Below are 72,089 nucleotides of genomic sequence, written 5' to 3' on the forward strand. Positions count from 1 at the left end.
AATAATAAATAATTTCATCCAAGAGAATGACAATAATGAAACAACATACCAAAATTTGTGGGATGCAGCCAAAGTGGTTTTATTACCACTTTATTACCCTTTATTGGGCAATTTTATATGTCTAGATGCTTACTTGCATAAAATAAAGAGGTCAATGAATTGGGCTTGCAACTAAAAAAGCTAGAAAAAGAACAAATTTAAAACCTCCAATATTAAATTTGAAATTCTTAAAGTAAAAGAGATTCATAAAATTGAAATTAAGAAACCATTGAATTAATAAACAAAACTAAGAGTTGACTTTATGGAAACAAAACAAAACATAAATATTTGTTTTGATTAGAAAAAGGAAAGAAGAAAATCAAATTGCAAAATGAAAAGGGTGAACTTTTCACCAATGAAGAGAAATTAAGCAATAATTAGGAGTTATGCTGCTCAGTTGTATGCCAATAAATCTGATAATCTATGTGAAATGGATTAATACTTACAAAAATATAGATTGCCCAGATTAACAGAGAAGGAAATAAATTATTTAAATGGTTCCATTTTAGAAAAATAAATTGAACAAGCTATTAATGAACTCCCTAAGAAAAATTCTCCATTTAAACATTTCAAGAACAATTCATTCTAATACTGTGCAAACTATTTGGAGAAATAGAGAAAGAAGGAATCTTACCAAATTTCTTTTTTGACATAAATATGGTGCTGATGCCTAAACCAGGTAGGGTCAAAATAGAGAAAGAAAATTATAGATCAATTTCCCTAATGAATATTGATGCAAAAATTTTAAATAAAATATTAGTAAAGTGATTTCAGCAAGTTACCCCAGGAACATACACCATGACCAAGTAGGATTTGCATCAGGAATGCAGGGCTGGTTCAATATTAGGAAAACTATTAGCATAATTGACTATATGACTATCCACACTAACAGTAAACATATGATTATTTCAAAATATGCAGAAAAAGCATTTGACAACATTCTACACCCTATTAAAAAACTCTAGAGAGCATAGGAATAAATGGAGTTTTCCTTAAAATGATCAGTAGCATTTATCTAAAACCATCAACAAGCATCATATGTAATAGGGATATTCTAGAAGCATTTCCAATAAGATCAGGGGTGAAACAAGGTTACCCACTATCACTGTTACTATTCAATATTGTATTAGAAATGTTAGCTTTTCCAATAAGAGAAGAAAAATAAATTAAAGGAATTAGAGTTGGTAATGGGAAAACCAAATTATCATTCTTTGCAGATAATATGATGGTATACTTAGAGAACCCCAGAAAATCTACTAAAAAGCTATTAGAAATAATCTACAACTTTAACAAACTTGCAGAATACAAAATAAATCCACATAAATCATCAGCATTTTTATATATTACCAACAAAGTCCAAGAGCAAGAAATACAAAGAGAAATTCCATTTAAAATAACTGTAGATGGGGCAGCTAGGTGACGGAGTGGATAGAGCACCAGCCCTGAAGTCAGGAGGACCTGAGTTCAAATCTGATCTCAGACACCTAACACTTCCTAGTTGTGTGACCCTGGGCAAATCACTTAACCCCAATGCCTTAGCAAAATAAATAAATAAAATAAAATAACTGTAGATAATATAAATTATTTGGGAGTCTAACTGCCAAGGCAAAATCAGAAACTATATGAACACAATTACAAAACATTTTGTACACAAATAAAATCAGATCTAAATGATTGGAAAAATATCAAGTGCTGATGGGTAAGCTGAGCTAACATTAAAAAAAATGACAATTCTTCCAAAATTCATCTATTTATTCATTGCCATGCCAATCAAACTGCCAGAAAACTACTTTATAGAGCTAATAAATAAATAAATAAATAACAAAGTTCATCTGGAAGAACAAAAGGTCAAGAATTTTGATGAAATTAATGGGAAAAATGCAAATGAAGGTGGCGTAGCTATAGTAGACCTAAAACTATATTATAAAGCATGGTCATCAAAACTATTTGGTACTGGCTAAGTAGTCAATCAGTGGAATAGATTAGGTTTACAGGACAAATAGTCAATTACTATGGTAATCTAGTGTTTGGTAAACTCAAAAACCCTAGCTTCTGGGATAAGAGCTCACTATTTGACAAAAACTGCTGAAAAAATTGGAAACTAGTATGGCAAGAAATTAGGCAATGACCCACACCTAACACCATACACCAAAATAAGGTCGAAATGGTTCATGATTTAGGCATAAAGAGTGATATTATAAGCAAATTAGAGGAACAAAGGATAGTCTATCTCTCAGATTTATGGAGAAGGAAAAAATTTGTTGCCAAAGAAGAAGAGCACAGTATGAAATGCAAAATGGATAATTTTGATTATATTAAACTAAAAAGGTTTTGAACAAACAAAACCAATGCAGCCAACATTAGAAGGGAAGCAGAAAACTTGGAAAAAAAATCTTTACATCCAAGGGTTTTGATAAAGGCCTCAAATTTATAAAAATACAATTCATTCTCCAGTTGATGAATGGTCAAAGGATATGAACAGATACTTTTTAAGATGAAGAAATTAAAACCATTTCTAGCCATATGAAAAAATACTCTAAATCTATGTTGATCAGAAAAAAGCAAATTAAAACAACTCTGAGGTACTGCTACACTCCTCTCAAATTGGCTAAGATGACAGACAAGAAAAGGTAATGATAAATGTTGAAGGAGATGTGGAAAAACTGGGACACTAATACATAGTAGTGGAGTTATGAACTGGTCCAATAATTCTGGAGAGCAATTTGAAACTGTGCCCAAAGGGCTGTCAAACTGTACATACCTTTTGATCCAGCAGTGTCTCTACTGGAAAAGGGAAAAGGAACCACACGTGCAAAAATGTTTATAGCAGCCTTTTTTTGTAGTGGCAAGAAACTGGAAACTGAGTGGATATGCATCAATTGGAGAATGGCTGAATAAATTGTGCTATATGAATATTATGGAATATTATTGTTCTGTAAGAAATGATCAGCAGGATGATTTCAGAGAGACCTGGAGAAACTTACATGAACTGATGCTAAGTGAAGTAAGTAGAATTAATAGAACACTGTATTCAGCAACAAGATTATGTGATGATTAATTCTTATAGAAGTGGCTCTTTTCAACAATTAATTGATTCAGGTCGATTCCATTAGAGTTGTGATGCAGAGAGCCATCTAAATCCAGAAAGAGATCAGGACTGATTGAGGATTACAACATTGTTTGTTTTTACTTTTTTGTTGTTGTTGTTGTTTGCTTGCTTTGTTTTTTTTTTTTCTCACATCCCCCCCTTTTTGATCTGATTTTTTTGTGTGCAACATGATAAATGTGGAAATATATATAGAATTGTACATGTTTAACATATATTGGATTACTTGCTGGGGAGGGAGTAGGGGAAGAGAGGGACAAGGTTTTGCAAGGGTGAATGTTGAAAACTATCATTGCATGTATTTTGAAAATAAAAAGCTATTATTTTAAACATAAATAAATAAAACACTTTTCACACAAAGTCAGATATAAACAATTGGAAAAATAATAATTGCTCATGGTTAGGCTGAACCAATATCTTTTTGTACAAAATAACAAATATAGAAATGTTTTCATAATTCACATATATGACTTATATCTGATTGTTTATAATTTCAGGGAGGGGGAAAGGAAAAAGGGAGGGACAGAATTTGGAACTCAAAACTTTAAATAAAAATGACCCAAAAAAATTTTAAAGAAAAAAAGAAAGGCTTCATGTAGGAAGTGGGGCTTGAGCTAAATGCTGGTGGCAACTAGAATCTGAGAAACTGAAGCTAGGCAGGAGAGCATTACAAGTACACAGTCATGGAAGTGGGAGATGAAGCATTGTATACAAAGACCAGCAAGAAAACAGGCTTGATTGGACAGTAGAGTTTATAATGTACTATAATGTGTTATAAGGCTGGAAAGGTAAGCTGATCCAGGTTACAAATGGCTTTAGATACCAGAGGAGATTATATTTAATCTTATAGGTAATAGGGAGCTACTGAATATAGACATGATGAACTCAATCAATAGGTTAGGCAACTGTAGAGTACTGAATATGGAGTTAGAAAGAGCTGAGTTCAAATCCAGCCCCAAATACTATAGAACCCCGATCAAGTCACTAAATTGCAGTCAGCCTCAGTTACCTCATACGTAAAATGAGACAGTTGGACTCTAAAGTTTCCTTCAGTTAGTAATCATTGATCCTGTGATTGGTCATCCCTCCACTTGTAAGTGGACATTTTATCTTTTTGGTCATACATATCTCTAGTCTAGCAATTCTCATCATTTCATTTGCATTACTTTCCTTTTGGTCATATTTCTTGTTTTTTCCCACTCCGTTCCATGGTTTTCCGTCACTCTTTGGCTGATCCTCCAACTGCAGTTCCTCAGAAATAGAGGTGGTCCATTACTCACAGCTGTGCCATGTTTTGAGAAGACTTCTGGAAAATGATAATAATGTTAAATCTTCCCTTCTAGGATGCTTGTGAGGGTAAAAGGAGATATTGGTCAAACATTTCCAAAATCTCACATCTCTATATTCTGTGCTTAAAACTATCGTGTTAGCAATCATGTAGAAGCTGGATTGTTATAGAAAGTGAGGAGGGATGGAAGACTTGAGGTAGGGGGTTAATAGGGAGACTATAACAACAGGTTAGAAAGGAAATGATTTAGCAGGGGCAGCTAGATGGTGCAGTGGTAGAACACCAGCCCTGAAGTCAGGAGGACCTGAGTTCAAATCTAGTTTCAAACACTTAACATTTCCTAGCTGTGTGACCCTGGGCAAGTCACTTACCCCCAATTGCCTCAGGGAAAAAGAAGAAGAAATGATCTAACAAAGTAACATGCACCTAACTCATGCAGTCCATTGGAAAGTGAGGAGCAGATAAGACAATTTCTACATGAATTTACAATATAGAGCAGGGAACATCATGGGGGAAAGGCACAGATACATATCATGGAGTTTGACGTGGACCAGTAGAAAGACTTCTTCTAGGCTAAAAGTTATCTCTCCCTCTCCCCAACTTTCTTAGCCCTTTGGACTCCACCTATGTTTTTTCCCTATTCTTTGCTTTAAATAAAGGAACATGTAAATGAATGGATGAATTCATTACCATTTTTAAATGACAGACAGAAGCACCTTCACTCCACCATGCAGAAAGTGGCTTTCCTGGATCAAAGGGCATGACTGCCAGGATCCAAGGTCTCAGGGCTGGGAACCTGAGTTCACTCCTATCTCCAAATCTTGGCCACTGAGATTTGTTCAGAAGAGATGTAGATCTCCACCTGACAAGAACAAAAAGAACAAAATCCGGTAGCCCTCTTCATTGGTGGGATCAGCTCCATATTGCCAAAATTGTGGGCCAAAGGCTCCACAAAGATTTGATCTGCTCTATTTCAGTCATGGAAGGACAAGTGGTCTAGCCTGGTGCCAGCTAGGCTCAGAGACCCCCTGCAGTTCGGGATTTCTGGGCTAATTTGGTGACAGTAAGATGGAATGGATGGTAAACCCTCCTGCTTTTTACCAGCTGTCCCTAGTGAGGCTCATTTTTCTGGCTTTGGAAAGACAGGTGGAAACGGTGCTTAGAGATGGTTATCCTGTCACCCCCTCCCTAGAACCCTGAGAAGAGGCTGCCGATAATACACATCCCAGCCCACAGATAAGCCAGCCCCTCTAAAGGATGGAGCCACATCTTTCTCACTTCTCAATCCCAACTGGAATTGCTTCAGAATAAAAGCCTTTGAGGGTGGGGGATGATGCTTTCTTGTCTCTCTAGTGCCTCATTTGCTTGGTAGAGGGGGATTTTAAGCGCTTAATAGAGGTCTGGCTAGCTATGATCCTCTCAGCACTTCTAACAACCAGGTGATAAATTTCATCGATGCAGAATTTCACTTGCGTTCAAGAAATGGACGGCACAAGTCCTTCAAAGCTTCCATGGCTTTCCATGGGGGAACATACAGACCCAGGTGGCTTTGGACTCAGAACCCGGTGGGACTATAAATGGTAGGATTTGAGCTAATCTGTGAACCTAATTCTCCATCCCTCCCCAAAGATTCAGGGCAGGGAGGGAGGGAATTGCACTCCTTGGATATTGGGGGAGGATGTTTACATGTTTGTTCTTGCTCTACCCATGAAGTAAACTTGTCTTTGTGAAAGCTAATCTATTTAGTGGTTAAATGGGACTGGGGTACAGGGACCCTCTTAAAACTGAGGGAAAACAATCATTGGGGCTTGAATCAATGGCAGAGACTAGAGGATTCTGGGGAAAGGGTGGAAAATAATATACCTGGTTCTTGGGGCCATTTACATCTGTCATATCATAATCTCCTACTTCACACACACACACACACACACACACACACACACACTCCAGAACATTTATTCCTTTTTTTTTTTGCTGAGTCAATTGGGGTTAAGTGACTTGCCCAAGGTCACACGGCCAGGAAGTGTTAAGTGTCTGAAGCCAAATTTGAACTCAGGTCCTTCTGACTTCAGGGCTGGTACTCTATCCACTACATTACCTAGCTGTCCTATATTCTTTATCTCAAAATCTTTACCTAGAATCCCAGCTACCTCTTGGCCAAGGTTAGGATCACAAAGGTAAGGGTGATACATGACCAAATTCAACTCACACTAAGTAGAAAAATAGGAAAAAGAGAAGATTTTTTTTAACTATACAATAATGATCTTCTTGACTCTGACTCTTGGCAAAATTCTAGCACCTAAAGGGATAAAGAAGATGCTTGGAGAAAATCGAAAGGACGCAGTGACCTCTACAAACCAACATGGTTTCATACATTAGGTCAAACCAGACAAAACTTATTTTCTTTTTCGATGGCCTAGTAGTCTGGTAGGTGCCATAAACAAACCTGACAAAGCATCCTTAAAGATAGAAAAATGGGGTCTATATATTAGTGCAGTAGGTAGAAATATAAGTGGCTAAAGAAGCAGGCTTGAAGAGTGATGATTAATGAAGAGAGAGCATCTTAGATGGAGGTCTCTAGTGGATGCCCCAGGGATCCAGTCTTTCCCTGGGGTGCTCAGTGTTGTTATCAATTGCTTAGAGGAAGGTGTACACAAATACAATTTTTGGGTGATACAGAACCAAGAGGGATAGGTAATAGAGGTAGGATCCCAAAAGATAAATGCTAGGCTGATTCTAATCATTGAAATCTATTAAGGAGAAATCTAAAATCCTACATGGATTAAAAAAAAAATAATCTGTAGGGGGCAGCTTGGTGTTGCAGGGGATATAGCAAGCACTGGCTCTGGAATCAGAAGGACCTCAGTTCAAATCCAGCCTCAGACACTTGCCACTTCCTAGCTATGTGACTCTTGGCAAGTAATTTAACCCGGATTGCCTCAACAACATCCAAAAACCAATCTATGGCATAATGTATGGAGGAAATGTAGTTGGACAAAAGTTTATGAGAGAAAAGATTTAGAAGTTCTTGGTGAACTACCACCCCATCATAAGCTCCAAAATGTGGAATGGCAGCTCAAAAGACTAAAGAAATAGGTGTCCCATGTATACAAATATTGTATTTAACTTGTGCTTTGACACGTTTGGCATGTATTGGTCAGCCTGCCGTCTGGGGAGGGGATGGGGGAAGGAGGGGAAGAACTGGAACAAAAGGTTTTGCAATTGTCGATGGTGAAAAATTACCCATGCATATGTCTTGTAAATGAACAGCTATAGAAAGAAAGAAAGAAAGAAAGAAAGAAAGAGAGAGAGAGAGAAAGAAAGAGAAAGAAAGAAAAAGAAAGAAAGAAAGAGAAAGAAAGAAAGAGAAAGAAAGAGAGAGAGAGAAAGAAAGAAAGAAAGAAAGAAAGAGAGAGAGAGAAAGAGAGAAAGAAAGAGAAAGAAAGAAAAAGAAAGAAAGAAGAGAAAGAAAGAAAGAAAGAAAGAAAGAAAGAAAGAAAGAAAGAAAGAAAGAAAGAAAGAAAGAAAGAAAGAAAGAAAGAAAGAAAGAAAGAAAGAAAGAAAGAAAGAAAGAAAGAAAGAAATGGGTGTCCAGAGGAGGGAGAGAGCAGTCCTGATGTATCCCAGGTAGCCCATATCAAGACTGTCACATGAAGTGATGGGCAGCCCATTCTAGAAAGAAGTTGACAAAATTGAGTGAGTCTGGAGAAAGGGGACGAGCAGAATGAAAAGCCTGGGACCATGATACAAAGTGAGCATCAGTTGAATTTTTAGCCTGAACCCAGCAACTTTGTCCAAAAGGATAGAATGACTATAAGACTTTATTATTAAACTAACTAACTAACTAACTAACTAATTAACTAACTAACTAACATGCCAGGCATTGCATTAACTCAAAACAACTCTGCATTGCATCCTCAAAACAACTCTGGAAGGCAAGTGCTATTTTTATCCCTAAACAAATGAGGCAACTGAGGCAAACAGAAGCTAAGTGACTTGATCGGGGGAAGTATTATTGTCTGAAGCTGAATTTGAATTCAGCTTTTCCTGACTTCAGATCCATTGCTCAACCCATTGTACAACCTAGCTGTTTGGTCTCGGAAGGCAGAACTATGAGTGATAGATGGAAATCCATTCATAGAGCTATTCCAAAGTGAAATGAGCTGGCTCAGGAGATTGTGATTTCCCCAGGTCTGGAGAGCCACAGGCAGAGTATGGACGGCCATGAACAGGAGATAGACATTAAGAAAATAAAACATCTTTTGAAGTTCTTTTCACTTTGGAGATTTTATGATTCAGTGAAAGGGTTTACTTGGATGATAAACTGGAAGAGACCTTTGAGGTTTTCTACTCTCACCCCTCAAATTATAAATGAGGACCAGAAAACAGTCATGATGGCTGCCATCTTACATGTGGCATGTTATCTGAGTCCAAACCAGAGCTCTCTCCATTGTACCACACTTCCCCCCCCCCCAAATCTGGTTTAAACCAATTTCATGGATTACATTTGATCTGTTGAATGAACTCTTGTCAGCATCCAATGGCACATAATGAAAGGGCTGATTCCATACTTAGCTCGGGGGGCCACATTTTAAGAAAAACATTGATGAGCTGGCTCAGAGAGTCTAGAGGAAGTCGGTCAGAATGGGGGGAGAGTCTTGATTCCGGTCATGTAAAAGCTGTTTGAAGAAAGTGGGGCAAGTTATAGCCCGGAGACGATAAGATTCATCTGTCTTCAAATATTTGAGGGGCTGTCATATGGAGGAAGGATTACAATTGTTTTGTTTGGACCCCAGTAGAAAAAAAAAACCTAGAAAAAAGTAGTCAATTCAAAGAGACACATTTAAAACTTGATGTAAAGAAAAAACATCCTAGTATTCAGAGGTATCCAGGAGCAGAACAGGTTGACAAGACAGGGGGTGGGTCCCCACTCCTTGGCACAGGCTCAATGCCCATTTGTTAGTGGGGATTCTTTATGTAGGGACTGGACTAGGATGCAAACTGTTCCAACTGTCAAATTCTGTTTGTGAGTATAAAGTAGGTCTATAATACCATCCTAGCCAGGTTCTATTTGGCAATACATTGTTAATACAATGTATATTCAAATGTATACCAAATGTAGCAACCGGAGGGAGCCTCCAACTTGTAGGGCAGGTTCCCTAGCAGATAACTACCCTAGTTTTAGAATATATTTAAACAATGTATATAATTTCAGATATATTGTGTTTATTTACATCCTCTAAGACACTAGAGTTCAAAAGCCCCCCACCGGTGGGTTACTCTTAATAGTTAACCAGAAGACAACAATTATTAGATTCAAAGCAAATGCTTATAATGAATTGACACAGGAGAAAAAGTAGGAATAAAATATATCCCCCATAAACCTAGGAACTCTCCCACAAATACATATGGCACGAGTGGGGAAAGTAGCCACCCAGAGAGAACACGATATGGAGAACACCGATAGGCTACACATATGGCCAGGGTCCATGGAGGTATGGAGGAGTGCATATTTAAGGAAGTCAGGTGGAAGGATATGCACACCTCAAAGCTGAGGGGCCTCTGGGATCTTTTCGTGATGTCATAAACTGCCTCCTGTGACATTCAAATGGTTTTATGTTGCTCTCTGCTGGTGCATCCCTGCTCTAGTCTCTACTGCCTCCAGAATCGGGCTCAGAGGAAATCCTTGGGTAGAGTGCTGCCATACTCTTTTTGCTTATAACTAGATAGAAGTTTTTCCTAGAAATTTCAGGAAAGAGTCTTTGTCCAGGACCAGAAGAAAAGCCTTCCCTTTCTGGTTCCTTTTGATATTTGGTTGGCAAAGCCTTTTATCTCTCCAGTTAGAGGATTCATCATCCGAGGGGCTGAGTTCTTCAGGTCAGGGTACAAGGTTATTTCAAGCAGTTAAAACCTTCAGGCTTAATCTATTTTTTTTTTCTGAACTCCTCTTCTACTTGAGGCCCTCAATCAGTCTACTGATCCCATGTTTATTAGTCAATATTCTTCTAAATATTTATCTCTGATGGTGGCTAGGCTAAAAACCAAGTAAAAGGGATTTGCCTAAAAACTATCCAACAGCTCTGAGAATTCAGCATTCCTTTTTGCAAACCCTAAATCTCTTCTGTTAGTCCATGTAGGTGAGAAGGTAAAGAGAAGGTACAGGGTCAAGCTGAGAGATTAGAAGGCAGGTGGAGACTGAACTAATGTTTTAGCCATATTCCTGGCCCTTTTGTGGACAGATAAGGCTGCCACAGACTCCAAAGGCCCTACACCTTTACAGATAAAACCGTTTTCTTTTTATGAAATTCTTTAAGATTTCAGCTGTTCACAGATTCTGACCTGGGGGTCCCCTCAATTTGAATGAATCTGTAAGACTTCACTGGATTCCTTTTTGTTTTTTTCTCATCCTTCCCTTTCTCTGATCACATGGTCGCCACCCTAGCTCATGCCCTCATCATCTAAGCCTCCATGTTTCCAATCTCTCCTCTCTCCGATATCTTCCTCCACATGGCTGCCAAAATAAGATTCCTAATCACATCTCTACTCCTGTCACTCCACAGCTCAAAAATCTTCTTTGCCTCTCTTTTGCCTCTAGGATCAAATGATAAACTCAAGCTGACATTAAAAACCCTCCACCTACCTTTCCAGGCTCATTCATATTAGCCCCCTTCACTCAGCCTGCTGGTGGTTTCCACCATTCCTGCTTGCTGTAGTCCACAGATATCTTCCACCCCACATGTCCAAATGAACTCGTTACCTTTCTCCCTAAGTCTTCCCTTTTCTATCATCACCCAGGGGACCACTGCCTCCTAGTTCTTCTAATTCACAGCCTACGGATTATCCTGGATCTTCACTTCCCCACCTCCCTACCCCGGCCATATTCAGTCTGTTACCAAGAGCGGTCAACTTGACTTTGGTAATATCCTACAAATATATGACCGGATCCTCTCCTCTGCTACTGCTACCACCTTGGTACAGGCCCTCATCATCTCACACATGGACCATTGCAATCGCCTGCTGGTTAGTCTACCTGTCACAAGTTGGACTCCAGTCCAACCACACTCAACTGCCAAAGAGATTTTCCTAATGCACAGTTGACTATGGCACCAGACCACCAAGTCAATAAAATCAAGTGTCTCCCTCCAACAATAGCAAGTGTAAAATGCTCCATTCAAAATCCTTTACAATCTGGTTACATTTTCAGTTTTCTTGCCCCCAGTCCCCGCCATGTACTCTGTAATTGGATCTCCTGGCAGTTTCTTACACAAGACCCTCCTCCTGCCTCCATACTTTCCCACCAGGTGGTCCCCAGACCTGAATGCTCTCCCTTTTCCACTCTGCCTCCTGGCTTCCCAGCTTCCTTCAAACCCCACCTTCTACAGGAAACCTTTCCCAACCCCCTTAATGGTAATTTCTTCCTTCCCTAATTATCTCCAATTTATCCAATCTACAATTTGTCTCAACAAATTGTCTCCCTTTTAGACAGTGAACTCGTTAAGACAGTCTTTTTGCCTTTCTTTTTATCCCCTGGAGGAAAGACTGGGGCTGATGGTTTTGCACAGCCGGCCTCATTTAAGTCCAATTCACTTGCAAGTCAAGACATCCTCCCCCCCCCCCACCCCCCTCGCTCCCTTTGGTCCCTTTGGAGAACTAAGGATGAACAGCAACCACAACTTTTTTTAAATTATTAAATCTTTTTGTTTACAAAACATACTCATGGGTAATATTTCAACACTGACCCTTGCAAAGCCTTTGTGTTTCTAATTTCCTCCCCTTCCCCTAGACGGCAGGTAATCTAATACATGTTAAATATGTTAAACTATATGTAAAAAATATATAATCACAACTGTTTGGCACAATGGTTGGCACATCTCTTTTCAATCATGTCCATCATGTCCATTTGATATTTTCTTGGCAGAGATACTGGAGTGCTTTGCCATTTCCTTCTCCAGCTCATTTTACAGATGAGGAAACTGAGGCAATCAGGACTGAGTGACTTGCCCAGGGTCACACAACTAGTAAGTTTCTGAGGCAGGATGTGAACTCAGGAAAATGAGTCTTCCTGAAGCCCATCATTCGATCACTTCACTATTTAGACATAGTAGGTGCTTGAGAATTTGCTTATTTGGTGAGTGGTAAGATATCCCAAGCCATTAGGCTTTCCCACAGTAACCCTCTGATGTAAAAGTCATGATGCTAGGTGCTTCTCCACTGGGTTCCCCCAAGAGGGTTCCAGGTGACCCCCTCCCCAAAAACCCAGGCCATTTCTGACAATCCTGGGAACACCAGAGGTCTATAAGAGGAAGGAAACGGGACTTGTGGAGATGGAGCTGTGGCAAGAGCAGGGAAGATGAGAGGCAGCTATGAACCTCTGGAATCCACACTAACTCTTAGTCATCTCTACCCCCCAGGATGGGGAAGGCTGGGGAGTAACACTAAACCGATTTCCTAATGTGGAAAACAAGTGACAAGCCGCAATTAGTGCTGCTTAAAAGGCAGGAGATTCCCTCTGGGCAAGCAGCCTGTGACCTTCAATTCCTCAGAGAAGTGAAAGCTGGCAGAAGGAAGGAAGCCAGTTATTCCTGCTGTCTGCACCCTACAAACAGCAGCAGGCTGCACCACAACTTGCCGGTGCTCGGAGCGCCAGCGACTCGCCCAGCTGCACCTCGGGCCCCAACATGGCAGGAAGACTGGGGGTCCCCCTGAAGCTGCTGCTGCTGCTGCTGCTCCCCCTGGACGGCTTCCAGGCCCTGAGGATCTGCTCCTTCAATGTCAGGTCCTTTGGGGAAGCCAAGAAAAGCAACTCCAGGGCTATGGAAGTTATTGTGAAGGTAAGATCCACACCTGGGACTCCCCTGGTAGTCTGGCTGCTCTCCCAGGGAGCTCTCTGCCTCTAGGCTCAAGCTCAGGCTGAATTAAATGCCCCAACCAAGCCTCCCCTTTCACAAAGTTGGGTCTAGGAGGGCTAGTGTGGAGTAGAGAGAAGCATACTGGAACGGGAGCCAGGAGCTGTGTGGAGTTTGAATCCTGATACCCTCATTTATGTGCTGTGTGTCCCTGGGCAAATTGTTCAACTCTTCTCTACCTCAGTTTCCTTATTTGCAAAATGCTGGGATTGGGATAGTTGGTCACTTTAAGTCCCTTCCAACTCCAGAGCAATGATCCTACGTCCTTGGGTTCTGATTGTGCTTTTGACATTTGGTCACCTTGGACAAACTGATAAACCTCTCGGAATCTCAGTTTCCTCATCTGAAAAATGGACTTAGAAAGAATGCTTAGAGAGGGCAGCCCCAGAGAGAGCTGGCTTCAGAGTGTGGATGATTTGAGTCCAGTTCTGCCCCGATCCATACTGACTATGTGAACCTGGGTCACTTAGTCTCTTGATACCCCTCTTTAAAAAGAGTATATCGGTACAAAGAGTATCATTACCAAGGAAATCAGAGACTGAGTCCTCAGTGGATACCTTGTTCTCATTGGCCCCAAAAGGCAAAATAAGGAGCAAAGATCAGGGGAAATATATATATATTGAGGCTCAATGGCCCCAAAAGGCAGAATAAGGAACAAAGATCAGGGGAAATATATATTGAGGCTCAATGGCCCCAAAAGGTAAAATACAGAGGAAAGATCAGTGGAAATATTATTGAGGCTCAATAACAGTGAAAACTTCTGCCATGTTGGCTGCCCCAAAGTGGGGTGCGCTGCCTTAGGAACAGTTGATTCTCCTGCACTAGATATCTTTGAGCAAAGGTCCATTGGGACTTAAAGGTTGGACTAGAGGGCCAATGATGTCCCTTCCAAATCTGAGAATCCGTGCTTAAAAACTCAATCCCAAACACTCTTACAAGTTAACTGAACTGATTAGTAACTATTAAAGTTTAAATAATTCCCTCCCATCCATAGAACTTCCTAATCATTTCCCAGAGTCTCCCTCCAGCCTTGGATGGATGATTGTTTGCTTGTGATGTGATACAGCAATGATATGGGGTCCCCTGATTTTAGGGAGATTTCTGTTCTAACAATGTCAGTAATCTTAAATCTCCTGGCTTTGGAGTCTGCCTCAGGACTTCCCACACTCCGATCTAAGAAGGACAATGTTGAGAATAGACCTCTCCTCAGTTCATTGCTGACTCATAATCTGGTCAGTGAGCACCAAATTCTGGAGACCTCCACCCCTCTGCCCTACCTGTGGGCCATAGAATTAGCGTGTCAATGACAGAAAGCTGGATAAAGGGCTCTCCTGGCTTTTGCTAATTTCATTTGGAACTTAGCCCACTTGAACAATTACAATAAAACTTTGCCCCTTGACTAGGAAATGGGTTCAAGCCTGAAAATTCTTTCGAGACACTCGTGATACCGGTCTGTGACCCCAAACTTTTGGGGTCCCCTTCCCAACTTCAACACTGGGATGAAGATCTTCGCTTCTCCATCATTTTTTAGTCACTTTTCCTCCTGTCTGGGTGTAATTAGCTTAGATGCTCTTCTTCCAATTCTGCTCTTTTTTGGGGATAAGCCAGCAAAGTCAACTGAGCATTAACAGCAATTAAGATCATCTTCTTTCTCCCAGAGTTAAGACCTATTTAATCTTGGGCTTTGGGGCTGGGTCTGAGCCTGTTATCTAGCCAATTGATATTTTTTATGGCATAAGAGGCACAATCATGCTAGGAGTAAATAGGGAGGGATTCTATACAAGGAAAATATTTTCTTATTTCAAAATGTAAAGACCCCCATGTTAACTCGGTAATGGCTAAGGGAGGTATTGTGGGATAGGAGGCGGATTTGTAGCCAGAAGGGACCTTAGAGTTCATGAGTCCAACCTCATTTCAGAGGAAATGAGAAGTATTGAGTAATTTGCCTAAAGTAACTCAGGTGATGAGTAGCATTGTCCCACTTGCTTATTCATCACTCTAAAGATGCTAGCTGGGTTTGGAAGTTTTATTTTTTGTTTTGTTTTTTACATTTTTAAGTTTTACTGCTATTTTTTTAAATATCACTTTAATTTCTGAATATAGTTCCTCTCCCTTACCACTCAGTGAGTTATCCCTTACAACAAAAAGAGGAAAAAAATGGGCTGATGAAAAGTTCAGCAAAACTAACCAACATGTGAGTTGGGAATGATGTTCCATGTAACTATTTTTTCCCTGAGGCTACTTAATGACTACACAAGACAAAGAAAAACCTGAAACTGAAAATTGTGTAATTTCAATGTCCTGAAAGGGTGGAGAAAATGCTCTTCCCTTCTTTGCAGTGGAGGGGGAACCATGGAAAATTGCACAGAAGGGCAGCTAGGTGGTTCAGTGGATAGAGCACCAACCTGAAGTCAGGAGGAGAGGAGTTCAATCCTAGCCTCAGCTGTGTGACCCTGGGCAAGTCACTTAACCCCAATTGCCTCAGGGAAAAAATGATAGAGGTTTGTGTGTTCCAAGGATTCTCATGGAAGGAGGAGCCTTGGGACTCCCTGCCCAGGAAGCAAGACCTGTCACACAGCACTCCTTTGAGATTGATGATTCATGAGTTGCCCCTTGCCTACAAATCAAACTACGCCCAGTGTGTTTACTGGTGATTCATGGCCTTTTCCACCTTGAATGAGTTTGCTTTTGTAATGTGTCTGAAACAGCACGGGATGATGGAAAGAGAGAGAGCTGGGGAGTTTGGAGCCTGTTCCTAATGCCCGCTATCTATGGGGCCTTGGGATGGCTGAAAGACCATAGGATTTAGGGGTCAAGGTGTGTACGGTCAAACCTATGTGACATTGACCAAGTGACTTAACATCGTAACACCTCAGGGTCCTCACTGGTAGAATGCAAGGGTTTGACTGGATGATTTCTCAAGGAGCCCCTCACCTCCATCATTCAGTGACTTTATGGTTTAAATTAAGTTCCTGAGAGCAGGGATCTCTGGGATGCCTTGTTCAGTACTACCTACTCTCCAGAAGAAAATTTTGACAAGTGACTCTCATGTGCTGGGCACTGTACTGGGTGCTGGGGACAAAGACTAAATAAAAGAGTCTGCTCTCAAGGAGCTTACTTTCTACTTGGGGATGTTGGGAGAGGGGATGTGAAGAGTCAAGAGCACAGGGAAAATTGAGGAGGGAGAAAATGCCAATAGCGAGGGCTAAGAGTGGGGATCAGAGAAGGTTCCCTGGCAGGAAAAAAGACACTGGGTGGAGGAGGGGGAAAGAGGAAAGAGGGTACTCATGGCCTTGGAGGGGACACAGCTTGTGTGTATCAACCATGAACAGTCTGGTTCAGCTGGGATGTAAAGCACATGCAAGAGAACAAAAGTGGGAGCCAGATCACAGAAGCCATTAATGCTAAGGGGAAAGACTTTGTCTGTTAGTCTATAGGCAATAGAGAGCTATGGAAGGTTTTATAGCTGCCTGGAGATATCAAGCTATGAGAAAAATGGCAAGGTACCTGTTCCTTAGAATAAGTAGAACTTGACTAGGACAGAAGTATGTCCCTGAACTTTCCTGTTGGAGTTCTGCTCTAAAGGCAGTCAGGGTCCAGGGATGGGACTGAATCTGACCGCCTTTTCTCCCATGATCTTTCAAGCAGTCCTCCCTCACCCTCTGCTCTTGGAACTATGATTCGTGATGACGGTAACTAGTATTTGTACAGCATTTTAGGATTTGCAAGGTGTTTTACATACATCATCTCAATGGTCTTCACAACAATCCTGGGAGATGGATGGTTTTGCAGATGAGGAAACTGAGGCAGAGTTGAAGTTAAGTGTTTGAGGCAGTTTTTGACGTAAGATCTCCCTGAGTGCTAGTGCAGTACCAAGGCTCAGATCCAATCCTGCTTCCTGCAGGAAGCCTAATTCTCTCCAGTGGTTAGTGCCCTGCCCCATCTTCCGAAGCCAGGAAAGAGATTAAGGATCTAACAGGAAAAAGCAGACGCATCAGGGGGGTGATGGGCAGATGAGGTAAGGTCATGGGTTACATCCACAGGAAGAATGTGAGCCATGGACAGTTCCCTGGCAGATAAGACCCAGAACAGGGGTCAGAGCCAGCACATCCCAGCTCACTGAAGCCAGTAGTGGCTTCCATCCATGGGAGGGAGCAGATTTTTGCTGTTGCTGGCTTTAAAAATGAGACTCTCTTCCAGAGGCAAATAGGAGACAGCCCCAGTGAAGAGCTACTCAAGTGGAAAATGGCATTTGGTGATCAGGAGTGCATTTTACAATCACTAAAGTAATCCTTTCACAAGCAGGGACACAATGGCATATGGAGAGCAGAATGTGGGCTAGGGCTTCACAAGCTGAGGGCAGAATGCATCCTCTCACACTGCCAGCTGGGGGATCATGGACAAGGAAACGAATATCTCTGAGTCTCCCTTTGTTCACCTCGAAAATGGGGGTAATAAAACTTTAGTGCCTACCTCCCCCCAAGTTGTCATAAGACTCAAATGGCTTACGACACATTAAAGCTTGTTGTCATTTCGATCATGTCCACTTATTCATGATCCCTTTGGGAGTTTTCTGGGTGGGAATGGTTTGTCATGTCCTTCTCCAGCTCATTTTACAGAGAAGGAAACTGAGGCAAACTGGATAATTTGTCCAGGGTCATAGAGCTAGTAAGTGTCTGAAGTCAGATTTGAACTCAGGAAGACTGCCATGTCTTCCTGCCTCCAGGCCCCACACTACCCATTGTGTCACTGAGATGCACATAAAATAATTATTAAATTATTAAAATTAAAATATTCAAAAATTTCACCAATCCTTTTAGGATACTGTGCATGTGATATAGACATACCTACACACATTTATATTCACACTTCTGAGACAAAGTATATGTCAATATGCATATATAATATGTACACCTATGTATTTGTGTTGTGTGCTTACACGTGTGTTTATATACATGTAGATATAGTGCATTGTGTATTTACACATGTGCATGTGTGGATTGAAGTTTTTTGCAAATTTTAAATTACCGTGTAAACGTCTATTATTATTATTCCTACCAGAAAACCTGGAATAAGTGACATGAAATATTAATATAAACATACATAATATGTCCACCTATAGAATTGTGTCAGTGTACTTACACATGTGTTTACATATATGTAGATCTAGTACACTGTGTGTTTATGCATCTGCATTGTGTATTGAAGTGATCTGAGAATTTTAAACTGCCATGTAAACATCTGTCATTATTATTCCTATCAAAAAACCTGAACAGGTGGTATGAAATGTTAATATAGCCATATATAATATGTACACCTATATATTGTGTCGGTGTACTTACACGTGTGTTTACATATGTGTAGACCTAATACACTGTGTATTTATACATGTGCATTGTGTATTGAAGTGATTTGAGACTTTTAAACCGCCATGTAAACATCTGTCATTATTCCTATCAGAAAATCCAGAACAGATGACATGACATGTTAATATATGAATATATAATATATACCCATGTAATTGTCTGTGTTTATGTATATGTAGATCTAGTACTCTGTGTATTTATACATGTGCATTGTGTATTGAAGTGATCTAAGAATTTTAAATTGCCATGTAAACATCTGTCATTATTCCTATCAGAAAATCTGGAACAGGTGACATGAAATATCAACAAAGGGAACGTATGGTTGAACACATTCATCAGTATTTGTCTCACACTGATCAGGAAACAGGGACAGAAATATGTGACACCTAGGACGTGTGTCCTGTTGCTGAGCCCTCCACACCTGGGATTTCTTTGGGTTAGGATGATGAGGACAATAAATGAGGCTCAAAAGGAAAGATGGTTCAATGCTTTCTTCTCCTCCAAAGTAACCAAAGGGCGGGTCCCGTTAGCCAATTCATTCGCTACTCTATGCTGTGTTAAAACAAAGTCTTTATTGATAGTAAAGGGATAGACTGGCATTTGGCCTCTAGGTTGAGAAAGGCCAAACTTGCCTGAAAGGGCAGGGGACTCCAGAACAAAGTTGGCGGGCACAAGGAAAAACCAAGTGCAAGAAATAGAATTTTGGAAATTCATTTTATACATAATCAGGGCCATAAAACAAAGTTTGTTCTTCGGATATAGAGATGTTATCCAAGAAGTTCCAAAGAGATTTGTAAATAAGACAGGAATCTCTCCTAAGGATGTAAAATTCTATTAATCATTTGTGTCTCAGGTTATCTCCTTCAACCTGTCCCAAGACAGGAAATTCCTGTTAATCATTTGTATCTTGGGCTATCTCTTTTAACCTCACCAAGGAGAGCTCTCTCTAAAAACTCCAGCCCATAGCACAAAAAGAAGATGTGATGGCAATGTTAAGTGACTATTGGAAGCAGAAGGATTGACAGACATTTACAGCCTGATTTTTTGGCCTTCAGAAAATCCTAGAGTCAGTCTACCAGCAGACAAAAACGAAGTTTTGTTTCTTTGATGTAATCTCTTCCTTTATGCAGATAAGCATCAATGGAGGAAGCAATGGGGTCCAACCCCCTCATTTTATAGGTGAAAAGGCTTACCAGGTCAGAAGATGAGCATTAGTTAGAACCAGATACTTACATATTGCTGCTAGATTAATTTTTTCAAAAACATTGTTAGATACTTGTCAATTTTTTGATCAGGAACATCCAATGACTCCCTGTTACCCTAAGGCAATGTGACATAATACATAGAGAGCTGAGTTCATTCAGAAAAGCCTGAGTCTAGCTTCTGACAGATTTTTGGCCTTTAAACTCATAGTGATCTGAGCCAATAGTGTCCAACTCACATGGAAATAAGGGTCACTCAACTATACCCAGAAATTCCAGGGTGGAGTGGGAAGCATATATTGATTCAATTTTTAAAAATATAATCTTATAGTTGTTTAATTGTTTTTTTATTCACTTTGTTAAAAATGTCATTATTACATCTGAATCTGGTTTGAGCTGGACTTCTCTCTAAATAGTTCTTAAAGACTAGACGCTTCAGAGGAGGTGCCCACCTGCTTGAGTAGGAGTCTCTTCACTAGGGAGTTCTTGAACTCCATGGGTAATAACTCCATTTTGTTCTCAGAATCACAGTATTTCAGACTTGTCAATATTTCACACATGCGTGTGCCCATCATTTTATCAGTGTCACTTGTTAGGCTCTCTGGGATGAATAAACAGACTCAATTTCCCTTGTTGCCATGACCTAGCTAAAAAATACTGAACAGGTTTCCTCTGATGTCTTGCTTTTTGTTTTTGTTTTTGTTTTATCATAGATCATCAGCCGCTGTGACATCATGCTTCTAATGGAGATCAAGGACTCCCAAAACATCATTTGTCCCACCTTGATGAAAATGCTGAATGGGTAAGAAAACACAAGTCTTCAGCCCCCTTTTATGCCAACAGACAAGGGCAAAAGAGAACTGAAAGAGGGAAGGAAGGACAGAAGCTGAAACACCTAGTCACATCTGCTCACATTTCCTAGAGCACTTATATCCCAAGGAAGAATCTTTACTAATACTTTATTTAAAATTTTTGCATCAATATTCATTAAGGATATTAGTCTATAATTTTCTTTTTCTGTTTTGACTCTTCCTGGTTTAGATATCAGTACCATATTTATGTCATAGAATGAATTTCACAGGACTCCTTCTTTATCTGTTTTTCCAAACCATTTATGTAGTATTGGAATTCATTGTTCTTTGAATATTTGATAGAATCCTCTCATGAATCCATCTGGCCCTAAAGATTTTTTTCTGAGGGAGTTCATTGACAGCTTGTTCAATTCTTTTGCTAAAGGTTTATTTAAGTACTTTGTTTCCTCTTTTGTTAATGTGGGTAATTTATATTTTTATATATTCATCCATTTCAATTAGATTGTCGGATTTGTTGGCATATAATTGGGCAAGATAGCTCCTAATTATAGGAAAGGCCTTTAGGAACCATTCAGAATGAATATGCAAAGGTTAAAATCACAAAATTGAAAATAAAGGAAGGAAAGATATGAGAAGTCCATTTATTGAAGAGTCAAGAGTTTCCTCTTAAGCTGTCTGGCACATTTAACTTGAGTCTAAGACTCAATTTCCCCATTTGTAAAATGAGGCTAGATAGGCTTCAGCAAGAACATTCTAAGACTTTAGAATTCTTGAGAGGAGGAAGGAAGGGAGGGCTGAGAATAGTAAATTGGCCTTCTTAGCCCAAAGTTGAACTCTGCCTTCCTGAGAACCTGCCACCATCTTCAGCTTTCACCATTTTCCCCTTCTGGGTGATATAGATCAGTCTCAGGGTGGAAGAGATAGGCAGCTGGGCTGGAGACTTCTTCATGTGCACTGCTAGGTGACACAATTCTGCCTCATAGGACCAGATATTTACAGTCCAAAGGTCCCTTAGACACTAAGTCCAATGCTGCCATTTTATAGATGAAGAATCTGAAGGCCAGAGAATGGAAGGGACCAAGATCCCACAGACAGGATCATGGGTATAAAGGCACAGTGGGATCTTAGAGGCTTATTAACCCATCCCTTTTGTTTTATTGATAAGAAAAATCAGTGATTTGTCCATAAGTAAGTGGCAGGACAGATCTTTTTAAGTCAGGGAGCTCTGATCCTAATTCAAAGTTTTCCATTATGTCCTAGCTGCCTCCTATGGCCTCCACTCTCCCTCAGATCCCCTAATTGGAAAATGTTTCCCATTCTCACTTGACAGAAGTCCAGAGGTGCTTGAAAACATGTTCTCACAAGTACATTACAATATCCTTTTAAAAGAAATTAGATTAATGAGTCATTTGCATACAAATCATCAAAATAAGACTGGGCTATTCTAGTTATTCAAAACAAGCCTAGCCTTACATAAACAGGAAGCTGGAGTTCAATCTACTATGACCAAGTTCTGGGTTTGGCTTTTTAAAAAAATGCTGAAAGCCCAAGTTCTGCATGGGCTGCCAAGGGGCCCAAAAGTTCCCCAAAATAGAACTCCGAAGTTCTCCAAGACTCCAGATTCTGCACACATAGAGAAGGGGACGACTGAGCTAGGATGCTACGCCCTGTTGGGGCCTTCTCAGGACTGAATCCTTCATTTCCTGGTAGAGAGTGAGAGCAGAAAATAGTCACTTTAATCTGAATTCTTACAACTTGGGGGAAAGTTGGTTCCAGCATGTATTTGGCAAACATGAATAAAACCAAAATCTCACAAGTTCAGGATAATAAGTAGAGGGAGCTAAGGGGATGGAGAAAGGACAGATGAAGCCCAGAAGGAAGAAGGCCAGTTTCCACTAAAAGAGTCTACAATGGTCATTATTTTCAGGCATTCATACAAAGCCACAAAATCCCAAAATTGGAAGGGATCTTAACGTCTTCCAACCACAACAAAAATGAACATTTTAATAGTACTTTAAGAGCTTGTAAAGCTCTTTCCATTTATTTTCTAAATATGTAGGATAATAACAACAGAAATCCCCTTCACAATACATCTGATAAGTGGCTGTCCAATTTGTTCTGAAAGACTTTCAATGAGAAGGAGCCCACCATCTCAGAGGTCACTTTGAGTGTAATTCAGTAAGGGAGTTTTTCTTGATAGGAAGCCTAAATCCCTCTTCCATATGGCAGAGACTCAAACCCTTCCTTACACTGTGGACTTAGGAACTGGAAGGGGCCATCTGTATCCAGAGAGACTATGGAGACTGTATGCGGATCACAACGTAGTATTTTCATTTTTATTGTTGTTGTTTGTTGCTTGTTTTTTTTTTCCTCATTTTTTCCCCTTCTGACTTGATCTTTCTTGCACAGCATGATGGAGGTGGAAATATATTTAGAAGAATTGCACATTTTAACCTATATTGAATTAGTTGCTATTCAAGGGAGGAGGGAGAAGGAAGGGAGGGAGAAAAATTTGGAACACAAGGTTCTTCAAGGATGAATGCTGATAATTATCTTTGCATGCATTTTGAAAAATAAAAAGCTATCATTATTAAAAATAATAATATTTTATTTCTCCTACTTACATGTAAAAACAACATTTATTTAAAAAATTTTTGAGTTCCAAATTTTCTTTCTCCCTCCCTCATCTCCCCCCTCTCCCTGAAACAATAAGCAATTTAAGACATGCATTACTTTAAAAAAAAAAACCCTGTAAATTTAATTTTTTCCTCAATAGTATTTTTTCTAGTTATCTGTGAAGATAGTTTTCAAAATTCATTTTTGTAAGATTTTGAGGTACAAATTTTTTCTCTCTCCCTCCCTTTTTCCCCTCTCCCCAAGACAGCAAGCAATCTGCTCTAGGTTAACTTGTAGTACTTTCAAGGAGAGAAGAGAGCACTAGGCCTAGAGTCAGACCTGGATTTGGATTCTTTCTTGATGCTCATTAGCAATCAGAAGAGTCATTTAACCACCTTACACCTCAGTCTCCTTACATGTACAATGGGAATAACATCTATAATATCTAACTCAAGAATCATCAATAGATTGCTATTTATACTTCTATGTGGACTCATTATCCCTCTTGTTATAATGTAACTATACATTATATTATATACAGTACATATACAGGATATAATGTATCTATAGGGATATTTCATTCTCCAGCCCTAAGCAGACTGTTTTTGAGTCATTTTTCAGTCTGTCCGATTCTTTATGACCTCATTTGAGGTTTGCTTGGCAGAGATACTGAAGGAGCTTGCCATTTCCTTCTCTTGCTCATTTTACAGACAAGGAAACTGAGGCAAACAGGATTAAGTGATTTACCCAGGGTCACATAGCTAGTAAGTGTTGGATATTCCTGACTTTAGGCCTGACATTCTATCCTTTATACTGCCTAGCTGCCCCACTTGTCACATAGATGCTTTTGTTAATAAATAACTTTTGGAAAGGATCTCAAAAACCATCCAGACCAGTTCCCTTCATTTACAAATGAGGAAACTGAGGTCATTAAGTGACTTATGCAGGAAATAAAGATCAGAATGAGGACTTGAACTTCAGCCCCCTGAAAACCTTAAAGCACTATCATTATACATTGCTCTTGTGATTAAGTGTCAAGATCCCAGAAACCAGACTCAGAAAGGAGAAGCTAAAGAAAGAACAAAAGCACATAGTGGGTTTGCAGATGAGAAGACTAAAGACCCAAGATGGTGGGACAATGTTGACTTAGGAAGCTCATGGGAAATCTTTCTGTCTTCTAGGAAATCCCAAAAAGGCACCAAAGAGTACAACTGCATAATTAGTAACCGGCTGGGAAGAAATGCCTACAAGGAACAGTATGCTTTTCTCTATAGGTGAGCACAAATTTCAGTGGATCTGGGAGGTCAGTAATGTTAATGCTCTTCCTGTGTTGCTCATGTTCCCTTCTCAAGCTCTTAGCTGATACTCTTATCTATATTCTGTAATTCTCTCTTTGGGAGACTTGACCCAATAGGCTGAAGTACTTAGAGCAGGGGTTCTCAAACTACGGCCCATGGGCCAGATGCAGCTGGTAAGGATGTTTATGTGGGGGCAGCTAGGTTTCACAGTGGATAGAGCACCAGCCTTGAAGTCAGGAGGACCAGAGTTCAAATCTGGTCTCAGACACTTAACACTTCCTAGCTGTGTGACCCTGGGCAAGTCACTTAACCCCAGCCTCAAAAAAAAAAAAAAAAAAAAAAAAAGAGGATGTTTATGTGGCCTGACGGGTTATGGCAAATGGGCTGAGGGGCAGAGACAGAGTGTGAGCTTTTGTTTTTACTATAGTCCAGCCCCTCCCACAGTCTGAGGGACAGTGAACTGGCCCCCTATTTAAAAAGTTGGAGGACCATTGACTTAGAGAGAGTCCCTCAATCCCCTCACTTTACAGATGAGGAAACTGAGGCACAGGGAGCTCACATCATAGAAGTAGTAAATGACAGAATCGGGACTTGAATGTAGGCCTTCTGCCTCCAAATCCAAGGTTCTTTCCAAGGCCTCCATCCTTTTAGATCTGTCTCTTAATATAGCACGGCTATCAATGACCATATATCTTTTTTTTCCTTTGACACTAGCTTTCAGTTAGAACCAGTTCTTATAGTTGCCATGGCAATTCACAAAAAACTATCTTTAAAGGTATAGATGCATTTTGGGTGTACATTTGGCGAAGGCTTTACCTCCAATGAAATCCCAGGGTTTTCCAGGTATCACAGGAACCCATAACCCCATGTAGAAATGACTTTTTTTTTTTTATAAAGCCTATCTCAGAGAGGTAGTGTAACACAATGGATAAAAAGCTGAACTCAAAAAGCCAGGAAAATATGGGAGGGGGAGGAAGTACCATCTCTGAAATTATGAATAAATAAAAATGTTGGTCAAATCATTTAACCTCTTGTGCCCCCAACCAAATGTTTAAGACTTTTAAGCTGCAGAGAGGGTGGATGACCTTCATTAGTAGAGGGTATTTCCTATAGTAGCAGTGAAATTACAGGTCCATTTGATTACTACACAACCCTCATCGCCTCTGCAAAATGAGCTAGAGATCACAACTAGCACTTGCACAATTTATGGTATTTGTTGGATTACATAATATTTATTGAGGTTGATCATAGTTTATGGAACAGCCTAACAGTTGGGTAGGTAGTTTGACCTTTGGCCTATTGGATTCAATTGACTATTTATTAAGTGTCTAGGACTTGCAAAGCACTGGGCTAGAAATAGGGATGCAAAGAAACACAACAATCCTCACCCTCAAGGAGCTTATCTTCTGCTGGAGTAAAATAGCATATACGTACCAAGTATGAGTAATATTGTGCAGAGAACGTCAAAATGGGTAGAGCACAAGGCTCGGGAAAGTCCGGATCCCCTGAGCTGAACTTGGAGGGAAGCTGGAGATTCACATGTTTTAGTTTTGCCAAATCAGAAAGTTATAGGTGCTTTCCCCCAAAGAGGATATTAGTCCAAAGTCTTCGTGTCTTCAAAGTGATTTTTAAAATTTTTTTAAAATGGAAGTGGCTCACACCAGATTTCTGTTTCCTTTTTACTTTATTTAGGGAAAGTATGGTATCTGTGAAGAAAAGCTATCATTATCATGACACCCAGGAAGGAGATGAAGATGTCTTTTCCCGAGAACCTTTTGTGGTCTGGTTCTACTCCCCTAAAACAGGTGAGTCAGCTAAGAGCACCAAATTTATTGGATCAGATGATCATAGAGCAAGGAGGGTCCCTTAGAGATCAGAGCTCAACCCCTTCATTTTACAGATGAGGAAACTGAGGCTCAGAAGGAAGTAACTTGCCCTAAATGTGCTCCCGACTCCTGACTCTAACCCTATGACTTCCCTAACTTGTAATGCATCCTTTGGTGTTAATTATAATTGTGCGTCATTGGAAGTGTCCAGATTGATGGGAATGATCTATGGCACCTCCTCTGTCCTCATATAGTACAACTTGTGCTTTCTCTAAGAGAATTCATCTGTCAATCAGCCCCAAGAGAACTTGCAATTCACTTATTTTATCTTTCCATTTGACTATATGTGTGAACACATACACATATACATATATGTGTGTATATATTTATATATGTTTATGCATATATATACATATACATATATGTACATATACGTATATATATATATATATATATATATATATATATATATATATATATATATATATATATATCTCCAACCTATAACTATGCTAAGGGAAAGGAGGAAAGAAGGCATTTTATAGCCCAATCACCTCTGGACCAACCCAGGCTGGGGTTCAAATTGGGGGTAAAAGTGTCTTACACATACTAGGTGCTTATTAAATGGTGAATTGAATTCAAGATGCCAAAGGTCATAATCAAACTACCTGCATAACTCCTAGGCTGATCCTAGGCTAAGGAAACCATAATATTCTGGTCAGTAATAAGGGGGATGCTGTTTCCTTTTTATTCTGTTTCTATGACCTGGACAAGGGAGAGCTTGACTAAATCCCTGTTCTCTCCTATTCCTAAAGCTGTCAGAGATTTTGTGATCATCCCTCTACATACGACACCTGAGACGTCTGTTCGAGAAATCGATGAGCTCTTTGATGTCTACATGGATGTAAAACATCGATGGAAGCCTGAGGTTACTACCATCTCTGTCACGGGCTTTAAATATTGATCAAGAGAGGCAACCCCATAAACCATTGGAGTGACATAGTCAGGCCTGTGCTTATGAAATATCAATATGGCAGCTCTAGGGAAGATACAGGTTCAAAGATAGGAAATTTTGACCTTGAAAGCAGCTAGGTGAGTGGAGAGAAAGGAACAGATGCAAGAGAAGTGGGATGTGACCCACAACATTTGGCAGTTGATTTGATAGGTTCAGGCAGAGAACGTGAAGAGCAAAGAATGATTCTGAAGTTGCAAACTTGGAGAACTGGAGAGATGGAGGTGCTCTTAATAGAAATGGAGAAGTTAGGGAGACAGGTGGATTCAGAGAGAAAGAGAATCAGCTCATTTTCTGTTCTGTAGAATGTCAGAATCATGTGAGAATGCATAAAGCTCCTTCCCCTTCTAGGGAGTGTTTGAGATGATGTATGAGGTTTCTTTCCTTTTTGTGATCACAGGCAACCTCTCTGAGCTCCTTTATATTAGATGAGAAAGTAATAGGAGGAGGTGGAAATCAGAAGAATTACTAGCAAATTGGGTAGAAGAGAAAGAAATTAGAAGAGAAGGTGGGGGTCATCAGGAAGAGAAGGAAACTTAATTTTGCAGTGTACACTGAAAGGCCGTTTCCAGCCACACTCACCATTTTGGGGGGAACAGTATGTCCAAGGCCAAGGTCTGATACTCCTTAGAAATCTGGGCAGGCAGCATAAGTGGAGCTCAAAGAAAGACAGAGAACAAAGCTTGTTCAAGTCTAAGGTGAGATTTCCTACTTGACAGCTTGGTAAGGAAAAGAATTTTCTCCTAAAGGGAGAAGGAAGTACCCTGAAAGTTTGACATTCAAACTTTCCTGACATGTGTTTTCTTTTTTTTTTTTTTTTCTTTTTCTTTTTTTTTCTCTGAGGCTAGGGTTGTGACTTGCCCAGGGTCACACATCTAGGAAGTGTTAAGTGTCTGAGACCACATTTGAACTCTGGTCCTCCTGACTTCAGGGCTGGTGCTCTATCCACTGTGCCACCCAGCTGCCCCTTTTTTCTTTCCTTTTTTTTTTTTTTTATTTACAAGATATACGCATGGGTCATTTTTCAACATTAACTTTTGCAAAAACTTCTGTTCCAATTTTTCCCCTCCTTTCCCCCTAGATGGCAAATAGACCAATACATGTTAAATATGTTAAAGTATAATGAATTTTTTTTATAAAAGAAAACTCCTCTCAAAATGATAGAGAGGAGTCCCCAACCCAGTACAGTGAAATAGTAAGTATAATACTCCTGCTTGAAGGCAGAAAATATTTATCCTCATACATGATTACAAGGAATATGGGGGGACAGTATCAGCCACAAAAACTATCAGAGACTCTCCAAATAAAAGCAAAAAGGGGTTTATTATGATCTCTTGAGAAAAGGCATCTCCCATCTGACAAGGTGTTTGTCAGTAAAAGGAGTGCAAAGTAAAAACTGCAAAATGCAAGATTAAATAACCTGAACAACAGAACCCCCATTTCTCCCATAGTTTGGGGGAGCCAGCTTGCATTCTAATCAGAAATCTAACCCAGAAATAAAAGAATAAATTGCTTTCAAAAGAGGTACTTAAATGCTAATTAAGAAGTGGTGGGAAACAGGAGGGGACAAACACCTTGCAACTTTTTTAGCTCTAGCTCTACTGGTTATTATAAAGTCTCAAGTCACAAGTAAGGTATAATTTAAGGCCGTATTCCCTTGAGAGGGTCTTCACTCAGTTAATTCCACACATGTGTATGTACTAGGTGAAGATCTGTCAGAGTTGTGTAGTCATTGTGTAGACCTGGGTGACATTGCATGAATGTGGAGGATGCCATGTAACTTTTTATAGATCTATGAGGCAATATAGAGACTTGTGTAGACCTGACATTGTGTAAATGTGGATGATGTGGGATAGCCGGTATTGTAGAGTTTATAGGCATTGTGTAAAGACAGGAAAGCACTGTGCGGATGTCGACAGTATCTTGTATGAGGGGCAGTGGGTAAGGTCGTATAGCGATGGGCGGCGTTATATAGATATTGGTATTATATAGTTTTGGATAGCTTTGTGTTGGTGTAGTGACACTGCAAACACGGGTGATTTTATGTAGGTATGGGTACTGTGTAGATGCCAGTAATATCGTATAATTATAAGTAGCATTACGAGATAGAGGAGGGTGACATTGTATAGAGATTAGCATTATGGTATAGAGGAGGGTGACATTGTATAGAGATAGGTGACACTTTATAGCCTTAATAATAGCTAATGCTTATCTGGTATTTACCATGTCCTAAGCTCTTTACAATTATTATATTGTTTGATTTTCAGAAAAACCTTGGGAGGTGGGTGCTATTTTTACCTCCATTTTTACACAGGAGAGAAACTGAGGCTCAAGGAAGTTCAAAGTGTTAGCCCAAAGCTTGACTCACTACCCCACGCAACCTTTTCACGAGTGCTTGTCTTGACGTTTTTTGTCATCCACAATTCTGGTTCTTTGGAGGTGGAGACGCTCCATACAATCAGCCAGAAAGCACCAAGAAAAGAACAGTGTGAAAAAGATGGCCCCCGGTCTCAAGGAGAAGCTTTATGGCTGAGAGGGCTGGGCAGTGTTCCCCAAATGTTCTGGCCACTTCTCTCCTGCTTATTCCCTATTCAGTTCTTGAATCAGTTTTGTACACTAGAGCTGGAAGTGACCTTGGACCCCATTTTATCCAGACCCTCATTTTTTCATTTGAGGAAACTGAGGCCCAAATGACTTGTGCAGGATTACCAAAGTATAATGAGAACTCAGGATCTGACTCCAAACATAGCACTCTTTTCTCTATACTCAGGAATCTTGTCATAACTAGGACTAGTGGAGAATTTTAACTCTAATACAGGATATTCTTTTTTGTTGATTTTATATTTTTAAGGAAGAGAAAGAAATCCAGTTTCTGTGAGTATGGGGGAATCACAAAGCTTCGGTTTTAGTGTTGTGGGTTATAAGCAAAAACATCTGTAAAATCTTTGTATTTCTTGACTCAATAAGCTTGTATCTTTTAGAACTTCATCTTCATGGGAGACTTCAATGCTGGCTGTAGTTATGTCCCAAAGAAGTCCTGGAAGGAGATCCGACTTCGGATGGACCCCAAGTTTGTCTGGCTGATCGGTGATAATGTGGACACAACAGTCAAGGAAAGCACCAAGTGTGCCTATGACAGGTGAGAAGCTCCCTCCCCACCCCAGCCTAAACCACTCACAATTCCTGCGGATTGCAGCTCCCCCCAAAAAGGGCTCCCCTGTGCCCGGCTCATTTCTGAAAGGAAATCAAAGGGGATGCATGAAGGTTTAACACCCAACTAAGTAGTAAAGTCATCCAGATGAAAGACCAGCCATCCCAGAACCCTGAGTTGGCTCTGGGATTTATTCTAATTGACAACAAACTCACCTTCTGTGAGATTCCATTTTGCCCTATTTAGTTCAGAGAATAATTCTACCATTATTTTGTTTTTCTTACAAAGTTCTTAGAGTTCTTAGAGACACTACTGCTTAGCAATCTGACCCCTCCCCAATGACTTTAGTCATCACCTCTGTTCAACTGACACCTGGATCTATATGGCAGCATCAAGGAGAAGCTGGGTGGGATAGTGGAAAAATCATGGGGTTGAGGTCAGAGAACCTGGACAGAATCCCAGATCTGCCTCTATAGAAGAAGGAAGGAAGGAAGGGAAAGAAGGAAAAAAAGGAGGGAAGGAAGGAAAGAAAGAGAGAGAGAGAGAGAGAGACAGAGAGAGAGAGGGAGGGAGGGAGGGAGATAAGAAGGAAGAGAGGGAGGGAAGGAGGAAAGAAGGGAGGGAGGGAGAGATACTTCAAAGGGAAGACTACACCTGGCCTTCATTTGAAGCTCCTCTAGTCAAAAGGCCAAAGGAACATAGATGGAGAGTTGGGAGGAACTTTGGACACCGTGTGCTTCAACCCTCTCATTTTACAGAAGACAAGACATCAGCCCAGGGATGTTGAGACCCTGGATATCTTAGAATCAGCAGGAGTCAGGATAAGCAAAAGTCTTTATTCCTGGCCTTTTGGGGTCGCCATCAGGGGATTAGTTCTAGCAATCTCCATACCTCCTTCCTCTTTCACCACCTCCAAGAGAGAATGACTCTGCCAGTCCTACTTATCTCTCTTGTCCCTCTTATCTCTCTCTTTTCCTTCTTTGTCCACACCCACAGATGGAGCCAGCACAGAATAGTTGGGGAGGGTCATTCTCCAAGCATATGTTAATAGAGAATTGTCCAATTGGTAATTAGCCCTAGGTTACCTTGCCCCTGCTCAGTTCTAGACCTTTACATCTCCCGCTTTCTTTTGTTTTAGAACATAGGTGGTCATGCCATCCCTGACTTCTCAGGGAGGTGAGAACCCCAAAAAGGAGGTGATCACACCCTCCCTGACTTCTCAGGAATGGAGGTGAAAACACCAAAAAGGAGGTGATCACGTCCCCCCTCCCCCGACTATTCAGGAAGGGAGGTGAAAAGCACCAAAGGGAAGTGGGGATTGCTAGCGGGTTTCTGGGCTGAAGGGTCTTATTAGAGACAGGTATGCATAAACCCATCAGCATGGGAGGTGTTACACAAGCACATAGCAATAATGCACAGGCTATTAGTGATGACTCTCCCCACAGTCAGTGCAGGCTCAATGAGATGTAACAAACATGAATTGTACATGCAAGTAGTGATATAACAAGCAATATAAATCAACAGAGTTATATAAAAGATTTAAAGAAGTCCTAGAAGGAGGGTATGTAAACATCAGTCACACATACACCTTCTTCAGCAGCCAAGAGAGAGTCCAAAACCAATCTATTGTCCATTGCTTCACGTGTCAGGGAATCTAATGATCCCCACAAGTTTTTGAAGTCCTGCAACAGTCTTATGTCTCAGAGAATCCAATGATTCCTGAGGGCTTTCAAGTCGTACAACAGTCTTATCATGTCTCAGAGAATCCAATGATTCCTGAGGGTTTTCAAGTCCTGCAACAATCTTATCACATCTCAGAGAATCCAATGATTCCTGAGGGTTTTCAAGTCCTACAACAATCTTATGTCCCAGACAATCCAATGATTCCTGAGGGTTTAGAAGTTCTACAATAACATTATCATGTCTCAGAGAATCCAATGATTCCTGAGGGTTTTCAAGTTCAATAATTTTTGATGTCCATGAGTCAAATGCCATAACTGCCATGCTCTTTCAGTGGTGGGCACAGTCAGCAACAGAACCACCCCATGTTTCTTGGGTCTTCTCTTTCGTTTCAAGGGTCTGTTCTGTCTGTCTCTGATGGACAAGGCGAATATGGCTCGTTGGCATCCATCTGATTCCTTCTCCATCTGTAGAGATACAAGCAAACCCTCTCCCCCATCAGATAACCTATCTGTCCCTTCCATTCACCACTTTCTGGGTCTCTCCACATGACCTGGTGATTATCTAAGGACAGTAGAGCTGCTCGCACTGGACACTGTCCTTCCGGTGAGTTATAAAACCTGTCTGCCGGAGCTAGTGCATCTTTGTCAAAAATTTAAAAATTAATGGTATAGAGAATTAAATTTAGAAGTTCTCTAGGGTTACCGGTGGCTCCCCCTTTCTTTTGTTTTTGGAGGAGTGACTTAATGTCTCTGTTTCTTCTCTCTACTATTGCCTGACCTTGAGGATTAAAGGGTATGCCAGTGGTGTGTAAAATCTTATACTGTGCACAAAAGTGTGTAAAATGTTTGGACGTATATGCAGGTCCATTGCCTGTTTTTATTGCTTGTGGCACACTCATAATTGCAAATGCTTGTATAAGGAATTCAGTGACCAGTCGGGCTATCTCTTTTGCTGATGGTATTGCAAAAGTGAATCCTGAAAAGGTGTCTACCACAATGTGGATAAAAGATAGACGACCAAAAGATTTATAATGGTCACATCGAGTCTCAAATCAATCCACACCTCCTTCCTCTCTCACCACAGCCAAGAGAGAATGATCCTGCCTGTCTTACTCCTTTCTCTCATCCCTCTCTTTTCCTTCTTTGTCCACACCCACAGATTGAGCCAGCACAGAATAGTTGGGGAGGGTCATTCTCCAAGCATATGTTAATAGAGAATTGTCCAATGGGTAATCAGCCTTAAGTGCATCTGTTCAGTTCTAGCCCTTTACACAGGGAGATTCATTGTCCTTCCCAAAAGTTATATAGGTATTGATAGAAGCAGGATTTGAATCTACATCCTCTGACACCAAAGTCTGTGTTCTTTCTATTGTATTTCTGAATCAATTTGGAACCTTTTAAATGGAGAGGTGGGTCCTGCAGAATATTTCCCAAATCAGTCCATATCCATCAGGGATTTGAAGAAAGGTCCTTTCCTGTACATGAACAGAAAGCCACCTCCTCCAGACAATCCATGGGACACCACCTGTCCTGGTCAGAGGAAATAATATTCTAATAGCTATGAGGTATCAGTTGTTAAGGGCAGCTAAATGGCTCCATTCGCTGGGCCTGGATTCAGGAAGTTTCATCTTCCTGGGTTCCTTCTGGCTGTGTGGCCCTGGGCAGGTTCTTCTTTGCCTCATTTGCCTCAATTACCTTATCTGTAAAATGAGTTGGAGAAGATAATAGTAAACCAAGAAAACCCCAAATGAAGTCACAGAGTCAGACATGATTGAAAAATAAGTGAATAATATCATTTGTTCATTACACCATAGCCAAGTTTGGGATAGGACCATCAAAGACATCTTTTTAATATATATATATATTAAAGCTTTTTATTTACAAGACATATGCATGAGTAATTTTCCAGCATTGACAATTGCAAAACCTTCTGTTCCAAATTTTCTCCTCTTTCCCCCCACCTCCTCCCCTAGATGGCAGGTAGTCCCATACATGTTAAATATGTTAAAGTATATATTAAATCTAATATATGTATACATAGTTATATAGTTACCTTGCTGCATGAGAAAAATCGGATCCAGAAGGAAAGAAAACCAAATGCAAGCAAACAGCAACAGAAAGAGTGAGAATGCTAGGTTATGATCTACATTCAGTTCCCACATCCTCTCTCTGAGTGTAGATGTCTCTGTCATCACTGAACAATTGGAACTGGTCACCAAAGACATCTTAAAATAGTCCTTGGAGTTCATCTTTCAGTCAGGAAGTCTGGGTTTCTTTGGGCCCTGGCTGCTTTCACATCTGCAGACCAGTTCACAGAAACACAAAGTGCAGAGCATCAAAATCCCCAGGCCCGAGGGTTTACTTCATCCCAGGAGGTCCGCCACTATCAGCTAAGTGTGTAGCTCTGCATATTTGCAAAGAGCTCACTCTAGTTTCTCTTGTTCTGAAGTTTGGAATTTGTTTCTGTTTTATGAAGCTCCTTGGTTCCCCTCAGGATGTCCAGGGAATTTCCTTTGCAGAAGTAGTCACTGTGGGAAGGCAGCATCTGCTGATAGGGAAAAGAGAAGTCTCACCAGCTCCTCCAACCCTCATGAGAGGAAGCGTCCCTAGCCTTGGAGCAGCTATTTCAAAACCAAAAGTCATGAAGGATGAATTTCCCCCTTGCCCAAAGTTCCTCTCATTAAACCCAGCTGTGTCCCCATTCCAACCCGCTGGCAGGAGCAAAGACAGACCTATAAATATCCAATCAAGACTCTAATCCAGAGACTGACTCAGTGATGTTTTCCTCCCTTTTCCTAGGATTGTGGTCCACGGCCAGAAGATAAACAATTCCATTGTTCCAGATTCTGCCAAGACCTTTCACTTCCATAAAGCCTACACGTTGCCTGAAGAGGAGGTAAGTCTGCCCTCTTGCACTTTCTCTAGAGATCCTGAGTTTGTTCCCATGCACTCTCACTTCTGAGGGTGCTGGGAAAACATTTGAAGGTGGAGATCTTTCCATCCCGGAGTTGTTGTTTAGAACTTGGGTCACCTGTTCTGCCTGGGCTTCCATCTTGTTTTCTGTGAAAGAAGAGGTTGAAACAGGTGGCCTCAGAAGGTCCTTCCTTCCTCTGAATCTGTAATTAGCTGGACGTCCCATGGAATCAGGGAGGACAGCCATCTTTGGCCCTTGGCACACGGGATTGGCAATAAATGTTGGCCAAAATGGACCAAGAGTCTGTTCTAGTATTTCTAAAACTTGGGGGATTTCTCAAATTCTGAATTTATTTGGATCTAGAAAAACTCATCTTCTTGAACTAAAATCTGGCCTCAGACACTTACCAGCTGTATAACAAGTCACATAGTCCCATTTACCTCAGTTTCCTCATCTGTAAAATGAGCTGGAGAAGCAAAATACAAACTACTCCAGTGTCTTTGCCAGGAAAGCCCCCAGTTGTGATGACACAACAAAGAGTTGGACATGTCTGAAGTGACTTAACAACCACAAATAACAGGCCACTTTCTCTCTCTGAGCTTCGGCTCCTTCATAACTACAAAAGGAGTAGTAGAGGATGGATACAGTTCCATCTGAGAGTCTGTGACTTATTGGTTCTTTTCTTTTCTTAGGCTCTGGATATCAGTGATCACTTTCCTGTGGAGTTTGAACTGCAGCCTGGGGGAAGCTTCACTAACCTTGTCAGATCATTTGCTCCCCAAAAAAAGAGAGGAAGGAAAAAGTCACAGCGTGGCTAGAAGCAGATTCTTATAACTCCCTCCTTTTATTTTCCTTTTTAATAACAAAAAAGCACCATGGAAACCATCCAACCCATTTACACCAGTTTGACCGTGTTCCATTGAGGGAAAGGGGGCTTGATTAAAGCCAAAAGAAATGGATTAAACCTTAGCTCTGAGACTTTTTACCCGTGTGACCCAACTGTACCTCCTTGTCCTCAGTTTCCTCCTCTGTATAATGAGAGAATTGGGCCAAGGTGACACCTGAGATCCCTTCCAGCTCTAGATCTAAGAACCTAGTAGTGCAAAAGTGTTCATAACCTCTGACCCAGTCCACTGTGACAAAAACAAAGCTCCCTTGCAAACCAAAATATTTATAGCAGTATTTTTTTTATGGCAACAAATAAGTGGAAATCAAGTAGGGAATGGCTGAACCAATCGTGGTTAAGTCAATGCAGTAGAATATTATTTAGTACAAAATGACAGATAACATTAAATTCAGAGAAACCCGGGAAGATTTGCCTCAACTGATGCAGAAGGAAATAAGAAGCGAAAACCAGTCAATGACAATGGTATTAAAGAAAAGATTTCTCAAAGGACAACAAATTTTTGAGTAACTGAAAAACCAGTAATGGTCCTGGACACTGGATAATAAAGAGTGGGTATTTAAGGGCTGGATGTTTCCCACATTATCAGAGGAGATCACTCTATCAGTTGTTTTTGCTTAATTGAGTTTCTTTGTTCATTCAGGTCAATTTAACAAGCATTTCTATGTGTGCCATATTCTGGGGATATGAAATCAAAATGAGACGATCCCTCAAAAAGCTTTGCTGTTGAGCTCATATTCTTTGTCATCCAGTGTTTGATTGAGGTTGGGATCAGGGAGGAAGGTCAGGAAACCTAAGGGGATAAAGTATATCCAGCAAAGATTGTGATTTAGAAACTAAAAGCTTTGTCTGGATGCAGATTGAAGAATACTATTTTCATTGTTTTTGTTGTTTTTTTCTTTCTTGTGGTCTTTTTCCTTTTTTGGATTCATCTTTTACACCGTGACTAATGTGAAAATATGATTAATATGATTACATACTGTATAATCTTTATCAAATTGCTTGCTGTCTTAGGGAGCAGAGGGAGGGAAGGAGAAAAATTTGAAATTCAAAATGTTATAAAACTGTATGTTATGTATGGGACTACCTGCCATCTAGAGAAGGGGGTGGGGGAAAGGAAGGGAAAAGTTGGAACAGAAGGTTTTGCAAGGGTCAGGGATGAAAAATTACCCATGCATATGTTTTGTATATAAAAATCTATAATAAAAAATAAAATTAAAACAGTGAATGTTAAAAATATCTTTACATGAAATTAGAAAACATTAAATGCTATTATATTGGAAAATTTTTTAAATGATGATCAGGATACTCTTAGAAAAACTTGGACTTACATGAATTGATGCAAAGTGAAATGAAAGAACCAAGAGAAGATTGTACATCATAATAGCAATATTGATCAATGATTAATAGTGAATGACTTTACTATTCTCAGCAAGACAATTCTGAGGCAGTGATGATGAAATATGAAATCCATCTCCAGAGAACAAACTGATGGAGTCTGAATACAAATTGAAGCATACTTATTTTTTTTATTCTTTATTTTTCTTGGCTTTTTTGAGGGGGTCATCTGTGTTTTCTTTCACAACATAACTCAGATGGAAATACATTTCACATGTATAGCTTATAACAAATAGCTTGCCTTCTAAATAGGTAGGGAGGAGAGACCATTTGAAACTCAAATTTTTGAAAAACAAATATTAAAATTGTGAAAAACTTTTAAAAGAAATTAAAAGCGGGGCAGCTAGGTAGTGCAGTGAATAGAGCACCAACCTTGAGTTCAGGAGGACCCAAGTTCAAATCTGGTCTCAGACACTTAACACTTCCTAGCTGTGTGACCCTGGGCAAGTCACTTAACCCCAGCCTGGGGGGGGGGGGAATAAATTAAAAGCAATAAATAAAACACACACAGGAAACACCTGGAATGAATGAATAAATGAAGGCAGTGTTAATTAAGTACTTACTATATATACCACTATGCTATGCTACTATAAATGCATGTATTCTATATGTTCAGAGCCACTATGCTAAGTGCCTAAAATACAAATATAAGCAAGCAATACAACCTTTGCCTTCAAGAACTTACTCTCTAGCAGACAACGACAACACAAAGCTAAGGAAGGCTGTTTTACTTTGGGGAGTCTTGGAAAAATCAACTGTCATACTTCTTCCAAATGCAATGTTGATTCCCAACTGCTTCAGGAGCAAGAGGAGAGGGGGTTATGTATAAGGTGGGATAGTAGTTGGAACATGAAGTACGACTAACTAGGATGGTACAAACTCACTGTAGTGGTTCCAAAGCTAAAGGGAATAGCAATAATATTGCTATTGCTAATATTTATAGAGTACCTACTATGTGTCAGATGTTATTCTAAATACTTTACAAACAGTATCTGAGTCTCATAGCAACTCTTTGAGGCAGGAGCTATTTTCAAGTCCATTTTAAAGATGAGGTAACTGAGGCAAACAGAATAAGTAATTTGCCTAGGGTCTCACAGATAGATAGTTACTGTCTGAGGCTGTGTTTGAACTCAGATCTGCCTGACTCTAGGCCCAGTGCTCGGTCCACTGAGTCACCAGCTGCTTACTATTAAGTGAGAAAATTTGTTTTTTAACTTATATTTTTTAAAAAGAAAGAAATGATGAGCAGGATGCTCTCAGAAAGACCTGGAAAAGCTTATATGAACTGAAGGAAAGTGAAATGAACAGAACCAGGAAAACATTTTATATGATAACAGCAATATTGTCACTCAAGGCTCTGTCAGAATGTTAGCAGGAACAGACTGAATGATGAGGAATACCTATAGGCTGAAAAAATATCTGCTATGAAGATAAATGATCTTCTATGACGAGAATGTCAGCAGTGAGCAATCTAGGTTAGATAATCAGGAGGCAATCAGAAATCAGGAGAGATCAGCCTTCTACCAAGGGCGCCAGCCAGTGAATCAAGAAGTCCAATGAACCCCCCCCCCCCCATCACCCTTTCAGAATTGAGCATTCTGCTTAAGTCTGAAGGCAGACTGTCTCTTTAATCAATATTAATTATCAACACCAAATTTAATCAATACCTTCTCCAACTTTAAGTAAACGGTCAGAGTTCAGGTCCAGCGTGTCACAAAGGGTGTGAAATGAACCACAGATCTATGAGGAAGATGTGCTATTCAGTCTTCAAATTTATTGATCTGAGAGACAAATTTATATAAGTTTCCAATGCTTATAGAGTCAATACATAATACACTCTTTGATATTCCTGTAACTGGCTCTAACAAACCCAATCCCCTGGAATGCAAATGGTTAGGCCAGATTTTGGCCACTTGGACAGAATTGTAAATAGTTGTGAAACACATCAGAGCAAAATTATCATACCAATGTCTTCAGTGCTTTTCTCCTAAATGTCTTTGATCTCTGTGGTGGGCTGCTCTTCCTAGCCTAAGTTCAAAGGCTTGTCTTTGATCTATTATACAGTTAGGTTTGCATTTAGTTTCAGTCACAGGCATTCCCTATCAAGCTTCCAATAGGTCTGTCTCTGCAAATGTATATTGGGAAGAATTGGTGAGCCCAGAGTAATGTAGTTCCTGGCCCTCTACAGTAAATCTCTAACCTTAGAAAGAAACATGCAGAAGACCCTACTTAATCAAGAGACGTAGGTGAGAGATTTTGTCAGAAGCTTTGCTGAAATTTAGATTGATATTCCCCTGATCCACCAGTCTGGTTACCCTGTCAATAAAAAAGGAGATGAACTCAGCCTGAAACTTTTTCAGAAAACAATCATTTGTCCTCCCGATGTGGAATCCCAGAACCTGGATTTGGGTCTTAGTTCTGTCCCAGCTCCCATGTGGCTTTGAATAAACCTCCATTTTCTCATATATAAAATGGAAATCCTCATATTTGCACTGTCTATCTTATGAAATTATTTGGGGGGGGGGTGTATGATGACCTTAAAGCATTATAAATCTCTGAACTCTTATCTTTTGTAAAATGAGAAGGAGAAAGGATAACTAAGTGATGCAATGGATAACTAAGTGATGCAATGGATAGAGCACCAGCCCTGGAGTCGGGAGAATGTGAGTTCAAATCTGGCCTCAGATACTAACTGGGTAGCCCCAAGTCACTTCAGCCCAATTGACTGAAAAACAAATAAAGAAAAAGCAATGAGCAAACAAACAAACAAACAAAAAAGCAATGAGCAGCCATCTTCAATGAAGATCAGTGATGTGGAATATGATCCATCTCCTGACAGAGAGGTGAAAGGCTGAATATGAAGAATGACACACATTTTCAGCCACGACCATTAAGGGGATTTGTTTTGTTGGACTATGCATATTTGTTACAAGGGAGTGTTTCTTTTTTAATTTTGGGGGGATGAGAGGTGGGGGAAGAAGATGGGAGGGAGAAGAAAAAAGTGAATATTTTGATAAATGAAAAAAATAGATAGAAAATAAGGCTTTGAGCCAAGGAGGCCTGAGTTCAAAGCCTGTTTCAGAATACTTATTAACTCTATGACCCAGAACAAATCACTTAACCTATCCCTCAATTTCCTCATCCACAAAATAAGATAATAGTATCATCTACTCCACAGGATTGTGAGGATAAATGAGTTAACATGTGTAAGATGTTTTGCAAAAATGTTTGTGGCAGACCCTTTATAGTGGCAAGGAACTGGAAACTGAGTGGATGCCCCTCAACTGGAGAATGGCTAAATATGAATATATGTATGTTATGGAATATTATTGTTCTGTAAGAAATGATCAGCAGGAGGATTTCAGAGAGGCCTGGAGAGACTCACATGAACTGATGCTGAGCAAAGTGAGCAGAACCAGGAGATCATTATACACGGCAACAACAAAATTATACTATGATCAATTCTGATGGACATGGCTCTTTTTGAGATGATTAGGACCAATTCTGATGATCTTGTGATGAACAGAGACATCTATACCCAGAGAGAGGACTCTGGGAACTGAGGGTGGGAACATAGCATTCTCACTTTTTTGTTGTTTGCTTGCATTTTTTCTCTTATTTTTCTCATTTGATTTGATTTTTCTCATGCAGCAAGATAATTGCATAAATAGGTATGCATATATTGATTTAGCATATTTTTCTACCATATTTAACACATATTGAACTATTTGCCATCTAGGGGAGAGGTTGGGAAAGGGGGGGCATTGGAACACAAGGTTTTGCAAGGGTTAATGTTGAAAAATTATCTATGCATATGTTTGAAAAGAAAAAGCTTTAAAAATGTTTTGCAAACTTTAAAGCATTATACAAATGCTATCTATTATTATTATTGAGGACAAAATTTCATCACAAACTTATTGAAAAAAAATAATGAGAGCGATAGGCTAGATGAGCCTTAAGGTCCCTTCATCCTTTCCAAAATTCTACACTCTCTATAGAACCATAAATTAAGCAGTGGAAGGGTCACAGAGAAGGGGCCCTCTTATTATATACCTGAGGACATTGAAACCCAGAGAGTTTGTGACTTAACTAATGTCACACAGTCAGTGAGGGATGGTTCTGGGATTCAAACCAAGGTTCTCTGAGTCCTCAAATCAACAGTTTCATGACTGGAAGTTGGTACCATTCATTCATTGACAGTAGTTTCAAAGGTTATGGCAGAAGAGGTACCAGATTGAAAACCCAGGCCCATGGCCCTAGTTCTGTCCCTTAAGTTAGATTGCTTCTAGTTAATGCCCACTTGTCAAAAAGGAACAAAGCCACATTTGCTTTCATTTTCCAATATTTCAACTTAATGTCTTGGCAAGAGAAGAATTGAAATCAGCAAGAAAAAGCTGAAGACTTTTGAACAAAACAAAATCATCATAGCCCTCTCTGAGATTCTCTTGGAACCTAAGAGAGGATTAAAATTTAAGGCAATAAACAAATAAATAAAATTAAAGCAATAAATAAAAAAATTTAAAACAAGAAATAAATACATTTATTTTTTTTTATTATTATTAAGAAAACCTATATAATAAATACCATGCATTGTTTTCAGAGCTGGCCATCTTTTCTTTGCTTCCTTGTAGGTTTTCGTTCTCTGTTGTGCATTTTTTACTTTATTCTTTTTCCCCCTTCTTTCAATCCCCCAAGATGGCTACAATTAAGCATGAATATGTTTATGTATACCTGTATATAGACATACATTTAGGTATACCTGTATATAGACATGCATACACAGATATCTATAATCATACACATATATATTCATATATAATTATGTAAGACTGTAGTATGTTTGTATTATATCTTTCCTTGAAAACCTCTAGTGAGAGGGAGCCCACCATGTCCCTGGATTCCCCCCCCCTCATGGCTCAGTCCACTTTGGACAGCTCTCAGAGTTAGGAAGTTTCTAGTTTTACACTTAAAATTTACACTTAAACTTTTCACTTAAAATTCTCTCAGCTTCACCTATTATTCCTGTCACAGACACAAAGGACAGTTCATCTGTCTTCTAAAGGAAATCCTTTCAAAAGCATGAATCTATCAGTCTTAGGATCATGGAACTGTACATCTTGAGCTGAAAGGCACCTCCTGGGCCATCTAGTTCAGTTTTCATTTGCTTTTACAGAAGAGGAAACTGAGCCTCAGGAAACGTAATTGATGTCAAGTCAATAAGCATTATCCCCATCCCAGACATTATGTTAAGCATCAAGAAGCCAAAAGAGAGACATTTTATATTCTAAGACTTTACATTCTAATAGGGAAAGATTATATAAAAATTGGGTAAAGGCAGGAGAAGGTATCCGTATTTGGTACCATGGAGAAAGATGTCCAGAGAGCCCAAAGGGGATCAAGAGAATATATATATATATATATATATATATATATATATATATATATATATATATATATATATATATATATATATATATATATGTATATATATATATATATATATTTTTTTTTTCTCATGGAAGATCCAAGAGGAACTCACCCATCAGAAAAAGGGGCTATCAGGACAGAGTGATTTTCCACAGTGAGAAGATCCAATCAACAAGCATTTCTTAAAATCCTACCATGTCTTGGAAACAAAAGCAAGGCAGTCCATGTCCTCAATCTACTTCAAGACATCTCAAGTCTCCTCTTCTCCACAAAAATGAACATAAACAACATATCATAACTTCAACAATATGGGAAAGATAAAGGTCATCATGGATATAGACCATACATAACAAACCTAGAGATAAAAGGGATCTCAGAGGTCATTTATTCCCTTTTGTTCTCCTCATCCTTATAGATGAAAACAGACTCAAAAAGACCAATATCAGACAGGTAGGAAGGAAGTCCAGAGTTAAGGCTAAACATAGCTCCTCTCCTTCCAGAGCCAACATTCTTCCCACTGCATGGTGATGGCTTAAGAACTCCATTTCTTTTAAATATTATTCACAGCTGTAAGTATTTGGCACTAGAATTTAAAAACCAAACCAAGATGGTGTTATTTTTACCTCTCTATGATCTTCATCATTTCCCACCTTGGTCCAAACAAGAGAAATAACCCAAATTCCTCTTATTCCAGTTAGAAGAAGGGGCAATCGATCATTTTTCCATGAAGCAGATGATCCAAATTGAATGTGAGTTGGTTTGCCTTTGGTTTCATAACTATCTTATTAGTACAGGGTACAGCGGTTACAAGAGAAAGAGAAGGGAGCCAAAACCAAAAAGGAAAGATGACCAAAGGAAAGATTCTATCTTTCCAGTAAAAACAGCCTGAGCCAGAAAAGCTCCAGGGAGAAGAGGCCCTTTTGGTGGAAAACCCAGAGCTGAGGTGAGTTCCAATCATTTGCTGACATGAAGCTGGATCCCGGGTTTCCTAATGGAACTGTCCAGATGGCAAAACCTAAACAGACTTTGACCAAATATGCGCAATATTGGTTATTCAAAGGTCATATCCTGAAACGCTAATCAGACCATCTCAATTGCATGTTTCATTCTCAGGCCCTAACAATTTCAAGTCTTAGAATTCATGTGTGCCAATTAAAAAACTCAAATCACGTCCTCAGTTAAGCCTTTCTTTCCCTTCTCCCTTTCACACCAGCACAACAGGACATATGCGGCTTCACACGCTTTCCAAATAAAGACATTTCACTGAAACAATAGGTTGAAGTTTTCTCCCTTCCATTCTTCTTTACAAAAACAAATTGTATAAGAAGCAAGGACTCAAGACAAAGAAAGAACATATGACTACTATTTTTCAACTTTTCAATCTACCAACATAAAATTTAAGTCAACACATTTTTTTCTTAAGTACCTAAGGGCACTGTTCTGGGTGCTAGAGATAAAAAGTTATAAAAACAAGAGTCTTTGACCTCAAGGACTTTACAATCTAAGAGAGGAAATATGATAGATACTCAAATAAATATGATATAAATTTGAATATGATGAGACAAAGGAGAGATGGTCTCAAGTTAAAAGGTGAGCCTTTAAGGGTAGAAAGAGACTAATTATTGAGAGTCTGGCCTTTGGAGTCACTCTCCAAGATCAAGTAAAAAAAAAATTAATTTTTAATTTTAATAAAATTAATTTTTATATTATATTACTTTATTATTTACATATAATATAAAAATGCACATATAATTATAACTACTATTAGAAATTAATTCAATTTAAAAGTTACAAAAATTTACTCAAGTAAAATTGATCTTGTCGTCTCTTGTTAAAGGGCCATAAGTGAAAAGAGTTTAACAATATAGTACCCAAGGAATACGTATGGCCAACGTAGGAAAGGACTATGTTTCCCAGCATGCCTTGACCTAGAGCTTGAATGCTTATTGAAAGAGAATAAGGATTCTATTTCCATAGAGATTGTGTGCTCATAAGATAGTTGTTGACTCCCAAGAAACTATTTTAATGACCTAGAAAAAAATAACAACAAAATTCATATGGAAGAATAAAAGGTCGAGAATTGCAAGGGAACTAATGAAAAAAAAGTCAGATGAAGGTGGTCTAAGTGTACCTGATCTAAAGCTATATTATATAGCAGCAGTCACCAAAACCATTTGGTACTGGCTAAGAAATAGAACGGTAGATCAGTGGAACAGATTAGATACAAAATATATAGAGAACTGACCCTGATTTATAGGAAACCAAACCATTCTCCAATTGATAAATGGTCAAGGGATATGAACAGACAATTCTCAGATGATGAAATTGAAACTATTTCCACTCATATGAAAGAGTGTTCCAAATCACTACTGATCAGAGAAATGCAAATTAAGACAACTCTGAGATACCACTATACACCTGTCAGATTGGCTAAAATGACAGGAACAAATAATGATAAATGTTGGAGGGGCTGTGGGAAAACTGGGACACTGATACATTGTTGGTGGAGTTGTGAAAGAATCCAACCATTCTGGAGAGTAATCTGGAATTATGCCCAAAAAGTTATCAAACTGTGCATACCCTTTGACCCAGCAGTGCTGCTACTGGGCTTATATCCCAAAGAAATACTAAAGAGTGGAAAGGGACCTGTATGTGCCAAAATATTTGTGGCAGCTCTTTTTGTTGTAGCTAGAAACTGGAAGTTGAATGGATGTCCATCAGTTGGAGAATGGTTGGGTAAATTATGGTATATGAAGGTTATGGAATATTATTGCTCTGTAAGAAATGACCAGCAGGAGGAATACAGAGAGGCCTGGAGAGACTTACATCAACTGATGCTGAGTGAAATGAGCAGAACCAGAAGATCATTATACACTTCAACAATGATACTGTATGAGGATTTATGCTGATGGAAGTGGAAATCTTCAACATAAAGAAAAACCAACTCACTTCCAGTTGATCAATGATGGACAGAAACAACTACACCCAGAGAAGGAACACTGGGAAGCGAATGTAAATTGTTAGCACTACTGCCTATCTACCCAGGTTACTTATACCTTCGGAAGCTAATAATTAATGTGCAACAAGAAAATGGTATTTACACACATATATTGTATCTAGGTTATATTGTTACACATGTAAAATGTATGGGATTACCTGCCATCGGGGGGAGTGATTGGAGGAGGGAGGGGATAATTTGGAAAAATGAATAAATAAATAAATAAATAAATTGATTGATTAATTAATTAATTCTTCATGGAAAAAAAAAGATAGTTGTTGATTAGCAAACAGTATTTCTAGAAAAATGGAGGAATAATTGAGCTATTTATTGGAATTTATGGCCATGAAGAACAAAGCAGTGTCTGAGGCAAACTATTTGGAGAAAGGGTGACTAGTAACCACCCTTGGAGAGATCGAACTGCAATATTAAATGTGACTAATAAAGGAACAGATTATTGACTAGATTATATTGTCTTAGCTATTCATATAAGTGCTCAGCCTCAGGGACCCAACCTAGATGTGCTCTGGCTCCAAAAAGAAATTGTACCAAATGAGTGTGGACCACAACATAGCATTTCCACTCTTTCTTTTATTGTCTGCTTGCACTTTTGTTTTCCTTCTCAGATTTTTTTTCCTTTCTTTCTAGATCTGATTTTTCTTATGCAACAAGATAACTGTATAAATATGTATACATATATTACATTTAACATATACTTTAACATATTTAACATGTATTGGACTACCTGCCAACGAGGGGATGGGGTGGGGGAAAGGAGGGGAAATTTTGGAACTGAAGGTTTTGCAGGGGTCATTGCTGAAAACTTATCCATGATTGTGTTTTGTCAATAAAAAACTTTAATAATTAAAAATAAAGAAAAGAAATTGTACCCAGAGCCATGACTTTTGGAGACACTTGAGCCCCTTCCATTCCAAATGAGAACATTCAGAAAAGTGGCTGAGAATTTCCGTTGCCTTACTATTATTATAATCTACGCTTCAAACCTGGAATGTCTGCCGAAGACTCTCCTCATTGGTGGAGAGAAAGGTCACGTAACACAGGGTGTCCGCAGTGGGAGCAGAGTTGTAATGAATGTTTTAGAAAAGAGAGACATTATTTTTCTCATTCTTGCTTCAGGAGAGGACATACAGAATTCCAGATATACTTCAGAAAAAGACCCACGGGGAGATAACACAGATCTTTAAAATTGGACATAAAGGAGGAAGCCGACTTATCAGCATGTCTCTTATTTCCAATTTGCTTTCCGAGACATTTCCCTCTGGGTGAGGTTGGAGACTCAGTGGAGCCGAGATGTCGCAGTCAGTGGAAGAACTCATACACTTTCTATATTTTCTAGTTTATTTTAATTTGTATAACTTCTCTTGTTTCTGTTTGTTCTCTGTGCAGGTGGGTTTACTTGCCATTAACTATTTGTAATGGTTTTTTGTTTAACTGGCATTTTCTGGGAAGGAGTGAAGCTTGAGGTCCCCTTTCCTCTATAAGGGACAGGAACACAGAGAGCAACTCAAATCTAAAAATCACCCCTAAACCAGTAATATTTAGTGGGAAGGGAAATAGAAATAATTCCAGTATGGTACTCCTTTGTCTCAGAGGAGAACATTGAAACCAACTTCATGGTTTTTCCTGCTGCCTTCCAGGCAGGAATCAGTCTCCCTTCAAGAGGGGTAGGCAATATTACAAAGACTCCCCGTGAACCACATTTAGGCAACCCAAGTATCATATGGATAATCTAAGTAGGTCCTACAAACGACCTACACCCTTGAATGAAATGTTTTATATCTCAATCATTATTCTTTGACTATATTGGTTAGTATAATGAATCAGTTAAATATTTTAGATCTGATTTACCTTTAAAATTTTCCAGTTTTCTGGCTGGATAGAAAGAAAATAACATATTACTGATCATCCCCATAGGTTCAGGTAGGAAGATCCAGATCTAGTTGGACCACAAACACCATGAGGTGGAATTGGGGGGCTCATGTTGGGGAGTCAAGTCAATATTAAATCTCGACATTGTACTCAGTCCTGTACTAGTTAAGATACAAAAAAAAAAAAAAAAAAAAAAAAACAACCAAGAAAAGTGCCTAATGTGTGCCAGGAACATCTGTAATCTCTGTTCTAAAGGAATCTAGTTCTAGAGATAAAGCTAATATATACGAGAAACAAAAAGGGAATAATTTAGTGTAATGCTCTGGGATACTGAACTCAAGTACAGTAGGAAGCTTTAAGCTCCTTCTTTAAGCTTACTTTCTAGGCAGTAGTTTATTAGAAATGTATAAAAAGATTTGGGAAATAGTGTAAAGAACTGGAACTATCTAGCTGTTGTTTGTTGAGATCTTCTGCATGCAAGTGGGAAGGATAGGCTAGAATTAACTGACCTGTCAACATAGAGAATATATGGGCAGACACATGAAACTCACAACATATTATAGATACAGGTTAGACTAGATGCTCTTGAGGTCCCTTCCAATTCAGAGATTTTGTGTATCTGAATCTGGGGACTATAGAGCCGATCTACCTGTTATTCAACTCAACAGAACACACAGAAGCCAATGAAGCTGAGAAACGAACAGCTCAGCAGAGACCCAGCTAACCAGAGACAAACATCTCTGAAGCTGATGTGGGAACTGATCTGATTAGAAGTAAGCTCTGATGCTGGGAACTGATTTGAAAAAGGAAAATTCTCTGTTGTTTAAATTGCTGACTGGAACAAGTTTGCCTTACTCTTTAGCACCCTCTAGAGGTTGAGAGAGAGGAAAGCCCTTCAGAGGCTTACCTGTGTTGCCTTTTTATAGTAACAGCATATATACATATATATATATACACATACACACACACACACACACACACACACACACACACACACACACACACACATATATATATATATATATATAGTGTTCAGGGTTTACAAAACATTTTATAAATATTATATCACTTTACCCACATAATAACAATAACATATATATCTATATATACACACACACACATATATATATATATATATAATCCTTCAGAGGCTTACTTGTATTGCCTTTTTATAGTAACAGCATATATATATATATATATATATATATATATATATATATATACACACACACACACACATATATATATATATAGTGTTCAGGGTTTACAAAACATTTTATAAATATTATATCACTTTACCCACATAATAACAATAACATATATATCTATATATACACACATATATATATATATAATCCTTCAGAGGCTTACTTGTATTGCCTTTTTATAGTAACAGCATATATATATATATATATATATATATATATATATACACACACACACACACACACATATATATATATATAGTGTTCAGGGTTTACAAAACATTTTATAAATATTATATCACTTTACCCACATAATAACAATAACATATATATCTATATATACACACATATATATATATATATATAATCCTTCAGAGGCTTACTTGTATTGCCTTTTTATAGTAACAGCATATATATATACACACACACACACACACACACACACACATACACATATATATATATATATATAGTGTTCAAGGTTTACAAAACATTTTATAAATATTCTATCACTTTACCCTCATAACAATCCTGTGGGGTAAGTGCTATTATTATGCTTATTGTACAGATGGGGAAACTAAGTCAGGCAGAGGTTGTGACCTGCCCAAGACACATAGATAGTATGTATTTGAAGCTGGTCTTTCTGTTTCCAGATCCAGCTCTCTATATCTACTGAACCATCTTTACACTCTTATAGTGTTTGATAAGGGGAAATCCCTCGGGGGCAGGCAGCAGATCTGAAGAGTGATATAGATCCTAAACTTGAAGAAACTGTTTTGTTTTTTTTGTTTGTTTGTTTTTTGTTTTTTACTGAAAAAGAGAACATTGCCTCAGCATGCAAACAAGGGAAAATGCAGATCCCAGTCTTACAGCTGCTGCTCTTGGCTAATCTTCCAATGGCTTGAGGGGAGCAAAGAAGCCATTTTGTCCAGTTGGAGAGTGACAAGACTAAAAGAACAGTAACTAGAATAGAAATGGGTGACATGGGGCAGATAATTCCCTAAACAGATTAGGGGAAGAGAGTCTGAAGTCCAGAACTAGGAGCTGCTCCAGACTCCTGGATTTCCTTCCTCATGGGGCCTCCTGTTTATTTTTTATAAGTTTGTGCCCATCCTCTCCCACAGATCCTGTGCCTTTGCTCACCTGAGCACACACATCCGGGCATTGATGGAAGAGTATGCTCCAGACTTACGCATGGACTGCATTTCATGAGTGAGTTAGTGGTGCTCTCTTGACTGATGTGTTTCATGAAGATGCACACGGGTGGAGGCTCAGGAGCTACAGCTCCAAGGCGTAGATGTTTGTCTTTCCCGTCCTCACCTTGGGTTACCCCTCTGAGAAACACCTTAACCTGCTGGCATCGGTGTAGGGAGGAAGAGTGGGGAGGAGGATATAGGGAGACAAGGGAGTGGTTGGTACCATCTCCATCCACGCTGCACCTGGACTACCTTCCCTCCTCATCTTTACCTACTAGAATTCTTCTCTTCCTTCAGGGCTTAGCTCAGGTGACACCTCCCTCAGGAAGCCTCCTGGATACCTCCCACCATTGATAGTACTCTCTTCTTCCTCAAGTATTCCATGGCATCCTAGCTCTGGGACTGGAAGAGACCTTGGACCTTACCCAGTTCAGTTCCTTTACAGATGGGGTAAGGAAGCTGAGATCCAGAGAAAGTAAGGGATTCCACCAAAACCCATACAGGTAATGAGAACACAAACACCTTACACACGTACCCACATACACTTTCTCCTTGCTTCTGAGGCATCTTGGTACAACATAAGACCCCTGAATTTGGAGCCAGTGGGTTCTCATCGCATCTTGTGCATCCCTATCAGTGTGACCTAGGTTACAAGGGCCTCAGTTTCCTAGTTTGTAACCTTAGGGTACCGGACTCAGTGACCTCCAAGGTCCCTTCACAACTCCAGCTCCACGATCCCATTATCTCAACCTGCCATCTGGTAGCTTCTTATTTTAATTAATTATTCTTGAAAAGGAGGTACTGAGCTCTGTTTAGACCTTGCTGCTTTCTAAACTCAGCAGCCTGGGGCAAAGCTCCAAGTGCCCTGTCCTGATGATCCAAGGGATTTGCAGAACTGAAATCCTCTGGGACAGAAGGTGACAAACAGAGGGCTCATTTAACACCCCCCTAGATTTTGACAAGGTATATTGTGGGAGGTTTTCAGGCTAAGCCTGGATATTATTCATTCTCCCCATCTGATGTGACTGGGAGGTCAGTGTCCAACCTTTCCCTGAGACCTCTGAAATGAGGGGCTTTCAATCCTCTCCTAGTCAGTCTCTAGACAGTCCCACCCAACAACACACGGCCCTGTTGAGTTTACTCTGAAAAACCTGAATTCAAATCATGCTTCAGACCCTTAATTATGAGCCCGAGCACTTGGAATCTTAGTTTTCTCCTTGCAGCTACTTCCAAGAGCGGCTGTGAGGATTAGGTGAATAATATCGATAAAGTGCCTGTAGGAAGTGCTAGATAACATATGCAGCATATTACATAGCAAGCACTGTATAAATGCTAGTGGTTATATTATTAATTTTTTCCTTTTTCTGAGGTTGGAGTTAAGTGACTTGCCCAGGGTCACACAGCTAGGAAGTGTTAAGTGTCTGAGACCAGATTGGTCCTCCTGAATTCAGGGCTGGAGCTCTCTCCACTGCGCCACCTAGCTGCCCCCTATATTATTATTGATAAGAATAAAAATAACGTCGACTTCCCTGGGCTGTTGAGAGAATCATTTATTTTGTAAAACAATTTGGGAACCTCAAAGGCTAGCCACTATTCCAGCTTTTTTGTATATCGCAATGCTTCACACAGCTCCTGGAACATAGTAGGAGCTTAATAAATGTTTACTCATTGATCCTGTATTGACTTAATTAAGTTGATACAGCATGTTTCCTGCAGGAAGCTCTTGCTTTGTCCTCCAAACAGATGGCATTGAAATTATGGTTCGTTTTTTTCTTATTGCAAAATAATCTGCTTCTCCCCTTAGCCTTCCCTTTCCCTCTCCTGAAAATAGAGCTTCCTCCATTGTGGGATATTTCTGTAGATTCAAGGACTTTTCCCTACATGGGATTTAGGGCAAGGTTGTGTTGCAGCTGCGCCATCTGGTGGCCATTCTGAGAAACGTCCTTTGGATGGCTAAGGAAAGAATATCCAAATTAGGCTAAAAAAAATAAAATAAACGAAATCCTACCTCTCCGGGGCTTTCTTCACATTTCCAGACCAGCTGAGCAGGGCCCCAGAGGTGCACAGAGAAGGAGTCTGGGGGGGGGGATGGGAGAAGCAGAAGGAGCCTCTGGGTTGTCCTTCAAGGCTTCTTTACTCCAGTCTCTTCCTCTGGGAGTGCTTGAAAGTCCAGTCCCAGAGGTTCAGGTCCCCTTCCAAGACTGGGAAGGTCCCTCAAAGGATAATGAACCCTGAATAACAGAAGAGTTAATTATGATCCCAGAGAACCAATGAGACAGTCAATAAATGTTTATGTTCTGTGTTAAAAAAAAAAAAAAAAAAAAAAAAAAAAAAAAAAAAACCATACCTTCTTCCTCACAATAAAGAGATGGTGAACTAAGAGAGCAAATGTTGCAAATATGATCAGAATTTTTTTTCTTCAATTAGTTATCTTTGCATAGCTTTTTTTTTTTTTTTTCTGAGACAATTGGGGTTAAGTGACTTGCCCAGGGTCACACAGCTAGGAGGTGTTAAGTGTCTGAGGTCAAATTTGAACTCGGCTCCTCCTGACTTCAGGGCTGGTACTCTAACTACTGCACCATCTACCTGCCCCAGCTTTTTTTGTTTTGTTTTGTTTTTGTTTAAACAAGGGGAAAATTCAAGTTTGGCGTTGGGGCAGGGATGCACTGGGGAGGGACGGACCAAATCCCCAGAAATGAAAATGACATAAACCATGGACAGTCCTCTTCCCAAAGAACATCTAACCTTTTCAGGAACAAGAAAGATGTTTCGAACTTTGTTTTCCCAAACCTTTGACCTGTTGGTCAAGGGGAATGTTTCATGAATCCTCCACGCCAGTGAGAGGTTGAGCTATTCCCTACACGGAAAAAAAAACAAAAAACAAAAAAAAAAAAACCAGAAAGAGCTTCCAAGTGGTCCTTCATGCCCCAAGGATGGATAAGCTTACAGAGATTTAAGCATGATCAAGATGATTTATGGGTTCGAAATGGTATCATATGGTTTCCTTAAATCAATCACGCAGATTCTTCTTTTCCCTTCCCTTTTATTAAATGAATAAAATAGAGGCTTTGGTAGCAGTAGCAGAGAATGTGGGAGAGCAGGAAGCTGCCAAGACATGTCTAAACATAATGAGGTCTGATTATGGGGCACTGCAGAGCATCTGGACCAAGAGCACACTGAGTTCTCCAACCTCTGCCAAGCAGAGACTTCGAAATCTGGGAAAAGAGACACCGAGAGAGGCTGCGACGGAATGTCCGTAAACAGTAAAATAATCGCGGCTTGTTGTAGTTTGTCCTTCCTCCTTGAGGACCAACGGCATCACGATGGTGGAGTCATGGTACAGCCACTCAGCTGTGGCTGAACAATCCAGCAGGAGCTGGAAAATTCTATCCCAGGTTGGACACATAATTTGTTTCAACATTTGAGATGGAAATATCTCCCCTTTCTTTTGTGCTACTGTAATTCTGCTTTACTTGTACCGCTCAGCACCTTATGTGATGAGGACATTCCACACCGATGGTCCTCTGCCAGGGTCTCCTATGTCTTGCGATCGATTCCTTCTGAGAGACCTTGAGAGTGCCCTTGTATTGCCTCTGACCTTCATGCGGGCACTTGCCTTATGTGAGTTCCCCATGAAATAGTCTTATAGGCTAACATATATCTGGCATTCAAACAACACGGCCAGTGTGTCAGAGATGCACTCTTGAAGTAGAGTGTGAACACTTGGCAATTCAGCTTGAGAGAGAACCTCAGTGTCTGATATCTTGTCTTGCTAGGACATCTTCCGAACCTTCCTAAGACAATTCCAATGGATGTGGGTCAATTTTCTGGCATGGCACTGGTACACCGTGCAGATTTTGCAGATATACAATCCCTCACTTTGCAGATCTTGCCCAACAACTCTGTACATCTTCAGTTCACTATAGCTCTTCTCTCCCACATTTTCTTTTTTCTTTTCTTTTTTCTTTTCTTTCTTTCTTTCTTTTTCTTTTTCTTTTTCTTTCTTTCTTTTTTTTTTTTTTTTTTGAGGCAATTGGGATTAAGTAACTTGCCCAAAGTCACACAGCTAGGAAGTATTAAGAGTCTGAGACCAGATTTAAACTCAGGTTCTCCTGACTTCAGGGCTGGTTCTCTATCCACTGCGCCACTTGGCTGTCCCCTAACCCCACATTTTCTTTAGGTGCCTCCCAAACCCTGAGTGAGCTCTAGCAATGTGTGCATCAACTTTATCAGGTCAGGACTTCTTAAACTTTTCCAATCCCAGCCACTTTCACCTGAGACATTTTTACAAGACCCCAGGCATATAAATATATATATATATTTTTTGACAAATCAAACATTTACTAATAATAAATCACCAAGACATTTATTTTAAAACCAAAACACCAAAACATTGGATATACACATAATCTTGCCGTTTCTTAATGATGAAAGTAAATTTGCATGAGATGGATGTGCTTTTTTATTTTCACATAAAGTATTCAATATTGGTGGAACATTTGATGTTGCAGGGCATAGAGCATCTCCAATATTTCAATTTTGTAATCACCAATGTTGAAAACATCACTTCACATAAATACATAATACAAAATGGCAGAAGTATGTCTAAGGCCATTTTAGAAATTGTTGGAAATTCTGTCAAATCTTAAGCCAAAATTCATTTAATGTTTTTTTTTTTCTCCAGGAAACTTCAATTTGAAATCTGTGTCACTTGATAACTCAGCAAATTCTTCTTGAACTTTTAATGTCAGATGGCTGGTGTTTTTTATTTCAATTAAATATGGTTTATGAGCTCAACTTAGTTTTTTAGAATCAAAATCTGAAAGGAAAATTTTCTGAAACGGTATTTCTAGGCACTTCAGATGATCAATTATCTCTTACGATTAAATCTCTGGGAAGGCTATTTTCAATTATAAAACCATTTTTCCACCTTATTTTTCCATATGTTAACTTGTGATTGTAAAACTTTCAATGTTACAATTTTCCCTTGAAATGACATGTTTAAATCATTGAGTTTTTAGCAAATATTCAACAAATAATAGTTCTAAAAGTCATAAGTCATTCTGAAAAAAAAAACAACTAATAATATCAGATTTCCATTCAGTCAAAAATATAACAACTTCACCATCTCTCAATTTCAATAATCTGTTTAAACTTTACTCTCTTGAGAGTATGTATGTAATAATAAACTTTTGTAATCAGAACTCATATCTTTACAAAGGTTTGAAAACAAATGACTCTTAAGGGCACAGCTTTTAGTGATGTTAATAATTTTGATAGTATTGAGAATCATAACATCTGACTGCTGATTTTTTTTCTGGCTAGGAGTGCCTCCTGATGGATTACGCAGTGAGTAAAAGTGATGTTTTATTGCCACCAGCTTCAATTTTGCTACAAGTCCAGAATTCTTGCCCATCATTGCTCCAGTGCTAGCTGTATAGACTAATGCAATTTTCCTACTATAAATCTTCATTTGTGGAAAATTCATTGATTTTGAGATATAGACAGAGATGTAAAGATATGTCTATCTATACATATACACACATATATGTATCTGATATGCCCTTCCAAAGAGATAATTCCTCATGTATGCTTCCTTTATAAGCATTTTATATAAAGTAACAACTGTGCCATGTTAGAAAAATAATAATTGTTTCACTTAATTGAATTGCAAACTTTAGGCTGCTCTTAAACTTGGTAGCTGGTAATGAGCTGCTAGAATTGGTCTTTACTAATTTCAGAAATTCTTTTGTGAAACAGTATCATTTGGTAAAGAAATTTTTATGAATTTCATCCCTATGCCTACCCGTATCCTTATGAACAATATTTCTGACATTTTAATAGCAGCAAGTAACATGAGATCTTCTCTCATCACATAGGGCTTTTTAGATTTTGCAATTAAATAAGAAGTTTCATAAGATGCAAGGAAATACTTTTCATTGACAGTAACAGTTCTCACAACACAGTTTTTCTTTTTCTTTTTTTTTTTTTTTGAAGATTTTAAAAGTTGCTCCAAATATTCCTTTCTTTTATTTCAATAACTACATACTTGGTTATTAAGATGTCATGTTAGTTTGGCTAGTTTTATGCTCTCTGCATCCAAAACTTTGTTACAAATTAAAGAGATTTTTCCACACCATTATCAGAAGTAAATCCATACTGCAAAAATTATTTGGCATTTTTTTTGTCAGTTTAGGTGTACTACAACCTAGTAGGGAAGACTGCCACATTGTCATCAGTATTTTTACCTTTTCTCTCTAAAATTAGCCACTTATCCATAACAAGAAAAATTTTGTCCTAAAATAGAAATAAATATAGCTAATAATTTCTCAAAAAAATACTGGTTTTAGTTATGAGATTGTATTCATTTGTGCTTAATTTTAAAAATTGACACTCATGCTTACATACACATACAATGTGATGGGAGAGAAATATTATTCAAGAGTGTTTATCTTTACTTGCTGCATTTAAACCTTTATGTTTCTGTAAAAGAAGGAGATAACAGAAATTTTACAAATCAAATATTCTAACACAACACAATCCAAAGATATACTAATTTGAAACTTACATGCTGGGGAAAGACAGTAGAAAAATATTAAGTCTTTATTTTCCCTAATTAAATGATTATGTTTCTGTAAAAGCAGAAAATGTTGTATGTACAGTAAAAACACTGCAATTCATAACATACAATAGTCTTGAGTCTGAACCGAGGTGTTTCTGGCACCTTGCGTGGGCATTGGATGATATGAAGACAAGCACAGTGGAAAGTGTTCATGTTCTGTATTCAGAACTAAGGCTGCAGTGAAGTCATGCAATGCAACCTGAGCAAGCACTGCCAGATACACTTTGATTCCTCATGGGTTTGATTTTGAATTCATTCTTGATGTCATACATTCAGAGACCTTTTGCTATTGGCAAAGTTTTCATATCTCCCACATTCAATTGCATGTCCCCTTATGGAAATATGGCCCATATTTTAAGAAGCTTTGACCCTGAAAAGTAAAACTGTCAAAACAAATTAACTTATCCACAATATTCTAAATTTCTCCATTTGTGATAACGGATAGTTCCATTTATGGGTGGTATGGCTCTAATGGAGAACCGTTGTTTTCTTTCCCTTTAAAAAGCCATTTTACTCTAAATCTGCTGCTAAATTGTTTTTGGATCTCCTTCACGAACCTTTTTTACATCAACAAAAAGGTATCTTTAACATATTTAATGTGTATTGGTCAACCTGCCATCAGGGGGAAGGGGTGGGGGGAAAGAGGGGAAAAGTTGGAACAAAAGTTTTGCAATTGTCAATGCTGGAAAATTACCTATGCATATATCCTGTAAATAAAAAGCTATAATAATAATTAAAAAAGAAATGAAGAACAAAAAAAAAGGTATCTTCTGACAAGACTACCTTTGTGAGTTCTTCACGTTTAGAACTGCTCTCCCACTTCTTGTTACTTCATCATTAGCACTTATTTTATTTTTTATCTATGATTTCATCAGTGTAGAGAGCTCCTTATTAGCATCTTCCTCTGAAAAATAGGATTAGCTACTGTCCTGTAACCTTTTAAAATAGGGAGTTCACACTGGAAAAGAGTGTTTTGTATGACTTGCCCAACTACCCAACCAGAATATTTCAGAGATGGGCCTGAACCCTTTCTAATGCTGAGATCTTGTATGTCCAGCAAAACATATTGCATTTTAAATCCATAATTACTCAGTTTTAGAAGGACCAAAATTTAAAAATAAAGACAAGACTGGCCCTTGCTTATAATCTGATGTGATTTAAGAAAGCAATTCCTAGTTCCAAATGATGTGTTTGAGGTTTAGCACCAAATGATGAGATTGACCTAGGAACAAAATGTTGGAGTTCAGTCATGTGAAGAATTCATAATGTCTATTCTCTTTGGCAAAAAGTAGGCTTATTTAGGAGAAGAGGTAACAGACAAAATGAAGAGATACAATAGATACCAGGAATGGTAAATGTGTGGGACAGTATCAACTACAAAAACAATCAACAGACTCTCAGAGTAAGAAAAAGCAAAAAGGGGTTTATTATGATTTCCAGATATTTTCCAGATTCTGGATTAACCACGAATACTTGACCTTGTACTTGAAAACGGGGAGTTTTTTGAACCCAAGTTTAAGGCTTTAATTTTATCCCTATTAAATTTCACATTCTTAGATTCAAATTTTTGTATCTAGACGCTAGCATCTAGTGTGTGACAATTATTCCAGATGGTTTCATGCTTTCATCCAGGCAAGGAACAGAAGGAATAAAAATATATTAGCAAGAAAAAGGATGATATGTATGGAGGAATCATGACTATATTTGCCTGAAACAAAGCGTTTGTATAGGGGAATAGAAAGAGGTCTAACAATAAGGAGCCTTGAATCCCAGGCTGAGTTTGAATTGGACTCTACAGTTAAAAAGGGAAGCAGTGGGGGTAGCTAGATGGCATAGTGGATAGAGCTCTGAAGTTAGGAGGACCTGAGTTCAAATCTGGCCCCTTAATACTTCCTAGCTATGTGACCCTGGGCAAGTCACTTAACCCCAATTGCCTTAGGGGGAAAAAAAAGGAAGCATTGAGATTTGAAGCTGCAAATGATGGTGATGATGAAGATGGTGAAGATGGTGATGATGGTAGTGGTGGGAGAAGGGAAAATACATAAACATGGGGGGGGGAAATCTCAGAAATTATTCATATAAAAAAAAGTGAATCAAGGGAACATCAGCAACTACCAGCCCATATTATACTTTTGAGGGAATATATCCTATCGAGTGTATCCTTAATGAAGGTCCAACAGGGAAAAGATTGGCTCTTGCCAGTAACATTCTGCTCTATACTTTTACATCATTATATCATTGACTGAAAGAAGGGAAGATCTCACTCTAGTTTCTATCTAATGATATTTTTAAAGCATTTGTCATTGGGTAAAACCGAATGCCTCCTTCGAGGCTTCCTTCCTGCAAGATATATGTTTTCCATTCATATACCATGGAGTTAGAGCTAGAAGGAACTTTAGCGATCATCAAGTCCAAATCCTCCCTTTTATAAAGGAGGAAAGAGGCTGGTTCTGTCCACGGTACCAACGGGATTAAGAAGGTGTGGGTTGACCAATGTCCTCCCCATCCATCAGTGGCAGCTAAGACAGTGGGGAGCAAGCAGGCTATCATGCAGACCTAGAGATGTCTTTGGGATTAACTCTCCCTCCCTCCCTGTGCATTGATTTGGGACCCAGCTGGGAGCCTTTGAGGCAAACTTTCATGAAGATCTCCTGAGACTTCCTTGTTGACTGCTTTTAACTTCCTTTACCCATTTAAGTTTTGAACTTTTTTCCACATTCATTGGCAACGATTTTGACCAGTGGGTGGTTTGAATTTATTTCTGGTAACTAAATTGTTTGTTTGAATCAGTAGGGGACTGGTAAATGGTTTACAACAGTGGGGAGAGGGGGAGAAGGGAGGAGGATGTGAGCAAAACACATTTTTAATTTTAATTTCATCATTCATTTAAGTCTAATCAACAAGGGGCAGCTCGGTTGCACAATGGTTAGAGCACGGGTATCAGGCTTGGAATCAGGCAGACTCATCTTCCTGAGTTCCAATCTGGCCTCAGACGCTTTCTAGCTATGTGATCCTCCATAAGCGACTTAACCCTGTTTAATCTCAGTTTCCCCATGTGTAAAATGATTTAGAAAAGAAAATGGCAAATCACTGCATACCATTGCCATGAAAACTCCAAATGGGGTCATGAAGAATCAGAAATGACTGAACAAGATTATCCACAAAGCAATAAATTAAGCTCTGATTTGTAGGGTTTGGGGATTTCCAAAGTAGAACCCTCACCCTGCAAATTAAACAATGGGGTACTATCTGGCTCCACACAGTGCTGATCTGAACCTTCCAACTCTGAATGATTCATTGTACCAGATGCAGGCTATTGACCAGAACAGAGAAATCCCATGATATGTTCCAAGAAGCCCAGTCTGTACATGTTTGAGATGGGATTTGAACCCGTTTCTTTCTGACTACACATCCACCACCACATGCTGCTTAAAGTGGCAGCAAAATTATTCAAGTAATTATCTCATTTGATCTTCTGAACAACCCTACAAGACAGATACTACAGATATCATTATCCCTATTGGACATTTGGGGAAAAAAAAACTATTTAGATAATTAACATTTATTAAGCACCTACTGTGTGCCAGGCTTTGTGCTAAATGCTGAAAAAAAAAATGGCTGAAAGGCCAAAAAATCCCTGCTGGCAAAGAACTCCCAGTCTGATGGGGGAGCAACATGCAAATAAATCACTCTAGGTACAGAAGATAAAGGCAGGATAAATTAGGGATAGTCTTAGTGGGAAGGAAATATGATTAAGAAGGATGGAGTCTTCTTGTAAAAGCTGAGACTTTGGGACTTAGTTAAGACTTGAATGATATAAGATAGCTTCGAGGGGAGACAGCAATCATTTTAAGGTCCCCTGACATTAGGGGGCTTCTGTTCTAACAATCTGTCAGAAAGTCTTCCGGCTTTGGAACCTCTGACCCCAAAGTCTCCCACGCCCAACCTAAGAATACCATTGTTCTAAGAATCTGATTCCGGTTCTTCCAGCCTCAGGATAGTCCCACAAATCAAACCCCTGAGACAATAGTGAATAGAGCGCTCCTCAGTCATTGCTGTCAGAGGGATGATCTATTGGTCAGTGATAACCAAATGCCAGAGACCACTCCTTGCTCCTTCCTCTGGCCCTTAAAAAGGGAAGATCCATAACATGAAGAACTAGATAAATGTGGCTCCTTGCTTCTGGTCTTTAGCTAATTCATTTTGGAACTTAGCCTGCTTCAATGGCGTTACAATTACAATAAACTTTGCCCCTTGACTTGGAGATGGGCTGCAAATTCTTTTGAGATACTGGTCTGTGACCCCAACCTTTTGGGGTCACCTTCCTAACCTCAACATGAAGGAATCAGGAAAACTGGGAAGTAAAAATGAGAAGGGAAAGACCTGGGAAATAGGCCCATAGTCAAATAACTAGCAAATGGGGGAGGGTTCATTTTGACCAAATGATGAAAAAATATTTTAGTATTATAGTTTAGGAGCTGCTAGGTGGAGCAGTGGATAGAGCACCAGCCCTGAAGTCAGAAGGACCTGAGTTCAAATCTGGTCTCAGACACTTAACACTTCCTAGCTGTGTGACCCTGGGCAAGTCACTTAACCCCAGTTGCCTCAGCCAAAAATATATATAGTTTATTTTTAAAATTGGACATCATTATAATGATCTATAATTATAGATGGGTATATATAATATATACATATATAACTATTTATGTGTATATGTGTGTGTGTATATATATGTATATATACATATATAAAAATCTCAAATATTCACACATATAACTTCAATATTTTCTCCTTTGGACTTAATAAGCCTTTTTCTGAACAACATTATTTTCATCTCTTAAATCATCCCCCTTCCTGTTTCTTCAGCCTTCTCCGAGCTGTATCCTTCTGAAGTTGTGGAGTGCAGACTTGAACAGAATCCCATAAGACTTGATCGCCTTAGCTGATCTGCCCTTCCCAGCCTGAGGGACATGGACCCCTGGGGAGCGCCCCACTGGTATACAAGAGGCCATCTCCTTCAATGACTCAGCAAGTACATGAGCCAACTGAACCTTGGGGATTCTCTTGTAGACAGAATAAAGGGCAGTTTTCTTATTTTTTAAATGTGGGAATGAATGAAATCAGAATGTATAAAAGCCAGTGCTCTTCAGTAGCATTTTGTCCCCATGTGTTTTGAAGAACAGAAGCTTTTTGAGGGCAGGGCCTATTCTGTTTTCCTCTTTTGTATCCCCAACTCTTAGTAACTGTCTGTGGACTGGACTGGACTTGTTCTGGGACTGTATAGAAAACCACTGGGAAGTCCCCTCCAAATGCAGATGACAATTATCCTACAATGCTCTCTCTGGGCATACAGTAAGTGCTGCATAAATACTAACTGAATTGAATTGAAGCTGAGATTCTCTGACCAGAGAAGGGAGGAACAGAGCCATGTACATCCCTTGGTGGGGGTGGGGGGGTGCCAAAATATCTTGGAGGAGGTCAGAGGAAAGCCTGTAGTGGCTTTTGCACAGGGAAGGATTGTGGTAACTTTTGCCTTCCTCCAATAGCTGCCTCCTGCTCTGCTTTCCTGTCTCTCTCTTATTTTGAGCCATTGTGTTTTATATCCCATTCTCAGGTCAGTCAGCCATTTAATAAATGTTTATTAAGAAGAGCCCACTGCGAGCAGACACAGCACTTCATGAGCTTCTTTCTTTTTGGTTTCCTAGACCCCCTTAGTGATGCTCATGGAGCCCCCCTCAGAATCATGATTTTAAATGCACTCATAAGGCTACAAGAACAGTAATTACATTGAAATAGTGATCAAAATATGGTTTTTTTTTAAATCCACCAGCTCCAAGTCAAGAACCTGAAAGCTTAAGGTTTTCCAAGTTACCTGCATTAGCTCAGTTGATTGGCTCCTGACCTGAATTCAAGGATCCCAAAAGGCCTTCCCATGATGCATGACATCATGCCTCCTTATCTATCCAATTTATCAAAGAGAAGACAGAGGCTTGATTATTTTATTCTTTCTTCTGAGTTTTTGGAGCTCAGTAGTGAGTGGAACAACATAGACAGGGATGCAAACTGGGTCAGAGGAAGGAGTGAGGGTACAGTGGATAGAGGGCCATAGGCCTGGAGTAAAGCATATTTGAGTAAAATTTGTACTCAGACACACTCTCGGTGTGATCATGAACAAGTAACTTAATTTCTATTTTCCTCAGTTTCCTCAATTATAAAATGGAGATGAGAGCAACACTTACCTCCTAAGATCAAATGTGATATTTGTAAAGCGATTTAACATGGTATCTGACATGTAGTATTTATAAATGTACATGGTTTATCTGAAGCTTTATAAATGCTTCTTCTTTTCCCTTTGGAATCAGGGAATCCAACTAAGATCTCTCTGTGACCATTGGAAGAAGCAAAAATCTGAGCGAGAACTTTATTGGCTCACTGATGAATGTAGGAAAGATTTATTTTACGTTCTTGCAAGAATGGGGGTCTAGGTAAGCAGACCCACCTTTGAAACTCCATATGCAGAAGGACAAGTCCCTTCCCTGATTCCCCATGACAGGAATCTCCTCCCCTCCTTACATAGTCAGTCCCTGCCTGCAAGGAGCTTCCATTCTCAAAGGGGGAAGGGTTAGGGACAAAGAACAAAAAATTATTTTCAGATCTCAGACCATCACTCCTGATTACAGAAGTCAGTCCCTGTCCTCAAGGAACTCACATTCTAGTGATAACTTCACCCTCGATTATTCTTTGATGTCCTTAGTTTCTCTAAGTTTCATTTCTCTAATTTAATTATCTTAACTGTGGAAACCAAATGCCCATCCATTTCTCACACCACCGGCTTCCATTTGAGAAATGGGAGGATTAGATTAGAAGGCTTCCTAGGACTATCCCAAGCTCCTATGGCAGAGCAATCCAGGAGTCCCTGAGCACCAGCAGGGTGCCCTTTGTGTGCCTGGAACTGGGCGAGCCCCCCTCAGGGGCACAGGGCACAGAGGGCCTGGGTTATTTGCATCAGGTATCATTTTCTGAGCAGACTCTGGTTTCAGTAAAAATAAATGGACCTCCAGGGTTATGAATGCAGGGAACACAAGACATGGGGATGCATTGGCGTCTCCATGGAAACACCTCCCAGAGAAAGAGGTTAAAAAAAATACACTTCCCACTTCTGATCACTGGGTTTTCTTGAACACATGTTTCCTGTTCCTTTGTTGGCACTCTATATTCCCACAAGGGAGGCATGGAGACCCTTAAGTCATCATGACCTGGAGCCATGTGCTACAGAGGAAAGAGGGAGACTCCTCTCCACCACCGCCAGCCTGGTCCCTGCTCTCCCTGTGCCCCCAGTTTCTTCCCTGCAAAATGATAGACTTGGACTCTTGGACCCCTGGGTTCTGGCCTGACGCAGAGATCCGGGCTCTGTCTAGGATGTACGAAGGGGTGTCCATCTCCCAAGGGTAGCTTGTGAGGATGTTTTGGCCAAGGAATCAGATCTGCTGGAGATTCAAGCAATTTTGGAGTCACTAAGGTCTTTGAAAACTGAACTCTCCTCTCTATTGGCTTCCCCTCTTTCCTACTAGACCGATACTCTGGTGACATCGCAGAGGCTGGACTGTTTCGAAAGATCCAGCGTGTACTCCAGGACCAGTTTTATCTGACAAGTGCTCCCAAAGCCCCTGAAACATTGGCAGGGGCTGATTTGGGGATCTGGGGAGGGAGGGTGGCTGAATTCCTGATTTCATCAGAATGGCGGAACGGGATTGTAGAAATCACTTCCACCAGTAGTCTATGACTGACAGGGCTGCCCAGGACCCCAAGATGCCAACCAGCTTACTCACAATCAGGATGCACAGTGCTTGAACCCCCAGCTCTGAGGCTGGGCTCTCCCAAGTATCAGGATACATCACATAAATGATAAACGATCAACAAATTGCCAAATCATTGTTAAGCTGCACCTGAGAAGGGACTTTCCCCTTTAGTTCCTCCCACCCTGGCACTTAGTTAACACTTTGCAATTTTCAATTTGCAAATTTCTGATCCATTGGGTCATGGGATCTTCCCCACAGCTGTAGGAGGTGGGCAAGGCAGGTACTATTAGCAAGACTTTACAGATATGGAAACTAAGTCTCAGACGGAGCTCAGTGACTCAGTGGAGTTCACTTGGCAGGAGGAAGCCCGGAACCCTGGCAGCTCCAACCTCCAGAACCAGGGCCCCTTCCACAACATCATGATACCCCTTCAAGGGTTTGCTTTCAAAGCAGCTCATACCCAGTTGAACCGGTTTTAACATACAGAGGCTCCATGCAAAGAGCTGCCTAGATGTCACAAGGGCATAAAGATTTTGTTTTCCCCATTAAGGTAGAACTATGTCTGGAAGCTAATGGAAATCAATTGTGGACACGATAGTCAGCAATTCTGGACTGAGTTTGAAATCTGCCTCTGAGCCATATCCTCTGTGCAACCCTGTGCACCGCACTTACCTCCATGAGCCTCAGTTTCCTTATCTGCAACCTCAAAGTTCAGCTAATTTTCAAATCACAAGAGGCATACAACTCAATTTGTTTTTTAGAGGGTGAGCCCCTTCATGTGAATGAATCATTCTCTCCCTGTAAAAGACACGGAAGCTTTGGGGAGCTCATTTGCACTGAAAAGGATGGCTTCTTCACTATCTCCCACCACTTATTGACACGACCAAGAAGAAGCTTAGATTCACTTGTACCTTTTAGGGATTATTGGGCAAATGGTCACTGCTCAGTTACGGCTTAGTCTACAGAGATGAAGATTTTGGAAACACATTGGATGCTCATCATATGGTCTTGGAAAACTGCTAGGATAGCAAGAGGCCAAGTGAGTCACACAGAGAATGTGTGAACTGAGGTTTTCCCAATTCTAAGGCAGCCTCTCTCAATTATAGGAATATGAAGATGGTAATAGGTAGTGGAAACTACGGTTTCCCATGATGAAGCAAGTCCTGGGAATCCCTCAGAGTAACCTTCCAAACCCAACTTCATGTAAATTGAGAATAATAATATCTCAATACCTAAAATCCTTCCAGGATTGCTGAGTTCAAACTGAAGAGGTTTGGCTCCCTGACGGAGAATCGAGGGGATTCCCCTCGATTTTCGATCAGGGAGCCAAATGAAGAGGTTCAGGGTTCCCTCGATTCTCCTAGAATTCAGCATAGGACAGGGAGTTGTGAGAACCCCTTTGGTTGGTGCAGAGGTCCTTCATAAAGTGTTATGAACCTGAAAAGCTAGACTGGCAAAATTAAAGTTTATTGTTGGCATTGGGAAGTCAGCCTTTGCTATGCATAAATAGAAAGACTGAATTCCTTGGTGGCAAGGTCCTGAAAGAGGAATATAAAGTTTTTAGCAGAAAAATCCTATCCTAGCAGAGAAAGTGAATAAGGTCTTGTTAGGGAAATAGAAAGATAAAGATGGAGTAACACTGAAAGAGAATATCATTTCAGCGGGCAGAGGGTTGCAGCTTATGCCGAGGGGAGAGAGAGGTTCTTTGCCATGGCATGTTAGATCCTCTGCAAGTGATGAGGGGAGCGCTGAAACTCTTTCTCTCTCTCTGACTTTGGGGGGATCACTAAGCTCTCTCCTGAGAGACCTGCCCCAGAGAATTAAGATAAAGTGGTTTGCATTCTGTTATCTGGGTGGGACTGGTTGAGTCCTGGACCATTCCTAATCCTATTGAGTTGGAAATTAGCCCAGAGACACTCATTCACTTCCAAGATTTTCTATTCTGATTCCAGCTCAAACTGCTCCCAACCCCCATCAAGAGCTGCCCCAGTTTCTAGCCAAGGTTTCAATTATAAAAAGAGGCAACTTGGGGTTCATTCCTTGCAGAGGACCTAAGGGGGGCTTATTACGAACTCATGAGAAAAGGTATCTCCCATTTGACAAGATATTTGTCAGTAAAAGGAGTGCAAAGTAAAAATTGCAAAACAAAAAGATTAAATACTCTGAATACAGAGCCCTGGAGGTTCCCATCTCACCAGCCCTGGTCTTTTCTCTTATCGTTTGGGGGAGTCCAGGCTTACATGGACATCTATCCCAGAAACAAAAGAACAATTTGCCTTTTGAATGAGATGAGGTGAGATCTCTCAGGACAGTTGTGAAAAAATCGAGTAAGGCTTCATCTACTTCAGAGTAGGCCTGAAAGTCTTTCAGCATTGATTCAAGGGCAACCTTTTCCTGCTATACTCCCATGACATTAATTTTCTCCCTATTTCAATCAAATATGGATAACTATGTACTTATTGGCCAAGTTTAATTTCTTGGGTAGTTTCTGTGTTTAGAATGTGAGACCCTCAGCCAATAAGGATGAGGGTCAGTGGTAGGAGGGGTATTTGCTTTAGGGATTTAAATGTCAAACCTATCCTGAAAGGTGCCTCCTCCCTTCGATTGCCTGCTCCACAGGTGGGACTCCCGATCTCACCAGAACGTACAATAAACTTTTGTTTTGCTCCTAGAGATCTCTCCAGCTTTTTTTAAAAATGGTGACCCCTCACCATTTCTGAGCCACACACTTTAAAAGAGGTACTTAAATGCTAATTAAGAGGTGGTGGGAAACAGGAGGGGAGGAACACCTGCAACTTTTTAGCCTTAGCTCTATTTGTTATTATAAATTCTCAAATAGAAATTAAGGTATAGTTTAAGGCTATATTCCCATGAGAGTGTTTTTACTCAGTTAATTCCACACAGACCCAGTTGTCTTTTATGAACAATGTCCTTTGTCTAATGCCCTGAAGAGGGAGGGGGCCTCCTCAAGCCATTCTTGCTGGGTGCTGACTGCCACTGCAGCTGTTGGTGGTTTCCTTTTTATTGACAGATAGCAGACTACTATTAAAGGGATAATGGCTGGTTCTTGATGTCCCCAGTTGGAAGGGTCCTGTACGTTAGAGGCATTGTGGGTTAATCTCTTGGTGGCTTAGCTCAGGAACAAACTCTAGACAGTTTCCATGAAAAATGCTCCAAACAATAAATGTCAGAACTGGAAAAGACCTATCTATTCCATCTATATCAGCTATTCCAGCTCCATCACTTCAATTCTGTAAAATGAGCATTTATTAAGTCCCTACTATGTGCTGGGCATTGTACTCAGCACTGGTGAAACAGACAAAACCCAAATGAGTCAAGAAGAGTTGAATGTGAACTGAAAAATGACTAAACAATAAGAAGTAGCTGAGTCAAAATCTGAACAGACTTTTTGGTGTCAAATTCAACCAAATCAGGAGCAACTACATCTAGTCTAACTCCTCTCATTTTTACAAATGAGGAAATTGAGACACAGAGATATTAATTTCTTAAATTAAGTTCTTAAAATTGGGTAGAATCAGGATCAGGATCCCTATCCTCCTATCAAATGATAGGATTCCAGTCAAGTGAGCTTTCTTCCATAGACTTTATTGGGGAGAGAAAAGGAGAAGGAACTTTTGCAACACAATACTTGTGATTTAGATATTCCTTGTGCTCCAAAACATTAAAAAGTAGGAAATGGGTCTCTTCTTCCCAGTATACCCTAGGTGCCACTCAGCTAGGCAAAGCCCTGAAGCCATCTTTGTTCTAGTCTCTGACTTCTCAGAAACCCCCAGTGAAAACCAATTTATGCTGGGACCTTTGACTTTTTCTTTATCCCTGAAATATGTCCCCTCCTTATCTGTACCTCTCAGAGTCCAGCTCTTCTTTCTGGCCTTAGCCACAGTGCCATCTCCTTCTGGAATCCTTCCTTGATTCTTCCAGTGGCCAATTTTCTCTCCCCATTCAAATCACCTTGAATCATCCAAGGACATGTTGTCTCCCCTCATTAGAAAGAAGGAATCTGAGGTCAGGGACTATCTTTTGGTGATATAGTGGGATTTTTGTTTTGTTTTATTTTGTTTTGGTTAACCTTTATCTCTCTAGTGCTTGATAGCTTCAAATAGCATGTAGTAAATATGGTGCTGGTCTTGGACCTGAAAAGCCTGCTTCAACTTCTATCTCTGACCCAGTGGCAACATCATAGATTCACAATTGGAAGGGACCTTAGAAACCAACAGATCTAAGGCCCTCATCTCACCATTCCTAAGGAAACTTAAACCAAGCGTAACACAGTGGAGAGAACACTCAGTTTGGAGACAAAAAGTCTAGGTTCTAAGACAATTACTAGCCAGGTGACATTAGGCAAGTCATTTGACAATTTTCTGCCTCTGTTTCTTTATCTGTAATATGAGAGTACTAGATTCGATGACCTTTAAGACCCCTTCTAATTAAATCTCTAAGCCCAAGTGACCTATCCAAAGTTATACAGTAAGAAATGGCTTTCTCTACTTAACCTTTCTGAGCCTCAGAAGCCTCATCTGGAAAATGGGGATATAGGCACCTTGAGTTCCTACCCGACAGACTGAAATAAGAAGATGTTTCTAAAATACTTTGCAAGTCTTAAAACATAACATAAACCTTAGTTGTTATTATTATCATCATTCTTGTTGCACATCAACTGGTCATCAACTGTTGGCCAATATTCTAACTTCCAATTAGATGAGTTGCCAGTGCAAAGATTAATTGTGGGTACTATGATGGATCTTGGATCTTCCCAATATGGGTGCCCCCTCCAATTTTCAGATTACCGCCCATCCATCGCAGTCTACACTGGACCACACTTGTTCATGCCTTCATATTTGTCCACTACAGCATGCTGAAAGCTTTTTTCCCATTCCCCTGAACTATCTTAGATACCAATTGGCCCTCAGAGATAGGATAGAAGAATAGGGGATTGCAAGCAGGACCACAGAATCAGGAAGACTTAAAATCAAATCTTACCTCAGACATTTAATAGCTATGAGCTATGGGAAAAGCACTTAATCTATGTGCCTCAGTTTCCTCATCCATAAATTGAAACAGTTGGACTCTAAGGTCCCTTCTAATCATTAATCTCTGATCCTTTAATTGATCAGTCATCCTTCTACTTTCTACTTGGTCACCTCATCTTTTGTATCCATTATAGATCCGATCTAGTGATATACATAGCACCTTCACTTACAGAGGTTCCCTTTTTGTCATATTTCTCAGTTCCCTCACCCTATCCTGGGTTTCTGCATTGCCCTTTGGCTGATCTTCAGCTGCTGTTCTTCAGAAATTGTGATGATCTATAACTCACAGCTGTACATGTCACTAGAAGATTGTTGTTTTTAAGGAGACAAGAAGCACTTGAGATTGTTTAGAGATCATTTCCCTAAAGGCAAACCAGCATGTTTGCTGTCCTTCTTCTGTTTCATTCTAGACCAGTTAGTATTTTCACCAATTACATTATTTGTTCAAGAAAGAGTATACAATCTCATCTGTCTGATAAAGACTTGATTAGAATAGAGAACTCCCAGATGGGGGAACTCCCTCCACCAATGCAATTTAGTACTTTCTCTACAACCTACACTCTAAGAGGTTAAGCAATTTGTACAAGGTCACTTGATCAGTGTGTTCCAGAGGCAGAATGTGAAGCCAGGTCTTCCCGGCTTTGAGGCCATCTCTCTACCTGCTGACCCAGGCTGCCAATATAATCCAAACTCTTGAAGAGTTTTCATTATTTTATAACCTGACCCGATTTCTTATTACGAACACAATGTAAGGAATTGGAGCTTCTCCAAACTCAGGAAAGATGCTTTATTCCTTTAATCGGTCGATCGATTGAGTAACATTTATTATTAGCATCTATTCTAGGGAAATATTTCTCAATCCATCAGGGATTAGGAATACTGACTCTGTGCAAACCCTGCTGGCAGTTAGATATACCAAGACTAAAATTAAATGATTCTTCCTTTCAAGGAAACCCTTTTAAGGGCTTACATGCTGCCAAATGGGGGAAGACAGAGAGAGGAAGTAAGGAGTGTGGAGGATAATAAGTACATTTAGAAATATATTCAAAGTAAATTCAAGGTAATTATTGGAAGGGGCACTGTTTATCAAGAGAGCTTTCAAGAGGCTTCCTGTAATTGTCATCAGAATTTCTACATATTACATAATTCCAGCAGCAAAAGATAGAAAGAGAAATTCCATTTAAAATAACCCAGAAACTATATGAACACAACTTTAAAACACTTTTCATACTAAATAATCTAATGCTAAAGAACAAGTGGGTGAAACAATAAATTAGAGAAATAATAAATAATTTCATCCAAGAGAATGACAATAATGAAACAACATACCAAAATTTGTGGGATGCAGCCAAAGTGGTTTTATTACCACTTTATTACCCTTTATTGGGCAATTTTATATGTCTAGATGCTTACTTGCATAAAATAAAGAGGTCAATGAATTGGGCTTGCAACTAAAAAAGCTAGAAAAAGAACAAATTAAAAACCTCCAATATTAAATTAGAAATTCTTAAAGTAAAAGAGATTAATAAAATTGAAATTAAGAAACCATTGAATTAATAAACAAAACTAAGAGTTGACTTTATGGAAACAAAACAAAACATAAATATTTATTTTGATTAGAAAAAGGAAAGAAGAAAATCAAATTGCTAGTATCAAAAATGAAAAGGGTGAACTTTTCACCAATGAAGAGAAATTAAGCAATAATTAGGAGTTATGCTGCTCAGTTGTATGCCAATAAATCTGATAATCTATGTGAAATGGATTAATACTTACAAAAATATAGATTGCCCAGATTAACAGAGAAGGAAATAAATTATTTAAATGGTTCCATTTTAGAAAAATAAATTGAACAAGCTATTAATGAACTCCCTAAGAAAAATTCTCCATTTAAACATTTCAAGAACAATTCATTCTAATACTGTGCAAACTATTTGGAGAAATAGAGAAAGAAGGAATCTTACCAAATTTCTTTTTTGGCATAGATATGGTGCTGATGCCTAAACCAGGTAGGGTCAAAATAGAGAAAGAAAATTATAGATCAATTTCCCTAATGAATATTGATGCAAAAATTTTAAATAAAATATTAGTAAAGTGATTTCAGCAAGTTACCCCAGGAACATACACCATGACCAAGTAGGATTTGCCTCAGGAATGCAGGGCTGGTTCAATATTAGGAAAACTATTAGCATAATTGACTATATGACTATCCAAACTAACAGTAAACATATGATTATCTCAAAATATGCAGAAAAAGCATTTGACAACATTCTACACCCTATTAAAAAACTCTAGAGAGCATAGGAATAAATGGAGTTTTCCTTAAAATGATCAGTAGCATTTATCTAAAACCATCAACAAGCATCATATGTAATAGGGATATT

At 39.5% G+C, this 72,089-nt stretch overlaps 1 protein-coding gene across 1 annotated transcript; it reads left to right on the forward strand.

The window, feature by feature from the left end:
- Positions 1-12,961: 12,961 nt before the first annotated feature.
- LOC141551976 (deoxyribonuclease gamma-like) lies at positions 12,962-37,343 on the forward strand. Its single transcript, XM_074284276.1, has 8 exons — positions 12,962-13,264; positions 20,621-20,709; positions 24,517-24,609; positions 26,326-26,438; positions 27,275-27,387; positions 30,453-30,610; positions 35,104-35,200; positions 35,911-37,343. Exons 1-8 carry the CDS (start codon positions 13,112-13,114, stop codon positions 36,034-36,036), a joined length of 942 nt encoding a protein of 313 aa, XP_074140377.1. The 5' UTR covers positions 12,962-13,111; the 3' UTR covers positions 36,037-37,343.
- Positions 37,344-72,089: the final 34,746 nt, after the last annotated feature.

The sequence above is a fragment of the Sminthopsis crassicaudata genome, chromosome 1 (assembly GCF_048593235.1).
Source record: "Sminthopsis crassicaudata isolate SCR6 chromosome 1, ASM4859323v1, whole genome shotgun sequence".
Classification (NCBI taxonomy): domain Eukaryota; kingdom Metazoa; phylum Chordata; class Mammalia; order Dasyuromorphia; family Dasyuridae; genus Sminthopsis; species Sminthopsis crassicaudata.

Excerpts from the sequence above, each read along its gene's own strand:
- LOC141551976 (XM_074284276.1), top strand. The coding sequence starts at position 13,112 with ATGGCAGGAAGACTGGGGGTCCCCCTGAAGCTGCTGCTGCTGCTGCTG. Across the intron at positions 26,439-27,274 it reads GTTCTACTCCCCTAAAACAG|CTGTCAGAGATTTTGTGATC; the intron begins GTGAGTCAGCTA and ends CTATTCCTAAAG. Across the intron at positions 30,611-35,103 it reads ACCAAGTGTGCCTATGACAG|GATTGTGGTCCACGGCCAGA; the intron begins GTGAGAAGCTCC and ends CCCTTTTCCTAG.